This window comes from Melospiza melodia, chromosome 4, assembly GCF_035770615.1.
Source record: "Melospiza melodia melodia isolate bMelMel2 chromosome 4, bMelMel2.pri, whole genome shotgun sequence".
NCBI classification, from domain to species: Eukaryota; Metazoa; Chordata; class Aves; order Passeriformes; family Passerellidae; genus Melospiza; species Melospiza melodia.
Genome location: NC_086197.1, coordinates 21477853 through 21546230, shown reverse-complemented (window position 1 = coordinate 21546230; position 68378 = coordinate 21477853). Strand labels below are relative to the sequence as shown.

At 50.7% G+C, this 68378-nt stretch overlaps 6 protein-coding genes and 2 pseudogenes across 6 annotated transcripts; 7 read left to right on the top strand and 1 right to left on the bottom strand.

Moving 5' to 3' along the window:
• Positions 1-3849: 3849 nt before the first annotated feature.
• Positions 3850-6079, top strand: LOC134417989 (lactosylceramide 4-alpha-galactosyltransferase-like; annotated as a pseudogene).
• A 6310-nt stretch (positions 6080-12389) lies between these two features.
• On the top strand, positions 12390-13708 carry LOC134417988 (lactosylceramide 4-alpha-galactosyltransferase-like). The gene has a single exon (XM_063155843.1). It carries the CDS (start codon positions 12393-12395, stop codon positions 13524-13526), a length of 1134 nt encoding a protein of 377 aa, XP_063011913.1. The 5' UTR covers positions 12390-12392; the 3' UTR covers positions 13527-13708.
• Positions 13709-20094: 6386 nt separating this feature from the next.
• On the top strand, positions 20095-21503 carry LOC134417987 (lactosylceramide 4-alpha-galactosyltransferase-like). The gene has a single exon (XM_063155841.1). The coding sequence runs from the start codon at positions 20098-20100 to the stop codon at positions 21229-21231; it is 1134 nt and encodes a 377-aa protein (XP_063011911.1). The 5' UTR covers positions 20095-20097; the 3' UTR covers positions 21232-21503.
• Positions 21504-27798: 6295 nt separating this feature from the next.
• LOC134417986 (lactosylceramide 4-alpha-galactosyltransferase-like) lies at positions 27799-29412 on the top strand. Its single transcript, XM_063155840.1, has one exon. The coding sequence runs from the start codon at positions 27802-27804 to the stop codon at positions 28933-28935; it is 1134 nt and encodes a 377-aa protein (XP_063011910.1). The 5' UTR covers positions 27799-27801; the 3' UTR covers positions 28936-29412.
• A 6680-nt stretch (positions 29413-36092) lies between these two features.
• LOC134417985 (lactosylceramide 4-alpha-galactosyltransferase-like) lies at positions 36093-37289 on the top strand. Its single transcript, XM_063155839.1, has one exon. It carries the CDS (start codon positions 36156-36158, stop codon positions 37287-37289), a length of 1134 nt encoding a protein of 377 aa, XP_063011909.1. The 5' UTR covers positions 36093-36155.
• A 5521-nt stretch (positions 37290-42810) lies between these two features.
• LOC134417984 (lactosylceramide 4-alpha-galactosyltransferase-like) lies at positions 42811-44898 on the top strand (annotated as a pseudogene).
• Positions 44899-50251: 5353 nt separating this feature from the next.
• On the top strand, positions 50252-57890 carry LOC134417227 (lactosylceramide 4-alpha-galactosyltransferase-like). Its single transcript, XM_063154211.1, has 2 exons — positions 50252-50361; positions 52284-57890. The coding sequence occupies exon 2, from the start codon at positions 52287-52289 to the stop codon at positions 53418-53420; it is 1134 nt and encodes a 377-aa protein (XP_063010281.1). The 5' UTR covers positions 50252-50361; positions 52284-52286; the 3' UTR covers positions 53421-57890.
• On the bottom strand, positions 57260-67312 carry LOC134417228 (poly(U)-specific endoribonuclease-A-like). Its single transcript, XM_063154212.1, has 7 exons — positions 67218-67312; positions 62125-62224; positions 60439-60550; positions 58708-58829; positions 58512-58624; positions 57937-58090; positions 57260-57517 (listed from the first exon to the last, which is right to left on the bottom strand). Exons 1-7 carry the CDS (start codon positions 67226-67228, stop codon positions 57260-57262), a joined length of 870 nt encoding a protein of 289 aa, XP_063010282.1. The 5' UTR covers positions 67229-67312.
• Between the last annotated feature and the right edge of the window lie 1066 nt (positions 67313-68378).

Genomic DNA, 68378 nt, shown 5'->3' with positions numbered 1-68378 from the left:
CTGCAGTGCCAGGCCCAGCACTGGACACAGCCCTTGGGGTGAGGCCTCCCCAGTGCCCACATGTGGCAGGGGCACAGTCACTGCCCTGCTCCTGCTGGCCACACCATTGCTGGCCCGGCCCAGCAGCCATTGGCCTTCTTGCACACCCGGGCACGCACTGTGGGCCGGCAGGCCCAGGCCCTTTCCTGCTGGGCTCTTCCCCAGCCTGGAGCTGCTGGGGCTTGTGACCCAGGGGCAGGACCTGGCACTTCAGATCTTGTTCAGCCTCAAGGACATGAAAGGGGACTGGCTCTGTCAGTGGGCCCTGGGGCACAGCACCAGTGACCCACGGCCAGCTGCATTAATTCCACTGCCACCCTCTGGTCCCAGCCATCCAAGCACTTCATTCCCAGCCAACAGGGAACCTGTTAAATCCATGGGCTGAGAGGACAATGCTCTCCAGGAGAGCGGTGTGGGAGCAGTGGTCAAAGGCTTTAGAAGGCCCCGGTACACAACATCCACAGCCTTTCCCCATCCATTGGCTGCTCATAGAAGGAGGTTGGGTCAGTCAAGCAGGACCTGCCTGAACTTGTGCTGGCTGGGCCTGACGCCCCAGTGGTGCAGCACACAGGGTGCCATTGCACTCCAGGTAATCTGGTCCATACCCTTCCCAGGCAACGAGGTCAGGCTGACAGGCCTCTGGTTCCCCAGGCGTCCTTCCAAGCCTTCTCCAAGAGGGATGTCACGTTGGACAACCTCCAGTCACCCAGGAGCTCTCCAGTTCACCGGGACTGCTGATAAACAATGGAGACTGGAGCATTGTGGGTTGCTTCACCAGCTCCCAGCAGAAGGATGGCATCTGCCTAGACTTGTGCATGTCTGGGCAGCACAGCAGCTCACTGACAACTTCCTCCTGCAGGGTGGGGACGTTGTTCAGCTCCCTGTTTCTGTCTTCTCCCTCATGGGGATGGATGTGTGGAGGCTAACTGGGCTTTTGGTTAAAGGCTGACGTCAAGAATGCATTGAGTGCCTCAGCCTTTTCCTCATCCCTGGAGGTTATGTTATGTTCCCAACCCAGCGTGCAATAAAGGATGGAGAATCTCCTTGGCCTCTTTTTGGTATGAATTAATTAATTAAAAGCATTTCTTTCCTAACTTTTATGCTGGTTGCCAGATTGACTTCTAGCTGAACTTTTACCTTTCTAGTTCTTCTCTCTGATTACCTTCCTGACATCCTTGTAGTCTTCCTGAGTTGCCTGACCCTTCTTCCAGAGCTGTTAAACTCTCTGTTCTTCCCTGAGCCCCAGTGGAAGCTTGATCTTCATCCAAGCCAGTCTGCCCTGAACCAGCTTCCAGCACATTGCAATTGGCTCCTTCTCTACCTCTATGGCCTCCTTCCTAAGGAACCTCCATCTTCCTGGGCTCCCTGGCCCCTCAGGACTGCCTCCCAAGGGATTCTTTCATCCCATGGTCCAAACAGACCAAAGCCTGTCCTCCACTAATCCAAGGCAGTTGTTTTGCTGTCCCCCTTCCTCTGTCTACCCTCCCTTCACCGAGAACTGAAATCAAATCGTGTCACGGTCACTGTACCCAAGATGGCCTCAGGCAACCTCACCTCCCCCCAGTGCTCCTCAGTTTGCAAACAGCAGATCCTCTGGGACACCTTCCCTGGTGGGCTCACCTGCCACCTGTGTCAGCAAGTTCTCTTCCACGTGCTCCAGGAACCTCCTGGAGTGTCTCCTGTCTGCTGGGTGGGATTCCAGCAGACCCCTGGTCAGTTGTAGATGCCAATGAGGTTGTAGGCAGTCGATGATGTGGGGTCATCCATCTCCCCCTAATGCAAATCCTCGCCCACCACTCAGCACTGATGGGACACACCTGGAGGGCTGGTTCAGGAATCCCAGGATGAGGGAGGCCCGTCTGTACTGGAGCAAATCTGGCAAAGGGCCACCAAGGTCAGAAGGGGCCTGGAGCACACATTGCATGAGGAGAGGCTGGGAGAGCTCTGCTGACTTGTCTTGGACTAGAGCAGGCTGGGCTGAGTGTTCAGGGTGTGAAACACCTGGCTGAAGGTGGGCGGGTGGGTGGGTGAAGGACACAAGCGAGACTCTCCTCTGTTCAATGCAGAGATGGCAGGAGACACAATGGGCACACCTTGAGGTGTGGCAAGTTAGAATGAAAGGAAGGCTGGTGAAACACTGGATCAGGGAGCCCAGAGTGGTTGTGGAGTCCCTGTGTTGGGATGAGAGTTGATGTGAGTCCATCCATGGTGCTGCCGTGCATGGAAGGATTTGGGGAGAGGAGAGAGGTCTGGGACACTACAGAGCAGTATTTGTTTCAGGCAGCTGAAGAGGAACTGCAGCAGACCCTGAATTTAGTGGCTCTACTGATAAAGGAGGGATTTTATTAATGTGCCTGCAAGTCTCATGCAGGGGAAGGTGAACCTCCCTTGATCACAGGGTCAAGGGGAGCTGTCACAGAATGAGGGACACCTGAATTTGGCCAAGTCCTTCCCTGAAGTCCCTGGCATATGAGAGTGCACTGCCTAATGACCGAGTAAAGCATTTGATGAAAAAAGTGTGTTTGCAAGGGGGCATGCTGTACTTGGGGCTTGGGGTGGGAGCAGGCAGCTCTGTGGAAGGCTCAGCTCAGTAATTGTGGCAGCCCCAGCAGCAGTGTGAGCACTGGGAAATTTTAGCAAAAGAGGAGAAAACAAATCAAGCCATTTTCCCAGCAGCCTAAAGCTCAAAATGTAGCAGCTGTGAGTTTTCACTTTCCTCCTTTTTCTTTAATTACTTTTTAACAAACTCTTTTGTTCTCAGTGCATCTGTGTGACCTTTGCTTCTGTTCCTGGTCCGATAAATGTTATTGCACCCTCCCTGGTTTTTTTGCCCCTGATGTTTGGACTCCATATGTCATCGTTCCTTTTCAGAAGACGGAGGTGGCAGACCATAGATTAGTAGTCATCTCTCAGATTTTTATTTCATAAATATCATTTCCTGCTCAAGAGGGAATTCTGTCGTATCTTGAAAGCAGGGACAGGTGAGTTTTGTGCCTTCTCTACAGCACGGGCTCTGTTCTTACCTAGTCTGTGCCTCTTTGCTTTCAACAGCCTAAAAAATTATTTACAGAGTTTAGCCAGCTGTCGTGTGGAGCGTGGGGAATGTAGAGGGGTCTGTATAAGGCAGGGTGGGCTGGCCTTGACTGCCTGTAGCACGGGCAGCACATGCTGGCATTTCTGTGTGGGAGGAGAAAACTTTCTGGGGATCCCGCGCTGAGCATTTGTGTATTGGCTGTGTCTCCTCTGTCCCACTGTGCCTGGTGCAGAGTGGTGGCTCCATGCTCTGACATTTGGATGCCTCCCAGTGTGGCTGACAAGTCCCTTCTGGCCACAGGGGAAGCTCCGTATGTGAGCCCGGCACAGTGATCAAGGAGCAATGACAAATGGGACCGTGCCACCTGGGTGCTCTGTCGTGTTGCCTGCCACTTTGGTTACAGCTGTTGGACTAAAGCTTTTCCCGTTTCCTGAACCTTCCTGTCCTGCAGGGTAGGGCTCTGGAGATGGAGCTCAGGGAGGCAGGAGAAATGATGGAATGCTTTAGGATGGAAGAGGTCTTTGACTGCCTGCGTCCAACCTCAAAACCCGCTCTGCCATAACACCACTAAACCCAGTTCCTAAGTGCCACACCTACGTGTCTGTTAAATACCTCCAGGGACAGTGGCTCCACTGCTTTCTTGGGCAGTTTGTTCCACTGCCTGGGAACTCTTCCAGGGAGTAAAATTCTGAGTAATGTCCACTCTAACCTCCCTTGGACCCACTTGAGACCATTTCCATGGTCCTAAAAGCCACAGCCTGCCTCACAGCTTCTTCATGTGCTCTTGCCCGTTGACTTTGGGGCCCTGTGGTGGGCACAGGAGGTGCTGCTTCTGCTGTGCCTCGATTTCAGGAGAGGAAAGGGCAGCAATGATGATGCTAATGCTGAGGATGGAGCTAGACTGTCTTACCTGTTTGTTGCTGCCTTGTTAAAAATCTCTTCCACTCCAACCCTCCCTTTTGCCAGAAGAAGCAAGGAAGGTAAGGGCAGGAGAGCGGAGGGAATGTCTGTCCACCAGCAGGATCCAGAGAGAGAACTGAGCAGAGCAGAGCCAGTGTGACCTGTGCAGGGTTGGGAAGCAGCCTTGGAACTCCCTTTCCAAAGGCACTTCTTGACCTTATTGTCTGCATCTGCCTCCTGAGCTGCCCTGCATCCATTCCTTTCCCACTCTCCATCCATCCTGCCAGGCTATGCTGCCATGGACAATGGGCCAGGCTCTCTGCAGGGGCAGCTGGTTGGTTTGCAAAGGCAGCAAGTGCCAGCTCAGCAACTGGAAGGATGAGACTTCTGTTTGGTTTGGGGGAAGGACACGTTGTGTGTCAGGAGAAAACAACTCCCCTTGTGATAACCAGCTGTCAGTGGGTAGCAATTCCACACAGTGTCTGTTGACAGGGCTCTAGGAATGGTCCCAAGGAACATTGCTATTTTCCCCTGCCACTGTCTCGTGTTGTCAGTGACCTGAAGTTCTAGAGGGTGACAGATGGGTTCTCTAATGGTGTTCCCAGAGTTTGCTGTGCACTGCCATGAAGGTGGGACACACATGCTTGTGAAGGAAGGCTCATACTCTGCTGCCTCATCTGTCAGATTTTTCTCTTTTTTCCTTCCCTTCAGATCATGACGGCTGCCTCGGGAGAGCAGGCTTTGGCGGGAGAGAGAAAGCTCAGGATGCCCAGCTGCATCCTAAACCTGAGCAGGGTGGTGCTGAGCCACAAGCCCTTTGCCCTGTTTATAATCATCGTTGTGTTCGTATCCCTTGCCTACCACAAGCTGTACTGGGGCATCGGGGAGGACCCAAAGAGCAGTGTCCCCACCTCCAGTTTGTCTGCTGAGAGGAGCTGTGCTCACTATGTGCCTTCTGCCCTCGACATGGCTGGTGGGCCCTCTCCTTCCACAGGAAATGTGTTTTTTGTGGAGACCTCGGAGCAAACTGCCCCAAGTTACCTGTTCTCGTGCTCTGTGGAGTCAGCAGCCAGGACACACCCTGCATCAAGAGTCGTGGTGCTCATGAAAGGCTTGGCCAAAGAGAATGGCTCCTTGCCCAAGCACTGGGCTTTCTCCTTGCTCAGCTGCTTCCCCAACGTGGAAATCCTGCCCCTGGACTTGACAGAGCTCTTTTCTGGAACACCTCTGGCACAGTGGTTCCTGCAGCCTCAGCGGCAACAGGAACCTCATTTTTTACATGTCCTCTCTGATGCCTGCAGGATTGTCCTCATGTGGAAATTTGGTGGCATCTACCTGGATACAGACTTCATCGTGCTTAAAAACTTACAGAACCTCACTAATGCCCTTGGCATTCAGTGCTACGATGAACTTAATGGAGCCTTTCTGTCCTTTGAGGCCAAGCACAAGTTCATAGAGATTTGCATGCAGGACTTTGTGCAGAATTACAAAGGCTGGGCCTGGGGGCACCAGGGCCCAGGGCTCGTAACTCGTGTCTTCAAGAAGTGGTGCTCCATCAGGACTATCAAGAGCATGAGCTGCAAAGGTGTGAGTGCTCTTGCCCAAGAAGTTGTTTATCCTATTCCCTGGCAGAACTGGAAGAAGTTGTTTGGGGCAGTGAGTGCCTTGGAGCTTCAGAAACTCCTTAAGAACACCTATGCAGTGCACATATGGAACAAACTGAGCCACGGGACCAAGTTAGAGATCCCCTCCCAGGCTCTGCTGGCTCAGCTCTATTCCCAGTTCTGCCCTGCCACCTACGCAAAGATGAAGCAGGACTCTGAAGAGTTGTCGAGGCGTGCAGTGTGACCTGGGGGCCCTTGGCTACAGGGACATTCCCCAGGCCTGAGGGAAACCGAGTGCCTTTGACCTTCCCCAGAGTGGCTTTCTACGCCCCAGAGCAGCTGTGTGACTGCTCTGTGGTTCTGTACCTGACATTGCTGATATCTGCCTCTGATCCCCTGTGTTTCAAAATTACAGCAGAACCTGACTGCAGCCTCTCTTGCTGTCCTATATGAGACCTGTTGCTGCAGGGAAGGTTGTACTCCTTCAGCAGCATCTCTTAGCTGGTCCATTCTTGGTGTTCTCCAATGGCTCCTCCTGTGAATCCCAGCCTGAGCAGCCCCTTGTGATGTTTCCACAGCTGTAGGGATCATTGGCTTGCAATCTGTAGCACTTTTGACTTTGTGAATCACTGCCAGTCAGTGACAGAGGTCACAGACTGCTGGGGCTCAGACCAGAATTCCCTGGTTTGCAAAGATCCTTAACATGTGGGAAAATAGATGAAGTGCCTATGAAATTTGCTTTAAGAAGGAGATAATTGTTTCGATCTGTCTGTGACTCACTGAGAAGTTTTTCTAAACTTCTGAAGTGAGAAAAGTTCAAATTATGCTTCCTACAGTTTCTAAATCCACAGCAGTAGCATGACTTGTCTGGAACCCCTCAGGAAACAAAAGCGACAAAAGCAGATCTTTGAGGAGCAGAAATTATGAATATCCTTGGTCTGCTGAAGTAGCTCTTGTGGATACCAACATCTAAGCAGCCATTGTCACATCCTGAAGGGGCTCAGCATTTCTTGTTTCTGCAGTGCTGTGAGGAGGATTACATCCCTTTCATTGGAATACTGAGCCCCATGTGGAAGTCCAGAGGATGACATTTCCCCATCAACAGAAGGACCCAGTGCAGAGCTCCGAGCATCATCTCCAGGGACAAAAATATAAACTGTGAAGCACATGACGGTTGGAAAAACCTCCAAGATCAGGGAGTGCAACCTTCAATTCACTATCACCATCCCCCCAAACCTGTACCCCAAAGTTCCATGTGTTCTCATTTTTTGGAGCACTTCCAGGGATGGTGACTCCAACACTTCTCTGGGGAGCCTGTGGCACATGGTGCTTAAGCACTCTAAATTTTTTCCTCGTTGCCAAGGTGAACCTACTGTGGTGCACAGAGTGCTGCAGTAAGCTCTGGGATCCCAGCACAGGAAGGACAGGATGCTGCTGGAGCCAGTGCACAGCAGGGACACCGAGGAGATCAGAGGGATGGAGCAGCTCTGCTGGGAGGAAAGGCTGAGGGAAGTGGGAATGTTCTGCCTGGAGCAGAGAAGGCTTTGGGGTGACCTAATCATGGCCCTCCACTGCCTGAAGGGAGCTTAAAGGAAAGATGCAGACTGACTCTTTGCAAAGGCCTGCAGTGACAGGACAAGGGGGCATGGCTTCACAGTGACAGAGAGCAGGTTTAGGTTGGATATAAGGGAGAAATTTTTCACTGTGCGGATGCTGAAACTCGGGTACAGGGTGCCCAGAGCAGCTGTGGCTTCCCCTGCGTCCCTGGAAGTGTCCAAGACCAGGTTGAATGGGGCTCCGATCAACCTGCGATAGTGGGAGGTGTCCGTGGCCATGGCAGGAGGGGTGGAACAAGATGATCTTTAGCGTCCTGTCCATTCCAGACCATTCTATTCATTTCCCCTCATCCTGTCCCTTGTTCCCTGGGAGCAGAGCCTGGCCCCCAACTGGCTGCACTCTCCTGTCAGGGAGGTGTGGAGAGCAATACAGCTCCCCTGAGCCTCCTTTTCCTCCAGGTTAAACACCCCCAGCTCCCTCAGCCAGTCCTCATAAGACCTGTGCTCCAGCCCCTTGCCCAGCTCCGTTCCCCCCTCTGGACACGCTCCGGCCCCTCAGTGTCCATCCTGCAGTGCCAGGCCCAGCACTGGACACAGCCCTTGGGGTGAGGCCTCCCCAGTGCCCACATGTGGCAGGGGCACAGTCACTGCCCTGCTCCTGCTGGCCACACCATTGCTGGCCCGGCCCAGCAGCCATTGGCCTTCTTGCACACCCGGGCACGCACTGTGGGCCAGCAGGCCCAGGCCCTTTCCTGCTGGGCTCTTCCCCAGCCTGGAGCTGCTGGGGCTTGTGACCCAGGGGCAGGACCTGGCACTTCAGATCTTGTTCAGCCTCAAGGACATGAAAGGGGACTGGCTCTGACAGTGGGCCCTGGGGCACAGCACCAGTGACCCACGGCCAGCTGCATTAATTCCACTGCCACCCTCTGGTCCCAGCCATCCAAGCACTTCATTCCCAGCCAACAGGGAACCTGTTAAATCCATGGGCTGAGAGGACAATGCTCTCCAGGAGAGTGCTGTGGGAGCAGTGGTCAAAGGCTTTAGAAGGCCCCGGTACACAACATCCACAGCCTTTCCCCATCCATTGGCTGCTCATAGAAGGAGGTTGGGTCAGTCAAGCAGGACCTGCCTGAACTTGTGCTGGCTGGGCCTGATGCCCCAGTGGTGCAGCACACAGGGTGCCATTGCACTCCAGGTAATCTGGTCCATACCCTTCCCAGGCAACGAGGTCAGGCTGACAGGCCTCTGGTTCCCCCAGGCGTCCTTCCAAGCCTTCTCCAAGAGGGATGTCACATTGGACAACCTCCAGTCACCCAGGAGCTCTCCAGTTCACCGGGACTGCTGATAAACAATGGAGACTGGAGCATTGTGGGCTGCTTCACCAGCTCCAAGCAGAAGGATGGCATCTGCCTAGACTTGTGCATGTCTGGGCAGCACAGCAGCTCACTGACAACTTCCTCCTGCAGGGTGGGGACGTTGTTCAGCTCCCTGTTTCTGTCTTCTCCCTCATGGGGATGGATGTGTGGAGGCTAACTGGGCTTTTGGTTAAAGGCTGACGTCAAGAATGCATTGAGTGCCTCAGCCTTTTCCTCATCCCTGGAGGTTATGTTATGTTCCCAACCCAGCGTGCAATAAAGGATGGAGAATCTCCTTGGCCTCTTTTTGGTATTAATGCATTTGGAAAAGCATTTCTTTCTTAACTTTTTTGCTGGTAGCCAGAATGACTTCTAGCTGAACTTTTACCTTTCTAGTTCTTCTCTCTGATTACCTTCCTGACATCCTTGTAATCTTCCTGAGTTGCCTGACCCTTCTTCCAGAGCTGTTAAACTCTCTGTTCTTCCCTGAGCCCCAGTGGTAGCTTGCTGTTCAACCAAGCCAGTCTTCCCTGAACCAGCTTCCAGCACATTGCAATTGGCTCCTTCTCTACCTCTATGACCTCCTTCCTGAGGAACCTCCATCTTCCTGGGCTCCCTGGCCCCTCAGGACTGCCTCCCAAGGGATTCTTTCATCCCATGGTCCAAACAGACCAAAGCCTGTCCTCCACTAATCCAAGGCAGTTGTTTTGCTGTCCCCCTTGCTCCTTCTTCGCTCCCTTCACCGAGAACTGAAATCAAATCGTGTCATGGTCACTGTACCCAAGATGGCCTCAGGCACCCTCACCTCCCCCCAGTGCTCTTCAGTTTGCAAACAGCAGATCCTCTGGGACACCTTCCCTGGTGGGCTCACCTGCCACCTGTGTCAGCAAGTTCTCTTCCACGTGCTCCAGGAACCTCCTGGAGTGTCTCCTGTCTGCTGGGTGGGATTCCAGCAGACCCCTGGTCAGTTGTAGATGCCACTGAGGTTGTAGGCAGTCGATGATGTGGGGTCATCCATCTCCCCCTAATGCAAATCCTTGCCCACCACTCAGCACTGGTGGGACACATCTGGAGGGCTGGTTCAGGAATCCCAGGATGAGGGAGGCCCGTCCGTACTGGAGCAAATCTGGCAAAGGCCCACCAAGGCGAGAAGGGGCCTGGAGCACACATTGCATGAGGAGAGGCTGGGAGAGCTCTGCTGACTTGTCTTGGATTAGAGCAGGCTGGGCTGAGTGTTCAGGGTGTGAAACACCTGGCTGAAGGTGGGCAGGTGGGTGGGTGAAGGACACAAGTGAGACTCTCCTCTGTTCAATGCAGAGATGGCAGGAGACACAATGGGCACACCTTGTGGTGTGGCACGTTAGAATGAAAGGAAGGCTGGTGAAACACTGGATCAGGTAGCCCAGAGTGGTTGTGGAGTCCCTGTGTTGGGATGAGAGTTGTTGTGAGTCCATCCATGGTGCTGCCGTGCATGGAAGGATTTGGGGAGAGGAGAGAGGTCTGGGACACTACAGAGCAGTATTTGTTTCAGGCAGCTGAGGAGGAACTGCAGCAGACCCTGAATTTAGTGGCTGTACTGATAAAGAAGGGATTTTATTAATGTGCCAGAAAGTCTCATGCAAGGGAAGGTGAGCCTGCCTTGGTCACAGAGTTAAGGAGGAGCTGTCACAGAATGAGGGACACCTGAATTTGTCCAAATCCTTCCCTGAAGTCCCTGCCATATGAGGGAACACATCTTAATGAACAAGTAAAGCATTTGATGAAAAGAGTGTGTTTGCAAGGGGGCATGCTGTACTTGGGGCTTGGGGTGGGAGCAGGCAGCTCTGTGGAAGGCTCAGCTCAGTAATTGTGGCAGCCCCAGCAGCAGCGTGAGCACTGAGAAATTTTAGCAAAGGATGAGAATACAAATGAAGCCATTTTCTCAGCAATCTAAAGCTCAAAGTGCAGCAATATTGGGTTTTCAATTTCCTCCTTTTTCTTTGATTACTTTTTAACTAACTCTTTTGTTCTCAGTGCATCTGTGTGACCTTTGCTTCTGTTCCTGGTCCCATAAATGTTATTGCACCCTTTCGCTTTTTTTTTTCCCTTAAGTTTGGACTCCATATGTCATCGTACCTTTTCAGAAGAAGGAGGTGGCAGACCATAGATTAGTAGTCATCTCTCAGATTTTTATTTCAAAAATATCATTTCCTGTTGAAGAGGGAATTCTGTGGCATCCATGAAAGCAGGGACAGGTGAGTTTTGTGCCTTCTCTACAGCACAGGCACTGTTCTAACGTGGTCTGTGCCTCTTTGCTTTAAACAGCCTAAAAAATTATTTACAGAGTTAAGCCAGCTGTCGTGTGGAGCGTGGGGAATGTAGAGGGGTCTGTATAAGGCAGGGTGGGCTGGCTTTGACTGCCTGTAGCACAGACAGCACATGCTGTCATTTCTGTGCAGGAGGAGAAAACTTTTTGGGGATCCAGAGCTCATCATTTGTGTCTCCTCTGTCCCACTGTGCCTGGTGCAGAGTGGTGGCTCCATGCTCTGACATTTGGATGCCTCCCAGTGTGGCTGACAAATCCCTTCTGGCCACAGGGGAAGCTCCGTATGTGAGCCCGGCACAGTGATCAAGGAGCAATGACAAATGGGACCGTGCCACCTGGGTGCTCTGTCGTGTTCCCTGCCACTTTGGTTACAGCTGTTGGACTAAAGCTTTTCCCGGTTCCTGAACCTTTCTGTCCTGCAGGGTAGGCCTCTGGAGATGGAGCTCAGGGAGGCAGGAGAAATGATGGAATGCTTTAGGGTGGAAGAGATCTTCGACTGCCTGCGTCCAACCTCAAAACCCGCTCTGCCATAACACCACTAAACCCAGTTCCTAAGTGCCACACCTATGTGTCTGTTAAATACCTCCAGGGACAGTGGCTCCACTGCTTTCTTGGGCAGCTTGTGCCAATGCCTGGGAACTCTTCCAGGGAGTAAAATTCTGAGTAATGTCCACTCTAACCTCCCTTGGACCCACTTGAGACCATTTCCAATGGTCCTAAAAGCCACAGCCTTCCTCACAGCTTCTTCATGTGCTCTTGACTTTGGGGCCCTGTGGTGGGCACAGGAGGTGCTGCTTCTGCTGTGCCTTGATTTCAGGAGAGGCAAGGGCAGCAATGATGATGCTAATGCTGAGGATGGAGCTAGACTGTCTTACCTGTTTGTTGCTGCCTTGTTAAAAATCTCTTCCACTCCAACCCTCCCTTTTGCCAGAAGAAGCAAGGAAGGTAAGGGCAGGAGAGAGGAGGGAATGTCTGTCCACCAGCAGGATCCAGAGAGAGAACTGAGCAGAGCAGAGCCAGTGTGACCTGTGCAGGGTTGGGAAGCAGCCTTGGAACTCCCTTTCCAAAGGCACTTCTTGACCTTATTGTCTACATCTGCCGCCTGAGTTGCCCTGCATCCATTCCTTTCCCACTCTCCATCCATCCTGCCAGGCTATGCTGCCATGGACAATGGGCCAGGCTCTCTGCAGGGGCAGCTGGTTGGTTTGCAAAGGCAGCAAGTGCCAGCTCAGCAACTGGAAGGATGAGACTTCTGTTTGGTTTGGGGGAAGGACACGTTGTGTGTCAGGAGAAAACAACTCCCCTTGTGATAACCAGCTGTCAGTGGGCAGCAATTCCACACAGTGTCTGTTGAGAGGGCTCCAGGAATGGTCACAAGGAACATTGCTATTTCCTCCTGCCAGGGCTTTGCGTACGAGTCTCATGTCTCGTGTTGACAGTGACCTGAAGTTCTAGAGGGTGACAGATGAGTTCTCTAATGGTGTTCCCAGAGTTTGCTGTGCACTGCCATGAAGGTGAGACACACATGCTTGTGAAGGAAGGCTCATACTCTGCTGCCTCATCTGTCAGGTTTTTCTCTTTTTTCCTTCCCTTCAGATCATGACGGCTGCCTCGGGAGAGCAGGCTCTGGCTGGAGAGAGAAAGCTCAGGATGCCCAGCTGCATCCTAAACCTGAGCAGGGTGGTGCTGAGCCACAAGCCCTGTGCCCTTTTTACCCTCATCTTTGTGTTCGTATCCCTTGCCTACCACAAGCTGTACTGGGGCATCGGGGAGGACCCAAAGAGCAGCGTCCCCACCTCCAGTTTGTCTGCTGAGATGAGCTGTGCTCACTATGTGCCTTCTGCCCTCAACATGGCTGGTGGGCCCTCTCCTTCCACAGGAAATGTGTTTTTTGTGGAGACCTCGGAGCAAACTGCCCCAAGTTACCTGTTCTCGTGCTCTGTGGAGTCAGCAGCCAGGACACACCCTGCATCAAGAGTCGTGGTGCTCATGAAAGGCTTGGCCAAAGAGAATGGCTCCTTGCCCAAGCACTGGGCTTTCTCCTTGCTCAGCTGCTTCCCCAACGTGGAAATCCTGCCCCTGGACTTGACAGAGCTCTTTTCTGGAACACCTCTGGCACAGTGGTTCCTGCAGCCTCAGCGGCAACAGGAGCCTCATTTTGTAGCTGTACTCTCTGATGCCTGCAGGATTGTCCTCATGTGGAAATTTGGTGGCATCTACCTGGATACAGACTTCATTGTGCTTAAAAACTTACAGAACCTCACTAATGCCCTTGGCATTCAGTGCTACGATGAACTTAATGGAGCCTTTCTGTCCTTTGAGGCCAAGCACAAGTTCATAGAGATTTGCATGCAGGACTTTGTGCAGAATTACAAAGGCTGGGCCTGGGGGCACCAGGGCCCAGGGCTCGTAACTCGTGTCTTCAAGAAGTGGTGCTCCATCAGGACTATCAAGAGCATGAGCTGCAAAGGTGTGAGTGCTCTTGCCCAAGAAGTTGTTTATCCTATTCCCTGGCAGAACTGGAAGAAGTTGTTTGGGGCAGTGAGTGCCTTGGAGCTTCAGAAACTCCTTAAGAACACCTATGCAGTGCACATATGGAACAAACTGAGCCACGGGACCAAGTTAGAGATCCCCTCCCAGGCTCTGCTGGCTCAGCTCTATTCCCAGTTCTGCCCTGCCACCTACGCAAAGATGAAGCAGGACTCTGAAGAGTTGTCGAGGCGTGCAGTGTGACCTGGGGGCCCTTGGCTACAGGGACATTCCCCAGGCCTGAGGGAAACCGAGTGCCTTTGACCTTCCCCAGAGTGGCTTTCTACGCCCCAGAGCAGCTGTGTGACTGCTCTGTGGTTCTGTACCTGACATTGCTGATATCTGCCTCTGATCCCCTGTGTTTCAAAATTACAGCAGAACCTGACTGCAGCCTCTCTTGCTGTCCTATATGAGACCTGTTGCTGCAGGGAAGGTTGTACTCCTTCAGCAGCATCTCTTAGCTGGTCCATTCTTGGTGTTCTCCAATGGCTCCTCCTGTGAATCCCAGCCTGAGCAGCCCCTTGTGATGTTTCCACAGCTGTAGGGATCATTGGCTTGCAATCTGTAGCACTTTTGACTTTGTGAATCACTGCCAGTCAGTGACAGAGGTCACAGACTGCTGGGGCTCAGACCAGAATTCCCTGGTTTGCAAAGATCCTTAACATGTGGGAAAATAGATGAAGTGCCTATGAAATTTGCTTTAAGAAGGAGATAATTGTTTCGATCTGTCTGTGACTCACTGAGAAGTTTTTCTAAACTTCTGAAGTGAGAAAAGTTCAAATTATGCTTCCTACAGTTTCTAAATCCACAGCAGTAGCATGACTTGTCTGGAACCCCTCAGGAGACAAAAGCGACAAAAGCAGATCTTTGAGGAGCAGAAATTATGAATATCCTTGGTCTGCTGAAGTAGCTCTTGTGGATACCAACATCTAAGCAGCCATTGTCACATCCTGAAGGGGCTCAGCATTTCTTGTTTCTGCAGTGCTGTGAGGAGGATTACATCCCTTTCATTGGAATACTGAGCCCCATGTGGAAGTCCAGAGGATGACATTTCCCCATCAACAGAAGGACCCATTGCAGAGCTCCGAGCATCATCTCCAGGGACAAAAATATAAACTGTGAAGCACATGACGGTTGGAAAAACCTCCAAGATCAGGGAGTGCAACCTTCAATTCACTATCACCATCCCCCCAAACCTGTACCCCAAAGTTCCATGTGTTCTCATTTTTTGGAGCACTTCCAGGGATGGTGACTCCAACACTTCTCTGGGGAGCCTGTGGCACATGGTGCTTAAGCACTCTAAATTTTTTCCTCGTTGCCAAGGTGAACCTACTGTGGTGCACAGAGTGCTGCAGTAAGCTCTGGGATCCCAGCACAGGAAGGACAGGATGCTGCTGGAGCCAGTGCACAGCAGGGACACCGAGGAGATCAGAGGGATGGAGCAGCTCTGCTGGGAGGAAAGGCTGAGGGAAGTGGGAATGTTCTGCCTGGAGCAGAGAAGGCTTTGGGGTGACCTAATCATGGCCCTCCACTGCCTGAAGGGAGCTTAAAGGAAAGATGCAGACTGACTCTTTGCAAAGGCCTGCAGTGACAGGACAAGGGGGCATGGCTTCACAGTGACAGAGAGCAGGTTTAGGTTGGATATAAGGGAGAAATTTTTCACTGTGCGGATGCTGAAACTCGGGTACAGGGTGTCCAGAGCAGCTGTGGCTTCCCCTGCGTCCCTGGAAGTGTCCAAGACCAGGTTGAATGGGGCTCCGATCAACCTGCGATAGTGGGAGGTGTCCGTGGCCATGGCAGGAGGGGTGGAACAAGATGATCTTTAGCGTCCTGTCCATTCCAGACCATTCTATTCATTTCCCCTCATCCTGTCCCTTGTTCCCTGGGAGCAGAGCCTGGCCCCCAACTGGCTGCACTCTCCTGTCAGGGAGGTGTGGAGAGCAATACAGCTCCCCTGAGCCTCCTTTTCCTCCAGGTTAAACACCCCCAGCTCCCTCAGCCAGTCCTCATCAGACCTGTGCTCCAGCCCCTTGCCCAGCTCCGTTCCCCCCTCTGGACACGCTCCGGCCCCTCAGTGTCCATCCTGCAGTGCCAGGCCCAGCACTGGACACAGCCCTTGGGGTGAGGCCTCCCCAGTGCCCACATGTGGCAGGGGCACAGTCACTGCCCTGCTCCTGCTGGCCACACCATTGCTGGCCCGGCCCAGCAGCCATTGGCCTTCTTGCACACCCGGGCACGCACTGTGGGCCAGCAGGCCCAGGCCCTTTCCTGCTGGGCTCTTCCCCAGCCTGGAGCTGCTGGGGCTTGTGACCCAGGGGCAGGACCTGGCACTTCAGATCTTGTTCAGCCTCAAGGACATGAAAGGGGACTGGCTCTGACAGTGGGCCCTGGGGCACAGCACCAGTGACCCACGGCCAGCTGCATTAATTCCACTGCCACCCTCTGGTCCCAGCCATCCAAGCACTTCATTCCCAGCCAACAGGGAACCTGTTAAATCCATGGGCTGAGAGGACAATGCTCTCCAGGAGAGTGCTGTGGGAGCAGTGGTCAAAGGCTTTAGAAGGCCCCGGTACACAACATCCACAGCCTTTCCCCATCCATTGGCTGCTCATAGAAGGAGGTTGGGTCAGTCAAGCAGGACCTGCCTGAACTTGCGCTGGCTGGGCCTGACGCCCCAGTGGTGCAGCACACAGGGTGCCATTGCACTCCAGGTAATCTGGTCCATACCCTTCCCAGGCAACGAGGTCAGGCTGACAGGCCTCTGGTTCCCCCAGGCGTCCTTCCAAGCCTTCTCCAAGAGGGATGTCACATTGGACAACCTCCAGTCACCCAGGAGCTCTCCAGTTCACCGGGACTGCTGATAAACAATGGAGACTGGAGCATTGTGGGCTGCTTCACCAGCTCCAAGCAGAAGGATGGCATCTGCCTAGACTTGTGCATGTCTGGGCAGCACAGCAGCTCACTGACAACTTCCTCCTGCAGGGTGGGGACATTGTTCAGCTCCCTGTTTCTGTCTTCTCCCTCATGGGGATGGATGTGTGGAGGCTAACTGGGCTTTTGGTTAAAGGCTGACGTCAAGAATGCATTGAGTGCCTCAGCCTTTTCCTCATCCCTGGAGGTTATGTTATGTTCCCAACCCAGCGTGCAATAAAGGATGGAGAATCTCCTTGGCCTCTTTTTGGTATTAATGCATTTGGAAAAGCATTTCTTTCTTAACTTTTTTGCTGGTGGCCAGATTGACTTCTAGCTGAACTTTTACCTTTCTAGTTCTTCTCTCTGATTACCTTCCTGACATCCTTGTAATCTTCCTGAGTTGCCTGACCCTTCTTCCAGAGCTGTTAAACTCTCTGTTCTTCCCTGAGCCCCAGTGGTAGCTTGCTGTTCAACCAAGCCAGTCTTCCCTGAACCAGCTTCCAGCACATTGCAATTGGCTCCTTCTCCACCTCTATGACCTCCTTCCTGAGGAACCTCCATCTTCCTGGGCTCCCTGGCCCCTCAGGACTGCCTCCCAAGGGATTCTTTCATCCCATGGTCCAAACAGACCAAAGCCTGTCCTCCACTAATCCAAGGCAGTTGTTTTGCTGTCCCCCTTGCTCCTTCTTCGCTCCCTTCACCGAGAACTGAAATCAAATCGTGTCATGGTCACTGTACCCAAGATGGCCTCAGGCACCCTCACCTCCCCCCAGTGCTCTTCAGTTTGCAAACAGCAGATCCTCTGGGACACCTTCCCTGGTGGGCTCACCTGCCACCTGTGTCAGCAAGTTCTCTTCCACGTGCTCCAGGAACCTCCTGGAGTGTCTCCTGTCTGCTGGGTGGGATTCCAGCAGACCCCTGGTCAGTTGTAGATGCCACTGAGGTTGTAGGCAGTCGATGATGTGGGGTCATCCATCTCCCCCTAATGCAAATCCTCGCCCACCACTCAGCACTGGTGGGACACATCTGGAGGGCTGGTTCAGGAATCCCAGGATGAGGGAGGCCCGTCCGTACTGGAGCAAATCTGGCAAAGGCCCACCAAGGCGAGAAGGGGCCTGGAGCACACATTGCATGAGGAGAGGCTGGGAGAGCTCTGCTGACTTGTCTTGGATTAGAGCAGGCTGGGCTGAGTGTTCAGGGTGTGAAACACCTGGCTGAAGGTGGGCAGGTGGGTGGGTGAAGGACACAAGTGAGACTCTCCTCTGTTCAATGCAGAGATGGCAGGAGACACAATGGGCACACCTTGTGGTGTGGCACGTTAGAATGAAAGGAAGGCTGGTGAAACACTGGATCAGGTAGCCCAGAGTGGTTGTGGAGTCCCTGTGTTGGGATGAGAGTTGTTGTGAGTCCATCCATGGTGCTGCCGTGCATGGAAGGATTTGGGGAGAGGAGAGAGGTCTGGGACACTACAGAGCAGTATTTGTTTCAGGCAGCTGAGGAGGAACTGCAGCAGACCCTGAATTTAGTGGCTGTACTGATAAAGAAGGGATTTTATTAATGTGCCAGAAAGTCTCATGCAAGGGAAGGTGAGCCTGCCTTGGTCACAGAGTTAAGGAGGAGCTGTCACAGAATGAGGGACACCTGAATTTGTCCAAATCCTTCCCTGAAGTCCCTGCCATATGAGGGAACACATCTTAATGAACAAGTAAAGCATTTGATGAAAAGAGTGTGTTTGCAAGGGGGCATGCTGTACTTGGGGCTTGGGGTGGGAGCAGGCAGCTCTGTGGAAGGCTCAGCTCAGTAATTGTGGCAGCCCCAGCAGCAGCGTGAGCACTGAGAAATTTTAGCAAAGGATGAGAATACAAATGAAGCCATTTTCTCAGCAATCTAAAGCTCAAAGTGCAGCAATATTGGGTTTTCAATTTCCTCCTTTTTCTTTGATTACTTTTTAACTAACTCTTTTGTTCTCAGTGCATCTGTGTGACCTTTGCTTCTGTTCCTGGTCCCATAAATGTTATTGCACCCTTTCGCTTTTTTTTTTCCCTTAAGTTTGGACTCCATATGTCATCGTACCTTTTCAGAAGAAGGAGGTGGCAGACCATAGATTAGTAGTCATCTCTCAGATTTTTATTTCAAAAATATCATTTCCTGTTGAAGAGGGAATTCTGTGGCATCCATGAAAGCAGGGACAGGTGAGTTTTGTGCCTTCTCTACAGCACAGGCACTGTTCTAACGTGGTCTGTGCCTCTTTGCTTTAAACAGCCTAAAAAATTATTTACAGAGTTAAGCCAGCTGTCGTGTGGAGCGTGGGGAATGTAGAGGGGTCTGTATAAGGCAGGGTGGGCTGGCTTTGACTGCCTGTAGCACAGACAGCACATGCTGTCATTTCTGTGCAGGAGGAGAAAACTTTTTGGGGATCCAGAGCTCATCATTTGTGTCTCCTCTGTCCCACTGTGCCTGGTGCAGAGTGGTGGCTCCATGCTCTGACATTTGGATGCCTCCCAGTGTGGCTGACAAATCCCTTCTGGCCACAGGGGAAGCTCCGTATGTGAGCCCGGCACAGTGATCAAGGAGCAATGACAAATGGGACCGTGCCACCTGGGTGCTCTGTCGTGTTCCCTGCCACTTTGGTTACAGCTGTTGGACTAAAGCTTTTCCCGGTTCCTGAACCTTTCTGTCCTGCAGGGTAGGCCTCTGGAGATGGAGCTCAGGGAGGCAGGAGAAATGATGGAATGCTTTAGGGTGGAAGAGATCTTCGACTGCCTGCGTCCAACCTCAAAACCCGCTCTGCCATAACACCACTAAACCCAGTTCCTAAGTGCCACACCTATGTGTCTGTTAAATACCTCCAGGGACAGTGGCTCCACTGCTTTCTTGGGCAGCTTGTGCCAATGCCTGGGAACTCTTCCAGGGAGTAAAATTCTGAGTAATGTCCACTCTAACCTCCCTTGGACCCACTTGAGACCATTTCCAATGGTCCTAAAAGCCACAGCCTTCCTCACAGCTTCTTCATGTGCTCTTGACTTTGGGGCCCTGTGGTGGGCACAGGAGGTGCTGCTTCTGCTGTGCCTTGATTTCAGGAGAGGCAAGGGCAGCAATGATGATGCTAATGCTGAGGATGGAGCTAGACTGTCTTACCTGTTTGTTGCTGCCTTGTTAAAAATCTCTTCCACTCCAACCCTCCCTTTTGCCAGAAGAAGCAAGGAAGGTAAGGGCAGGAGAGAGGAGGGAATGTCTGTCCACCAGCAGGATCCAGAGAGAGAACTGAGCAGAGCAGAGCCAGTGTGACCTGTGCAGGGTTGGGAAGCAGCCTTGGAACTCCCTTTCCAAAGGCACTTCTTGACCTTATTGTCTACATCTGCCGCCTGAGTTGCCCTGCATCCATTCCTTTCCCACTCTCCATCCATCCTGCCAGGCTATGCTGCCATGGACAATGGGCCAGGCTCTCTGCAGGGGCAGCTGGTTGGTTTGCAAAGGCAGCAAGTGCCAGCTCAGCAACTGGAAGGATGAGACTTCTGTTTGGTTTGGGGGAAGGACACGTTGTGTGTCAGGAGAAAACAACTCCCCTTGTGATAACCAGCTGTCAGTGGGCAGCAATTCCACACAGTGTCTGTTGAGAGGGCTCCAGGAATGGTCACAAGGAACATTGCTATTTCCTCCTGCCAGGGCTTTGCGTACGAGTCTCATGTCTCGTGTTGACAGTGACCTGAAGTTCTAGAGGGTGACAGATGAGTTCTCTAATGGTGTTCCCAGAGTTTGCTGTGCACTGCCATGAAGGTGAGACACACATGCTTGTGAAGGAAGGCTCATACTCTGCTGCCTCATCTGTCAGGTTTTTCTCTTTTTTCCTTCCCTTCAGATCATGACGGCTGCCTCGGGAGAGCAGGCTCTGGCTGGAGAGAGAAAGCTCAGGATGCCCAGCTGCATCCTAAACCTGAGCAGGGTGGTGCTGAGCCACAAGCCCTGTGCCCTTTTTACCCTCATCTTTGTGTTCGTATCCCTTGCCTACCACAAGCTGTACTGGGGCATCGGGGAGGACCCAAAGAGCAGCGTCCCCACCTCCAGTTTGTCTGCTGAGATGAGCTGTGCTCACTATGTGCCTTCTGCCCTCAACATGGCTGGTGGGCCCTCTCCTTCCACAGGAAATGTGTTTTTTGTGGAGACCTCGGAGCAAACTGCCCCAAGTTACCTGTTCTCGTGCTCTGTGGAGTCAGCAGCCAGGACACACCCTGCATCAAGAGTCGTGGTGCTCATGAAAGGCTTGGCCAAAGAGAATGGCTCCTTGCCCAAGCACTGGGCTTTCTCCTTGCTCAGCTGCTTCCCCAACGTGGAAATCCTGCCCCTGGACTTGACAGAGCTCTTTTCTGGAACACCTCTGGCACAGTGGTTCCTGCAGCCTCAGCGGCAACAGGAGCCTCATTTTGTAGCTGTACTCTCTGATGCCTGCAGGATTGTCCTCATGTGGAAATTTGGTGGCATCTACCTGGATACAGACTTCATTGTGCTTAAAAACTTACAGAACCTCACTAATGCCCTTGGCATTCAGTGCTACGATGAACTTAATGGAGCCTTTCTGTCCTTTGAGGCCAAGCACAAGTTCATAGAGATTTGCATGCAGGACTTTGTGCAGAATTACAAAGGCTGGGCCTGGGGGCACCAGGGCCCAGGGCTCGTAACTCGTGTCTTCAAGAAGTGGTGCTCCATCAGGACTATCAAGAGCATGAGCTGCAAAGGTGTGAGTGCTCTTGCCCAAGAAGTTGTTTATCCTATTCCCTGGCAGAACTGGAAGAAGTTGTTTGGGGCAGTGAGTGCCTTGGAGCTTCAGAAACTCCTTAAGAACACCTATGCAGTGCACATATGGAACAAACTGAGCCACGGGACCAAGTTAGAGATCCCCTCCCAGGCTCTGCTGGCTCAGCTCTATTCCCAGTTCTGCCCTGCCACCTACGCAAAGATGAAGCAGGACTCTGAAGAGTTGTCGAGGCGTGCAGTGTGACCTGGGGGCCCTTGGCTACAGGGACATTCCCCAGGCCTGAGGGAAACCGAGTGCCTTTGACCTTCCCCAGAGTGGCTTTCTACGCCCCAGAGCAGCTGTGTGACTGCTCTGTGGTTCTGTACCTGACATTGCTGATATCTGCCTCTGATCCCCTGTGTTTCAAAATTACAGCAGAACCTGACTGCAGCCTCTCTTGCTGTCCTATATGAGACCTGTTGCTGCAGGGAAGGTTGTACTCCTTCAGCAGCATCTCTTAGCTGGTCCATTCTTGGTGTTCTCCAATGGCTCCTCCTGTGAATCCCAGCCTGAGCAGCCCCTTGTGATGTTTCCACAGCTGTAGGGATCATTGGCTTGCAATCTGTAGCACTTTTGACTTTGTGAATCACTGCCAGTCAGTGACAGAGGTCACAGACTGCTGGGGCTCAGACCAGAATTCCCTGGTTTGCAAAGATCCTTAACATGTGGGAAAATAGATGAAGTGCCTATGAAATTTGCTTTAAGAAGGAGATAATTGTTTCGATCTGTCTGTGACTCACTGAGAAGTTTTTCTAAACTTCTGAAGTGAGAAAAGTTCAAATTATGCTTCCTACAGTTTCTAAATCCACAGCAGTAGCATGACTTGTCTGGAACCCCTCAGGAGACAAAAGCGACAAAAGCAGATCTTTGAGGAGCAGAAATTATGAATATCCTTGGTCTGCTGAAGTAGCTCTTGTGGATACCAACATCTAAGCAGCCATTGTCACATCCTGAAGGGGCTCAGCATTTCTTGTTTCTGCAGTGCTGTGAGGAGGATTACATCCCTTTCATTGGAATACTGAGCCCCATGTGGAAGTCCAGAGGATGACATTTCCCCATCAACAGAAGGACCCATTGCAGAGCTCCGAGCATCATCTCCAGGGACAAAAATATAAACTGTGAAGCACATGACGGTTGGAAAAACCTCCAAGATCAGGGAGTGCAACCTTCAATTCACTATCACCATCCCCCCAAACCTGTACCCCAAAGTTCCATGTGTTCTCATTTTTTGGAGCACTTCCAGGGATGGTGACTCCAACACTTCTCTGGGGAGCCTGTGGCACATGGTGCTTAAGCACTCTAAATTTTTTCCTCGTTGCCAAGGTGAACCTACTGTGGTGCACAGAGTGCTGCAGTAAGCTCTGGGATCCCAGCACAGGAAGGACAGGATGCTGCTGGAGCCAGTGCACAGCAGGGACACCGAGGAGATCAGAGGGATGGAGCAGCTCTGCTGGGAGGAAAGGCTGAGGGAAGTGGGAATGTTCTGCCTGGAGCAGAGAAGGCTTTGGGGTGACCTAATCATGGCCCTCCACTGCCTGAAGGGAGCTTAAAGGAAAGATGCAGACTGACTCTTTGCAAAGGCCTGCAGTGACAGGACAAGGGGGCATGGCTTCACAGTGACAGAGAGCAGGTTTAGGTTGGATATAAGGGAGAAATTTTTCACTGTGCGGATGCTGAAACTCGGGTACAGGGTGTCCAGAGCAGCTGTGGCTTCCCCTGCGTCCCTGGAAGTGTCCAAGACCAGGTTGAATGGGGCTCCGATCAACCTGCGATAGTGGGAGGTGTCCGTGGCCATGGCAGGAGGGGTGGAACAAGATGATCTTTAGCGTCCTGTCCATTCCAGACCATTCTATTCATTTCCCCTCATCCTGTCCCTTGTTCCCTGGGAGCAGAGCCTGGCCCCCAACTGGCTGCACTCTCCTGTCAGGGAGGTGTGGAGAGCAATACAGCTCCCCTGAGCCTCCTTTTCCTCCAGGTTAAACACCCCCAGCTCCCTCAGCCAGTCCTCATCAGACCTGTGCTCCAGCCCCTTGCCCAGCTCCGTTCCCCCCTCTGGACACGCTCCGGCCCCTCAGTGTCCATCCTGCAGTGCCAGGCCCAGCACTGGACACAGCCCTTGGGGTGAGGCCTCCCCAGTGCCCACATGTGGCAGGGGCACAGTCACTGCCCTGCTCCTGCTGGCCACACCATTGCTGGCCCGGCCCAGCAGCCATTGGCCTTCTTGCACACCCGGGCACGCACTGTGGGCCAGCAGGCCCAGGCCCTTTCCTGCTGGGCTCTTCCCCAGCCTGGAGCTGCTGGGGCTTGTGACCCAGGGGCAGGACCTGGCACTTCAGATCTTGTTCAGCCTCAAGGACATGAAAGGGGACTGGCTCTGACAGTGGGCCCTGGGGCACAGCACCAGTGACCCACGGCCAGCTGCATTAATTCCACTGCCACCCTCTGGTCCCAGCCATCCAAGCACTTCATTCCCAGCCAACAGGGAACCTGTTAAATCCATGGGCTGAGAGGACAATGCTCTCCAGGAGAGTGCTGTGGGAGCAGTGGTCAAAGGCTTTAGAAGGCCCCGGTACACAACATCCACAGCCTTTCCCCATCCATTGGCTGCTCATAGAAGGAGGTTGGGTCAGTCAAGCAGGACCTGCCTGAACTTGCGCTGGCTGGGCCTGACGCCCCAGTGGTGCAGCACACAGGGTGCCATTGCACTCCAGGTAATCTGGTCCATACCCTTCCCAGGCAACGAGGTCAGGCTGACAGGCCTCTGGTTCCCCCAGGCGTCCTTCCAAGCCTTCTCCAAGAGGGATGTCACATTGGACAACCTCCAGTCACCCAGGAGCTCTCCAGTTCACCGGGACTGCTGATAAACAATGGAGACTGGAGCATTGTGGGCTGCTTCACCAGCTCCAAGCAGAAGGATGGCATCTGCCTAGACTTGTGCATGTCTGGGCAGCACAGCAGCTCACTGACAACTTCCTCCTGCAGGGTGGGGACATTGTTCAGCTCCCTGTTTCTGTCTTCTCCCTCATGGGGATGGATGTGTGGAGGCTAACTGGGCTTTTGGTTAAAGGCTGACGTCAAGAATGCATTGAGTGCCTCAGCCTTTTCCTCATCCCTGGAGGTTATGTTATGTTCCCAACCCAGCGTGCAATAAAGGATGGAGAATCTCCTTGGCCTCTTTTTGGTATTAATGCATTTGGAAAAGCATTTCTTTCTTAACTTTTTTGCTGGTGGCCAGATTGACTTCTAGCTGAACTTTTACCTTTCTAGTTCTTCTCTCTGATTACCTTCCTGACATCCTTGTAATCTTCCTGAGTTGCCTGACCCTTCTTCCAGAGCTGTTAAACTCTCTGTTCTTCCCTGAGCCCCAGTGGTAGCTTGCTGTTCAACCAAGCCAGTCTTCCCTGAACCAGCTTCCAGCACATTGCAATTGGCTCCTTCTCCACCTCTATGACCTCCTTCCTGAGGAACCTCCATCTTCCTGGGCTCCCTGGCCCCTCAGGACTGCCTCCCAAGGGATTCTTTCATCCCATGGTCCAAACAGACCAAAGCCTGTCCTCCACTAATCCAAGGCAGTTGTTTTGCTGTCCCCCTTGCTCCTTCTTCGCTCCCTTCACCGAGAACTGAAATCAAATCGTGTCATGGTCACTGTACCCAAGATGGCCTCAGGCACCCTCACCTCCCCCCAGTGCTCTTCAGTTTGCAAACAGCAGATCCTCTGGGACACCTTCCCTGGTGGGCTCACCTGCCACCTGTGTCAGCAAGTTCTCTTCCACGTGCTCCAGGAACCTCCTGGAGTGTCTCCTGTCTGCTGGGTGGGATTCCAGCAGACCCCTGGTCAGTTGTAGATGCCACTGAGGTTGTAGGCAGTCGATGATGTGGGGTCATCCATCTCCCCCTAATGCAAATCCTCGCCCACCACTCAGCACTGGTGGGACACATCTGGAGGGCTGGTTCAGGAATCCCAGGATGAGGGAGGCCCGTCCGTACTGGAGCAAATCTGGCAAAGGCCCACCAAGGCGAGAAGGGGCCTGGAGCACACATTGCATGAGGAGAGGCTGGGAGAGCTCTGCTGACTTGTCTTGGATTAGAGCAGGCTGGGCTGAGTGTTCAGGGTGTGAAACACCTGGCTGAAGGTGGGCAGGTGGGTGGGTGAAGGACACAAGTGAGACTCTCCTCTGTTCAATGCAGAGATGGCAGGAGACACAATGGGCACACCTTGTGGTGTGGCACGTTAGAATGAAAGGAAGGCTGGTGAAACACTGGATCAGGTAGCCCAGAGTGGTTGTGGAGTCCCTGTGTTGGGATGAGAGTTGTTGTGAGTCCATCCATGGTGCTGCCGTGCATGGAAGGATTTGGGGAGAGGAGAGAGGTCTGGGACACTACAGAGCAGTATTTGTTTCAGGCAGCTGAGGAGGAACTGCAGCAGACCCTGAATTTAGTGGCTGTACTGATAAAGAAGGGATTTTATTAATGTGCCAGAAAGTCTCATGCAAGGGAAGGTGAGCCTGCCTTGGTCACAGAGTTAAGGAGGAGCTGTCACAGAATGAGGGACACCTGAATTTGTCCAAATCCTTCCCTGAAGTCCCTGCCATATGAGGGAGCACATCTTAATGAACAAGTAAAGCATTTGATGAAAAGAGTGTGTTTGCAAGGGGGCATGCTGTACTTGGGGCTTGGGGTGGGAGCAGGCAGCTCTGTGGAAGGCTCAGCTCAGTAATTGTGGCAGCCCCAGCAGCAGCGTGAGCACTGAGAAATTTTAGCAAAGGATGAGAATACAAATGAAGCCATTTTCTCAGCAATCTAAAGCTCAAAGTGCAGCAATATTGGGTTTTCAATTTCCTCCTTTTTCTTTGATTACTTTTTAACTAACTCTTTTGTTCTCAGTGCATCTGTGTGACCTTTGCTTCTGTTCCTGGTCCCATAAATGTTATTGCACCCTTTCGCTTTTTTTTTTCCCTTAAGTTTGGACTCCATATGTCATCGTACCTTTTCAGAAGAAGGAGGTGGCAGACCATAGATTAGTAGTCATCTCTCAGATTTTTATTTCAAAAATATCATTTCCTGTTGAAGAGGGAATTCTGTGGCATCCATGAAAGCAGGGACAGGTGAGTTTTGTGCCTTCTCTACAGCACAGGCACTGTTCTAACGTGGTCTGTGCCTCTTTGCTTTAAACAGCCTAAAAAATTATTTACAGAGTTAAGCCAGCTGTCGTGTGGAGCGTGGGGAATGTAGAGGGGTCTGTATAAGGCAGGGTGGGCTGGCTTTGACTGCCTGTAGCACAGACAGCACATGCTGTCATTTCTGTGCAGGAGGAGAAAACTTTTTGGGGATCCAGAGCTCATCATTTGTGTCTCCTCTGTCCCACTGTGCCTGGTGCAGAGTGATGGCTCCATGCTCTGACATTTGGATGCCTCCCAGTGTGGCTGACAAATCCCTTCTGGCCACAGGGGAAGCTCCGTATGTGAGCCCGGCACAGTGATCAAGGAGCAATGACAAATGGGACCGTGCCACCTGGGTGCTCTGTCGTGTTCCCTGCCACTTTGGTTACAGCTGTTGGACTAAAGCTTTTCCCGGTTCCTGAACCTTTCTGTCCTGCAGGGTAGGCCTCTGGAGATGGAGCTCAGGGAGGCAGGAGAAATGATGGAATGCTTTAGGGTGGAAGAGATCTTCGACTGCCTGCGTCCAACCTCAAAACCCGCTCTGCCATAACACCACTAAACCCAGTTCCTAAGTGCCACACCTACGTGTCTGTTAAATACCTCCAGGGACAGTGGCTCCACTGCTTTCTTGGGCAGCTTGTGCCAATGCCTGGGAACTCTTCCAGGGAGTAAAATTCTGAGTAATGTCCACTCTAACCTCCCTTGGACCCACTTGAGACCATTTCCATGGTCCTAAAAGCCACAGCCTTCCTCACAGCTTCTTCATGTGCTCTTGACTTTGGGGCCCTGTGGTGGGCACAGGAGGTGCTGCTTCTGCTGCACCTCGATTTCAGGAGAGGAAAGGGCAGCAATGATGATGCTAATGCTGAGGATGGAGCTAGACTGTCTTACCTGTTTGTTGCTGCCTTGTTAAAAATCTCTTCCACTCCAACCCTCCCTTTTGCCAGAAGAAGCAAGGAAGGTAAGGGCAGGAGAGAGGAGGGAATGTCTGTCCACCAGCAGGATCCAGAGAGAGAACTGAGCAGAGCAGAGCCAGTGTGACCTGTGCAGGGTTGGGAAGCAGCCTTGGAACTCCCTTTCCAAAGGCACTTCTTGACCTTATTGTCTACATCTGCCGCCTGAGTTGCCCTGCATCCATTCCTTTCCCACTCTCCATCCATCCTGCCAGGCTATGCTGCCATGGACAATGGGCCAGGCTCTCTGCAGGGGCAGCTGGTTGGTTTGCAAAGGCAGCAAGTGCCAGCTCAGCAACTGGAAGGATGAGACTTCTGTTTGGTTTGGGGGAAGGACACGTTGTGTGTCAGGAGAAAACAACTCCCCTTGTGATAACCAGCTGTCAGTGGGCAGCAATTCCACACAGTGTCTGTTGAGAGGGCTCCAGGAATGGTCACAAGGAACATTGCTATTTCCTCCTGCCAGGGCTTTGCGTACGAGTCTCATGTCTCGTGTTGACAGTGACTTGAAGTTCTAGAGGGTGACAGATGAGTTCTCTAATGGTGTTCCCAGAGTTTGCTGTGCACTGCCATGAAGGTGAGACACACATGCTTGTGAAGGAAGGCTCATACTCTGCTGCCTCATCTGTCAGGTTTTTCTCTTTTTTCCTTCCCTTCAGATCATGACGGCTGCCTCGGGAGAGCAGGCTCTGGCTGGAGAGAGAAAGCTCAGGATGCCCAGCTGCATCCTAAACCTGAGCAGGGTGGTGCTGAGCCACAAGCCCTTTGCCCTGTTTATAATCATCGTTGTGTTCGTATCCCTTGCCTACCACAAGCTGTACTGGGGCATCGGGGAGGACCCAAAGAGCAGCGTCCCCACCTCCAGTTTGTCTGCTGAGATGAGCTGTGCTCACTATGTGCCTTCTGCCCTCAACATGGCTGGTGGGCCCTCTCCTTCCACAGGAAATGTGTTTTTTGTGGAGACCTCGGAGCAAACTGCCCCAAGTTACCTGTTCTCGTGCTCTGTGGAGTCAGCAGCCAGGACACACCCTGCATCAAGAGTCGTGGTGCTCATGAAAGGCTTGGCCAAAGAGAATGGCTCCTTGCCCAAGCACTGGGCTTTCTCCTTGCTCAGCTGCTTCCCCAACGTGGAAATCCTGCCCCTGGACTTGACAGAGCTCTTTTCTGGAACACCTCTGGCACAGTGGTTCCTGCAGCCTCAGCGGCAACAGGAGCCTCATTTTGTAGCTGTACTCTCTGATGCCTGCAGGATTGTCCTCATGTGGAAATTTGGTGGCATCTACCTGGATACAGACTTCATCGTGCTTAAGAACTTACAGAACCTCACTAATGCCCTTGGCATTCAGGGTGACAGTGTACTGAATGGAGCCTTTCTGTCCTTTGAGGCCAAGCACAAGTTCATAGAGATTTGCATGCAGGACTTTGTGCAGAATTACAATGGCTGGGCCTGGGGGCACCAGGGCCCAGGGCTCCTAACTCGTGTCTTCAAGAAGTGGTGCTCCATCAGGACTATCAAGAGCATGAGCTGCAAAGGTGTGAGTGCTCTTGCCCAAGAAGTTGTTTATCCTATTCCCTGGCAGGACTGGAAGAAGTTGTTTGAGGCAGTCAGTGCCTTGGAGCTTCAGAAACTCCTTAAGAACACCTATGCAGTGCACATATGGAACAAACTGAGCCACGGGACCAAGTTAGAGATCCCCTCCCAGGCTCTGCTGGCTCAGCTCTATTCCCAGTTCTGCCCTGCCACCTACGCAAAGATGAAGCAGGACTCTGAAGAGTTGTCAAGGCGTGCAGTGTGACCTGGGGGCCCTTGGCTGCAGGGACATTCCCCAGGCCTGAGGGAAACCGAGTGCCTTTGACCTTCCCCAGAGTGGCTTTCTACGCCCCAGAGCAGCTGTGTGACTGCTCTGTGGTTCTGTACCTGACATTGCTGATATCTGCCTCTGATCCCCTGTGTTTCAAATTTACAGCAGAACCTGAATGCAGCCTCTCTTGCTGTCCTATACAAGACCTGTTGCTGCAGAGAAGGTTGTACTCCTTCAGCAGCATCTCTCAGCTGGTCCATTCTTGGTGTTCCCCAGTGGCTCCTCCTGTGAATCCCAGCCTGAGCAGCCCCTTGTGATGTTTCCACAGCTGTAGGGATCATTGGCTTGCTATCTGTAGCATTTCTGACTTTGTGAATCACTGCCAGTCAGTGACAGAGTTCACAGACTGCTGGGGCTCAGATCAGAATTCCCTGGTTGGCAAAGATCCTTAACATGTGGGAAAATAGATGAAGTGCCTATGAAATTTGCTTTAAGAAGCAGAAAACTGTTTCGATCTGTCTGTGACTCACTGTGAAGTTGTTCTAAACTTCTGAAGTGAGAAAATTTCAAATTATGCTTCTTAAAATTTCTAAATCCACAGCAGTGGCATGAGTTGTCTGGAACCCCTCAGGAAACAAAAGCGACAAAAGCAGATCTTTAAGGAGCAGAAATTATGAATATCCTTGGTCTGCTGAAGTAGTTCTTGTGGATACCAACATCTAAGCAGCCATTGTCACACTCTGAAGGGGCTCAGCACTTCTTGTTTCTGCAGTGCTGTGAGGAGGATTACATCCCTTTCATTGGAATACTGAGCCCCATGTGGAAGTCCAGAGGATGACATTTCCCCATCAACAGAAGGACCCAGTGCAGGGCTCTGAGCATCGTCTCCAGGGACAACAATGAAAACTGTGAAGCACATGAAGGTTGGAAAAGACCTCCAAGATCAGGGAGTGCAACCTTCAACTCACTATCACCATACCCACAAACCTGTACCCCAAAGTGCCATGTGTTCTCATTTTTTGGAGCACTTCCAGGGATGCTAACTCCTCCACTTCCCTGGGGAGCCTGTGGCACCCGGTGCTTAAGCTTTCTGGATTTTTTCCTCATGGCCAAGCTGAACCTACTGTGGTGCACAGAGTGCTGCAGCCAGCTCTGGGATCCCGGCACAGGAAGGACAGGGTGCTGCTGGAGCCTGTGCACAGCAGGGACACCGAGGAAATCAGAGGGATGGAGCAGCTCTGCTGGGAGGAAAGGCTGAAGAAGAGGGAATGTTCTGCCTGGAGCAGTGAGACAGAGTAGAGATCCATTCTGAATTAGGTGAAGTGTCTAAGAGAGGTGAAAAGTCTGTGAGGCCAAAGCTGAAGGAAAAGTCAGATGCCAGAGACAGCAAGACGACAGAGAAAGAAAAACAGAAATGACCACAAGGTCAATTTGCCCACGACCTAAGAATTCCTTTGATAAAGGAGAACTGGCGATAAATGTCCCACGGAATGAATATGTATGAACCTATTGTGAAGCTGTATGCATATGCATTTGGAAGGGGGGATAAAAGGAGACCTGAGATCTTCAGGGGCACGCATGCCTTTTGAGGAGAATTTTCTCCGTATGCGTCCGTCGCCGTAAATAAACATACTGGGCTTTACAACTTTTATAAAGTTGTGCGGTTTCTTCTTTTCTCCGCAAAACAGCAGAGAAGGCTTTGGGGTGACCTAATCATGGCCCTCCACTGCCTGAAGGGAGCTTAAAGGAAAGATGCAGACTGACTCTTTGCAAAGGCCTGCATTGACAGGACAGGGGAGAATGGCTTCACAGTGACAGAGAGCAGGTTTAGGTTGGATATAAGGGAGAAATTCTTCCCTCTGAGGGTGCTGAGGCCGTGGCACAGGGTGGCCACAGCAGCTGTGGCTGCCCCTGCGTCCCTGGAAGTGTCCAAGACCAGGTTGAATGGGGCTCCGAGCAACCTGGGATAGTGGGAACTGTCCCTCTCCTTGGCAGAAGGAGTAAAACAAGATGATCGTTAGTGTCCTGTCCATTCCAGACCATTCTATTCATTTCCCCTCATCCTGTCCCTTGTTCCCTGGGAGCAGAGCCTGGCCCCCAGCTGGCTGCACTCTCCTGTCAGGGAGGTGTGGAGAGCAATACAGCTCCCCTGAGCCTCCTTTTCCTCCAGGTTAAACACCCCCAGCTCCCTCAGCCACTCCTCATCAGACCTGTGCTCCAGCCCCTTGCCCAGCTCCGTTCCTCCCTCTGGACACGCTCCGGCCCCTCAGTGTCCATTCTACAGTGCCAGGCCCAGCACTGGACACAGCCCTTGGGGTGAGGCCTCCCCAGTGCCCACATGTGGCAGGGGCACAGTCACTGCCCTGCTCCTGCTGGCCACACCATTGCTGGCCCGGCCCAGCAGCCATTGGCCTTCTTGCACACACGGGCACGCACTGTGGGCCGGCAGGCCCAGGCCCTTTCCTGCTGGGCTCTTCCCCAGCCTGGAGCTGCTGGGGCTTGTGACCCAGGGGCAGGACCTGGCACTTCAGATCTTGTTCAGTCTCAAGGACATGAAAGGGGACTGGCTCTGACAGTGGGCCCTGGGGCACAGCACCAGTGACCTACTGCCAGCTGCATTAATTCCACTGCCACCCTCTGGTCCCAGCCATCCAAGCACTTCATTCCCAGCCAACAGGGAACCTGTTAAATCCATGGGCTGAGAGGACAATGCTCTCCAGGAGAGCGGTGTGGGAGCAGTGGTCAAAGGCTTTAGAAGGCCCCGGTACACAACATCCACAGCCTTTCCCCATCCATTGGCTGCTCATAGAAGGAGGTTGGGTCAGTCAAGCAGGACCTGCCTGAACTTGTGCTGGCTGGGCCTGATGCCCCAGTGGTGCCATTGCACTCCAGGTAATCTGGTCCATACCCTTCCCAGGCAACGAGGTCAGGCTGACAGGCCTCTGGTTCCCCAGGCGTCCTTCCAAGCCTTCTCCAAGAGGGATGTCACGTTGGACAACCTCCAGTCACCCAGGAGCTCTCCAGTTCACCGGGACTGCTGATAAACAATGGAGACTGGAGCATTGTGGGTTGCTTCACCAGCTCCCAGCAGAAGGATGGCATCTGCCTAGACTTGTGCATGTCTGGGCAGCACAGCAGCTCACTGACAACTTCCTTCTGCAGAGTGGGGACATTGTTCAGCTCCCTGTTTCTGTCTTCTCCCTCATGGGGATTTGATATGCGGAGGCTAACTGGGCTTTTGGTTAAAGGCTGACGTCAAGAATGCATTGAGTGCCTCAGCCTTTTCCTCACCCCTGGAGGTTATGTTATGTTCCCACCCCAGTGTGCAATAAAGGATGGAGAATCTCCTTGGCCTCTTTTTGGTATTAATGCATTTGGAAAAGCATTTCTTTCTTAACTTTTTTGCTGGTGGCCAGATTGACTTCTAGCTGAACTTTTACCTTTCTAGTTCTTCTCTCTGATTAACTTCCTGACATCCTTGTAGTCTTCCTGAGTTGCCTGACCCTTCTTCCTGAGCTGCTAAACTCTCTGTCCTTCCCTGAGCCCCAGTGGAAGCTTGCTGTTCATCCAAGCCAGTCTTCCCTGAACCAGCTTCCAGCACATTGCAATTGGTTCCTTCTCCACCTCTATGACATCCTTCCTGAGGAACCTCCACCTTCCTGGGCTCCCTGGCCCCTCAGGACTGCCTCCCAAGGGATTCTTTCATCCCCTGGTCCAAACAGACCAAAGCCTGTCCTCCACAAATCCAAGGCAGTTGTTTTGCTGTCCCCCTTGCTCCTTCTTCGCTCCCTTCACCAAGAACTGAAATCAAATCGTGTCACGGTCACTGTACCCAAGATGGCCTCAGGCAACCTCACCTCCCCGCAGTGCTCCTCTGTTTGCAAACAGCAGATCCTCTGGGACACCTTCCCTGGTGGGCTCACCTGCCACCTGTGTCAGCAAGTTCTCTTCCACGTGCTCCAGGAACCTCCTGGAGTGTCTCCTGTCTGCTGGGTGGGATTCCAGCAGACCCCTGGTAAGTGAAGATGCCTCTGACGTTGTAGGCAGTCGATGATGTGGGGTCATCCATCTCCCCCTAATGCAAATCCTCGCCCACCACTCAGCACTGGTGGGACACATCTGGAGGACTGGTTCAGGAATCCCAGGATGAGGGAGGCCCGTCCGTACTGGAGCAAATCTGGCAAAGGCCCACCAAGGCGAGAAGGGGCCTGGAGCACACATTGCATGAGGAGAGGCTGGGAGAGCTCTGCTGACTTGTCTTGGATTAGAGCAGGCTGGGCTGAGTGTTCAGGGTGTGAAACACCTGGCTGAAGGTGGGCAGGTGGGTGAAGGACACAAGTGAGACTCTCCTCTGTTCAATGCAGAGATGGCAGGAGACACAATGGGCACGCCTTGTGGTGTGGCACGTTAGAATGAAAGGAAGGCTGGTGAATCACTGGATCAGGTAGCCCAGAGTGGTTGTGGAGTCCCTGTGCTGGGACGAGAGTTGTTGTGAGTCCATCCATGGTGCTGCCGTGCATGGAAGGATTTGGGGAGAGGAGAGGAGGTCTGGGACACTACAGAGCAGTATTTGTTTCAGGCAGCTGAAGAGGAACTGCAGCAGACCCTGAATTTAGTGGCTGTACTGATAAAGGAGGGATTTTATTAATGTGCCAGCAAGTCTCATGCAAGGGAAGGTGAGCCTCCCTTGATCACAGGGTCAAGGGGGAGCTGTCACAGAATGAGGGACACCTGAATTTGGCCAAGTCCTTCCCTGACATCCCTGCCATATGAGTATGCACTCGCTCATGAACGAGTAAAGCATTTGATGAAAAGAGTGTGTTTGCAAGGGGGCATCCTGTACTTGGGGCTTGGGGTGGGAGCAGGCAGCTCTGTGGAAGACTCAGCTCAGTAATTGTGGCAGCCCCAGCATCAGTGTAAGCACTGGGAAATTTTAGCAAAGGAGAAGAGAACAAACAAAACCCAAAATTTTTCCTGCCACAGACTAAAGTTCAAAGTGTAGTGACAATGAGGTCTGAATTTCCTCTGTTTTTCAATGATTCCTTTATAACTAGATGGCTTTTTTGCTGCTCTACGTACATCCTTTTTTTGAGCTACTCACTGGATTGATGTCACATCCTTCATGTATATTGTTTTTCCATGTATTCAGACTTTTTCCTCTTGCCACTTCTTTTCAGAAGGCGGAAGTGCCGGAACACAGAATTGTGGGTGCCCTCACAGACACCAACCTCTTAAAACTCCTTTCCAGCTAAGCAGTGAATTCTGTGGTGTCTTGAAAGCAGGGACAGGTGAGTAGAGTTTGCAATTTCTTTCCAATGGCACATGTGTATTCAGAGGAAGAGACAGAGCCAGGCTTCCTGTATTTGTTTTGTACATGAATTGAACTGGCTATTGCAGCATTGAAATTGTTGCCCTGTCTGCTCCAAAAGCAGAAATGTATTTTTAACTTTATAGAGATGTGACGGGAGTAAAGTTTGGCCCTTTCCTCAAAATGCGCCGACAAGCTCAAACCTTGCTTGCAGTTAGATGAACGGGGCGCATTCCTGCCCATCTACTGCACAGGAACTTCTCCCCAGGCCTGTGCCGCTCTCTCTTCCTATGCTTGCAAAGGAAAAATGTATTTACAAGGTTAACCCAGCAGTAGTGTGTGGAGGGTGGGAATGTTGAGGGGTCTGTATAAGGCAGGGTGGGCTGGCTTTGGCTGCCTGTAGCACTGGCAGCACATGCTGGCATTTCTGTGTGGGAGGTGAAAACTTTCTGGGGATCCAGAGCTCATCATTTGTGCCTCCTCCGTCCCACTGTGCCTGGTGCAGAGTGGTGGCTCCATGCTCTGACCTTTGGATGCCTCCCAGTGTGGCTGACAAATCCCTTCTGGCCAAAGGGCAAGCTCCGTATGTGAGCCCGGCACAGTGATCAAGGAGCAATGACAAATGGGACCGTGCCACCTGGGTGCTCTGTCGTGTTCCCTGCCACTTTGGTTACAGCTGTTGGGCTAAAGCTTTTCCCGGTTCCTGAACCTTTCTGTCCTGCAGGGTAGGGCTTTGGAGATGGAGCTCAGGGAGGCAGGAGAAATGATGGAATGCTTTAGGATGGAAGAGATCTTCGACTGCCTGCGTCCAACCTCAAAACCTGCTCTGCCAAAACCACCACTAAACCCAGTTCCTAAGTGCCACACCTATGTGTCTGTTAAATACCTCCAGGGACAGTGGCTCCACTGCTTTCTTGGGCAGCTTGTGCCAATGCCTGGGAACTCTTCCAGGGAGTAAAATTCTGAGTAATGTCCACTCTAACCTACTTTGGCACCACTTGAGACCATTTCCAATGGTCCTAAAAGCCACAGCCTTCCTCACAGCTTCTTCATGTGCTCTTGCCCGTTGACCTTTGGGGCCCTGTGGTGGGCACAGGAGGTGCTGCTTCAGCTGTGCCTCGATTTCAGGAGAGGCAAGGGCAGCAATGATGATGCTAATGCTGAGGATGGAGCTAGACTGTCTTACCTGTTTGTTGCTGCCTTGTTAAAAATCTCTTCCACTCCAACCCTCCCTTTTGCCAGAAGAAGCAAGGAAGGTAAGGGCAGGAGAGAGGAGGGAATGTCTGTCCACCAGCAGGATCCAGTGGGAGAACTGAGCAGGGCAGAGCCAGTGTGACCTGTGCAGGGTTGGGAAGCAGCCTTGGAACTCCCTTTCCAAAGGCACTTCTTGACCTTATTGTCTACATCTGCCTCCTGAGCTGCCCTGCATCCATTCCTTTCCCACTCTCCATCCATCCTGCCAGGCTATGCTGCCATGGACAATAGGCCAGGCTCTCTGCAGGGGCAGCTGGTTGTTTTGCAAAGGCAGCAAGTGCCAGCTCAACAACTGGAAGGCTGAGACTTCTGTTTGGTTTGGGGGAAGGACACATTGTGTGTCAGGAGAAAACAACTCTTCTCAGGATAACCAGCTGTCAGTGGGCAGCAGTTCCACAGTGTCTGTTGACAGGGCTCTAGGAATGGTCACAAGGAACATTGCTATTTCCTCCTGCCAGGGCTTTGCGTATGTGTCTCATGTCTCGTGTTGACAGTGACCTGAAGTTCTAGAGGGTGACAGATGAGTTCTCTAATGGTGTTCCCAGAGTTTGTTGTTGCACTGCCATGAAGGTGGGACACACCTGAGAAGGAAGGGTCATACTCTGCTGCCTTGTCTGTCAGGTTTTTTCTCTTTTTTCCTTCCCTTCAGATCATGACGGCTGCCTCGGGAGAGCAGGCTCTGGCTGGAGAGAGAAAGCTCAGGATGCCCAGCTGCCTCCTAAAGCTGACCAGGGTGGTGCTGAGCCACAAGCCCTGTGCCCTTTTTACCCTCATCTTTGTGTTCGTATCCCTTGCCTACCACAATCTGTACTGGGGCATCGGGGAGGACCCAAAGAGCAGCGTCCCCACCTCCGGCTTGTCTGCTGAGATGAGCTGTGCTCACTATGTGCCTTCTGCCCTCGACATGGCTGGTGGGCCCTCTCCTTCCACAGGAAATGTGTTTTTTGTGGAGACCTCGGAGCAAACTGCCCCAAGTTACCTGTTCTCGTGCTCTGTGGAGTCAGCAGCCAGGACACACCCTGCATCAAGAGTCGTGATGCTCATGAAAGGCTTGGCCAAAGAGAATGGCTCCTTGCCCAAGCACTGGGCTTTCTCCTTGCTCAGCTGCTTCCCCAACGTGGAAATCCTGCCTCTGGACCTCAAAGAACTCTTTTCTGGAACACCTCTGGCACAGTGGTTTCTGCAGCCTCAGCGGCAACAGGAACCTCATTTTTTAGCTGTACTCTCTGATGCCTGCAGAATTGTCCTCATGTGGAAATTTGGTGGCATCTACCTGGATACAGACTTCATCGTGCTTAAGAACTTACAGAACCTCACCAATGCCCTTGGCATTCAGGATGACCGTGAACTGAATGGAGCCTTTCTGTCCTTTGAGGCCAAGCACAAATTCATGGAGCTTTGCATGCAGGACTTTGTGCAGAATTACAATGGCTGGGCCTGGGGGCACCAAGGCCCAGAGCTCCTAACTCGTGTCTTCAAGAAGTGGTGCTCCATCAGGACTATCAAGAGCATGAGCTGCAAAGGTGTGAGTGCTCTTGCCCAAGAAGTTGTTTATCCTATTCCCTGGCAGGACTGGAAGAAGTTGTTTGAGGCAGTCAGTGCCTTGGAGCTTCAGAAACTCCTTAAGAACACCTATGCAGTGCACATATGGAACAAACTGAGCCACGGGACCAAGTTAGAGATCCCCTCCCAGGCTCTGCTGGCTCAGCTCTATTCCCAGTTCTGCCCTGCCACCTACACAAAGATGAAGCAGGACTCTGAAGAGTTGTCAAGGCGTGCAGTGTGACCTGGGGGCCCTTGGCTGCAGGGACATTCCCCAGCCTGAGGGAAACCGAGTGCCTTTGACCTTCCCCAGAGTGGCTTTCTACGCCCCAGAGCAGCTGTGTGACTGCTCTGTGGTTCTGTACCCGACATTGCTGATATCTGCCTCTGATCCCCTGTGTTTCAAATTTACAGCAGAACCTGACTGCAGCCTCTCTTGCTGTCCTATACAAGACCTGTTGCTGCAGGGAAGGTTGTACTCCTTCAGCAGCATCTCTTAGCTGGTCCATTCTTGGTGTTCTCCAATGGCTCCTCCTGTGAATCCCAGCCTGAGCAGCCCCTTGTGATGTTTCCACAGCTGTAGGGACCCTTGGCTTGCTCTCTGTAGCATTTCTGACTTTGTGAATCACTGCCAGTCAGTGACAGAGTTCACAGACTGCTGGGGCTCAGATCAGAATTCCCTGGTTGGCAAAGATCCTTAACATGTGGGAAAATAGATGAAGTGCCTATGAAATTTGCTTTTAGAAGCAGAAAACTGTTTCGATCCGTGTGTGGCTCACTGTGAAGTTGTTCTAAACTTCTGTAGTGAGAGAAGTTCAAATTATGCTTCCTACAGTTTCTAAATCCACAGCAGTGGCATGACTTGTCTGGGACTCCTCAGGAAACAAAAGAGACAAAAGCAGGTCTTTGAGGAGCAGAAATTATGAATATCCTTGCTCTGCTGAAGTAGTTCTTGTGGATACCAACATCTAAGCAGCCATTATCACACTCTAAAGGTGCTCAGCATTTCCTGTTCAGCAGTGCTGTGAGGAGGATTACATCCCTTTCATTGGAATATTGAGTCCCATGTGGAAGTCCAGAGGATGACATGTCCCCATGAACAGAAGGACCAAGTGAAGGGCTCCGAGCAGTGTCCTCAGGGACAAAAATAAAAACTTTGAAGCACATGAAGGTTCGAAAAGACCTCCAAGATCAGGGAGTGCAACCTTCAATTCACTATCACCATCCCCACAAACCTGTACCCCAAAGTGCCATGTGTTCTCATTTTTTGGAGCACTTCCAGAGATGCTGACTCCTCCACTTCCCTGGGGAGCCTGTGGCACATGGTGCTTAAGCACTCTGAAATTTTTCCTCCTAGCCAAGCTGAACCTACTGTGGTGCACAGAGTGCTGCAGCCAGCTCTGGGATCCCAGCACAGGAAGGACAGGGTGCTGCTGGAGCCAGTGCACAGCAGGGACACCGAGGAGATCAGAGGGATGGAGCAGCTCTGCTGGGAGGAAAGGCTGAGGGAAGTGGGAATGTTCTGCCTGGAGCAGAGAAGGCTTTGGGGTGACCTAATCAAGGCCCTCCACTGCCTGAAGGGAGCTTAAAGGAAAGATGCAGACTGACTCTTTGCAAGGGCCTACAGTGACAGGACAAGGGGGAATGGCTTCACAGTGGCAGAGAGCAGGTTTAGGTTGGATATAAGGGAGAAATTCTTCCCTCTGAGGGTGCTGAAACTCGGGCACAGGGTGCCCAGAGCAGCTGTGGCTGCCGCTGGGCCCCTGGAAGTGTCCAAGACCAGGTTGAATGGGGCTCCAAGCAACATGGGATAGTGGGAGGTGTCCCTGTCCATGGCAGGAGGGGTGGAACAAGATGATCTTAGGCGTCCTGTCCATTCCAGACCATTCTATTCATTTCCCCTCATCCTGTCCCTTGTTCCCTGGGAGCAGAGCCTGGCCCCCAGCTGGCTGCACTCTCCTGTCAGGGAGGTGTGAAGAGCAATACAGCTCCCCTGAGCCTCCTCTTCCTCCAGGTTAAACACCCCCAGCTCCCTCAGCCGCTCCTCATCAGACTTGTGCTCCAGCCCCTTGCCCAGCTCCGTTCCCCCCTCTGGACACTCTCCGGCCCCTCAGTGTCCATCCTGCAGTGCCAGGCCCAGCACTGGACACAGCCCTTGGGGTGAGGCCTCCCCAGTGCCCACATGTGGCAGGGGCACAGTCACTGCCCTGCTCCTGCTGGCCACACCATTGCTGGCCCGGCCCAGCAGCCATTGGCCTTCTCGCACACCCGGGCACGCACTGTGGGCCGGCAGGGCCAGGCCCTTTCCTGCTGGGCTTTTCCCCAGCCTGGAGCTGCTGGGGCTTGTGACCCAGGGGCAGGACCTGGCACTTCAGATCTTGTTCATCCTCAAGGATATGAAAGGGGACTGGCTCTGTCAGTGGGCCCTGGGGCACAGCACCAGTGACCCACGGCCAGCTGCATTAATTCCACTGCCACCCTCTGCCACCCCGATTCCACGCACTTCATTCCCAGCCAACAGGGAATCTGTTAAATCCATGGCAGCACACAGGGTGCCATTGCACTCCAGGTAATCTGGTCCATACCCTTCCCAGGCAACGAGGTCAGGCTGACAGGCCTCTGGTTCCCCCAGGTGTCCTTCCAAGCCTTCTCCAAGAGGGATGTCACATTGGAGAACCTCCAGTCACCCAGGAGCTCTCCAGTTCACCGGGACTGCTGATAAATGATGGAGACTGGAGCATTGTGGGCTGCTTCACCAGCTCCCAGCAGAAGGATGGCATCTGCCTAGACTTGTGCATGTCTGGGCAGCACAGCAGCTCACTGACAACTTCCTCCTGCAGAGTGGGGACGTTGTTCTGCTCCATGTTTCTGTCTTCTCCCTCATGGGGATTTGATATGCGGAGGCTAACTGGGCTTTTGGTTAAAGGCTGACGTCAAGAATGCATTGAGTGTCTCAGCCTTTCCCTCATCCCTGGAGGTTATGTTATGTTCCCACCCCAGTGTGCAATAAAGGATGGAGAATCTCCTTGGCCTCTTTTTGGTATTAATGCATTTGGAAAAGCATTTCTATCTTAACTTTTATGCTGGTGGCCAGATTGACTTCTAGCTGAACTTTTACCTTTCTAGTTCTTCTCTCTGATTAACTTCCTGACATCCTTGTAGTCTTCCTGAGTTGCCTGACCCTTCTTCCTGAGCTGCTAAACTCTCTGTTCTTCCCTGAGCCCCAGTGGAAGCTTGCTGTTCATCCAAGCCAGTCTTCCCTGAACCAGCTTCCAGCACATTGCAATTGGCTCCTTCTCTACCTCTATGGCCTCCTTCCTAAGGAACCTCCACCTTCCTGGGCTCCCTGGCCCCTCAGGACTGCCTCCCACTGAATTCTCTCAACCCATGGTCCAAACAGACCAAAGCATGTCCTTCACAGATCCAAGGCAGTCGTTTTGCTGACCCCCTTCCTCCGTCTACCCTCCCTTCACCGAGAACTGAAATCAAATCGTGTCACGGTCACTGTACCCAAGATGGCCTCAGGCAACCTCACCTCCCCCCAGGGCTCCTCTGTTTGCAAGCAGCAGATGCTCTGGGACACCTCCCTTGGTGGGCTCACCTGCCACCTGTGTCAGCAAGTTCTCTTCCACGTGCTCCAGGAACCTCCTGGAGTGTCTCCTGTCTGCTGGGTGGGATTCCAGCAGACCCCTGGTCAGTTGTAGATGCCACTGAGGTTGTAGGCAGTCGATGATGTGGGGTCATCCATCTCCCCCTAATGCAAATCCTTGCCCACCACTCAGCACTGGTGGGACACACCTGGAGGGCGGGTTCAGGAATCCCAGGATGAGGGAGGCCCGTCCGTACTGGAGCAAATCTGGCAAAGGGCCACCAAGGTGAGAAGGGGCCTGGAGCACACATTGCATGAGGAGAGGCTGGGAGAGCTCTGCTGACTTGTCTTGGACTAGAGCAGGCTGGGCTGAGTGTTCAGGGTGTGAAACACCTGGCTGAAGGTGGGCAGGTGGGTGAAGGACACAAGTGAGACTCTCCTCTGTTCAATGCAGAGATGGCAGGAGACACAATGGGCACACCTTGTGGTGTGGCATGTTAGAATGAAAGGATGGCTGGTGAATCACTGGATCAGGGAGCCCAGAGTGGTTGTGGAGTCCCTGGGCTGGGACGAGAGTTGTTGTGCGTCTATCCATGGTGCTGCCGTGCATGGAAGGATTTGGGGAGAGGAGAGGAGGTCTGGGACAATACAGATCAATATTTGTTTCAGGCAGCTGAGGAGGAACTGCAGCAGACCCTGAATTTAGTGGCTGTACTGATAAAGGAGGGATTTTATGAATGTGCCAGCAAGTCTCATGCAAGGGAAGGTGAGCCTCCCTTGATCACAGGGTCAAGGGGGAGCTGTCACAGAATGAGGGACACCTGAATTTGGCCAAGTCCTTCCCTGACATCCCTGCCATATGAGTATGCACTCGCTCATGAACGAGTAAAGCATTTGATGAAAAGAGTGTGTTTGCAAGGGGGCATCCTGTACTTGGGGCTTGGGGTGGGAGCAGGCAGCTCTGTGGAAGGCTCAGCTCGGTAATTGTGGCAGCCCCAGCATCAGTGTGAGCACTGGGAAATTTTAGCAAAGGATGAGAAAACAAATCAAGCCATTTTCTCAGCAGCCTAAAGCTCAAATTGAGCAACAGTGTGCTTTCAATTTCCTCCTTTTTCTTTTATTACTTTTTAACTAACTTGTTTGTTCACAGTGCATCTGTGTGACATTTGCTTCTGTCCCTGGTCCCATAAATGTTATTGCACCCTCCCCGTTTTTTTTCCCGTGATGTTTGCACTCCATATGTCATCGTTCCTTTTTAGAAGAAGGAGGTGGCAGACCACAGAGTAGTAGTCATCTCTCAGATTTTAATTTCGTAAATAACTTTTCCTGCTGAAGAGAGAATTCTGTCGTATCTTGAAATCAGGGACAGGTGAGTTTTGTGCCCTCTCTACAGCACGGGCTCTGTTCGAACCTAGTCTGTGCCTATTTGCTTTCAACAGCCTAAAAAATTATTTACAAGGTTAACCCGGCTGTGGTGTGTCGAGGGTGGGGAATGTTGAGGGGTCTGTATAAGGCAGGGTGGGCTGGCTTTGGCTGCCTGTAGCACTGGCAGCATATGGTGGCATTTCTGTGTGGGAGGAGAAAACTTTCTGGGGATCCAGAGCTGAGCATTTGTGTATTGGCTGTGTATCCTTTGTCCCCCTGTGCCTGGTGCAGAGTGGTGGCTCCATGCTCTGACATTTGGATGCCTCCCAGTGTGGCTGACAAGTCCCTTCTGGCCAAAGGGGAAGCTCCGTACGTGAGCCCGGCACAGTGATCAAGGAGCAATGACAAATGGGACCGTGCCACCTGGGTGCTCTGTCGTGTTCCCTGCCACTTTGGTTACAGCTGTTGGACTAAAGCTTTTCCCGTTTCCTGAACCTTCCTGTCCTGCAGGGTAGGCCTCTGGAGATGGAGCTCAGGGAGGCAGGAGAAATGATGGAATGCTTTAGGATGGAAGAGATCTTTGACTGCCTGCGTCCAACCTCAAAACCTGCTCTGCCAAAACCACCACTAAACCCAGTTCCTAAGTGCCACACCTACGTGTCTGTTAAATACCTCCAGGGACAGTGGCTCCACTGCTTTCTTGGGCAGCTTGTGCCAATGCCTGGGAACTCTTCCAGGGAGTAAAATTCTGAGTAATGTCCACTCTAACCTCCCTTGGACCCACTTGAGACCATTTCCAATGGTCCTAAAAGCCACAGCCTGCCTCACAGCTTCTTCATGTGCTCTTGCCCGTTGACCTTTGGGGCCCTGTGGTGGGCACAGGAGGTGCTGCTTCTGCTGCGCCTCGATTTCAGGAGAGGAAAGGGCAGCAATGATGATGCTAATGCTGAGGATGGAGCTAGACTGTCTTACCTGTTTGTTGCTGCCTTGTTAAAAATCTCTTCCACTCCAACCCTCCCTTTTGCCAGAAGAAGCAAGGAAGCTAAGGGCAGGAGAGAGGAGGGAATGTCTGTCCACCAGCAGGATCCAGTGGGAGAACTGAGCAGGGCAGAGCCAGTGTGACCTGTGCAGGGTTGGGAAGCAGCCTTGGAACTCCCTTTCCAAAGGCACTTCTTGACCTTATTGTCTGCATCTGCCTCCTGAGCTGCCCTGCATCCATTCCTTTCCCACTCTCCATCCATCCTGCAAGGCTATGCTGCCATGGACAATGCGCCAGGCTCTCTGCAGGGGCAGCTGGTTGGTTTGCAAAGACAGCAAGTGCCAGCTCAGCAACTGGAAGGATGAGACTTCTGTTTGGTTTGGGGGAAGGACACGTTGTGTGTCAGGAGAAAACAACTCCCTTGTGATGGCCAGCTGTCAGTGGGCAGCAGTTCCACAGTGTCTGTTGACAGGGCTCTAGGAATGGTCACAAGGAACATTGCTATTTCCTCCTGCCAGGGCTTTGCGTACGAGTCTCATGTCTCGTGTTGACAGTGACCTGAAGTTCTAGAGGGTGACAGATGAGTTCTCTAATGGTGTTCCCAGAGTTTGTTGTTGCACTGCCATGAAGGTGGGACACACATGCTTGTGAAGGAAGGCTCATACTCTGCTGCCTCATCTGTCAGGTTTTTCTCTTTTTTCCTTCCCTTCAGATCATGACGGCTGCCTCGGGAGAGCAGGCTCTGGCTGGAGAGAGAAAGCTCAGAATGCCCAGCTGCCTCCTAAAGCTGACCAGGGTGGTGCTCAGCAACAAGCCCTTTGCCCTGTTTATAATCCTCGTTGTGTTTGTATCCTTTGCCTACCACAAGCTCTACTGGGGCATCGGGGAGGACCTAAAGAGCAGCAGCCCCACCTCCAGTTTGTCTGCTGAGATGAGCTGTGCTCACTATGTGCCTTCTGCCCTCGACATGGCTGGTGGGCCCTCTCCTTCCACAGGAAACGTGCTTTTTGTGGAGACCTCGGAGCAAACTGCCCCAAGTTACCTGTTCTCGTGCTCTGTGGAGTCAGCAGCCAGGACACACCCTGCATCAAGAGTCGTGGTGCTCATGAAAGGCTTGGCCAAAGAGAATGGCTCCTTGCCCAAGCACTGGGCTTTCTCCTTGCTCAGCTGCTTCCCCAACGTGGAAATCCTGCCTCTGGACCTCAAAGAACTCTTTTCTGGAACACCTCTGGCGCAGTGGTTCCTGCAGCCTCAGCGGCAAAAGGAGCCTCATTTTTTAGCTGTACTCTCTGATGCCTGCAGAATTGTCCTCATGTGGAAATTTGGTGGCATCTACCTGGATACAGACTTCATCGTGCTTAAGAACTTACAGAACCTCACCAATGCCCTTGGCATTCAGGATGACCATGAACTGAATGGAGCCTTTCTGTCCTTTGAGGCCAAGCACAAATTCATGGAGCTTTGCATGCAGGACTTTGTGCAGAATTACAATGGCTGGGTCTGGGGGCACCAAGGCCCAGAGCTCCTAACTCGTGTCTTCAAGAAGTGGTGCTCCATCAGGACTATCAAGAGCATGAGCTGCAAAGGTGTGAGTGCTCTTGCCCAAGAAGTTGTTTATCCTATTCCCTGGCAGAACTGGAAGAAGTTGTTTGGGGCAGTCAGTGCCATGGAGCTTCAGAAACTCCTTAAGAACACCTATGCAGTGCACATATGGAACAAACTGAGCCACGGGACCAAGTTAGAGATCCCCTCCCAGGCTCTGCTGGCTCAGCTCTATTCCCAGTTCTGCCCTGCCACCTACGCAAAGATGAAGCAGGACTCTGAAGAGTTGTCGAGGCGTGCAGTGTGACCTGGGGGCCCTTGGCTGCAGGGACATTTCCCCAGCCTGAGGGAAACCGAGTGCCTTTGACCTTCCCCAGAGTGGCTTTGACTGCCCAGAGTGGCTTTCTACGCCCCAGAGCAGCTGTGTGACTGCTCTGTGGTTCTGTACCTGACATTGCTGATATCTGCCTCTGATCCCCTGTGTTTCAAATTTACAGCAGAACCTGACTGCAGCCTCTCTTGCTGTCCTATATGAGACCTGTTGCTGCAGGGTAGGTTGTATTCCTTCAGCAGCATCGCTCAGCTGGTCCATTCTTGGTGTTCTCCAATGGCTCCTCCTCTGAATCCCAGCCTGAGCAGCCCCTTGTTATGTTTCCACAGCTGTAGGGACCCTTGGCTTGCTCTCTGTAGCATTTCTGACTTTGTGAATCACTGCCAGTCAGTGACAGAGGTCACAGACTGCTGGGGCTCAGATCAGAATTCCCTGATTGGCAAAGATCCTTAACATGTGGGAAAATAGATGAAGCGGCTATGAAATTTGCTTTAAGAAGCAGAAAACTGTTTCGATCCGTGTGTGGCTCACTGTGAAGTTGTTCTAAACTTCAGAAGTGAGAAAAGTTCAAATTATGCTTCTTAAAATTTCTAAATCCACAGCAGTGGCATGACTTGTCTGGAACCCCTCAGGAAACAAAAGCGACAAAAGCAGGTCTTTGAGGAGCAGAAATTATGAATATCCTTGCTCTGCTGAAGTAGTTCTTGTGGATACCAACATCTAAGCAGCCATTGTCACATTCTGAAGGGGCTCAGCATTTCTTGTTTCTGCAGTGCTGTGAGAAGGATTACATCCTTTTCATTGGAATATTGATCCCCATGTGGAAGTCCAGAGGATGACATTTCCCTATCAACAGAAGGACCCAGTGCAGGGCTCCGAGCATCGTCTCCTGTTGCAGTGTGTTATAATAGCTGCTTTTAAACTTCCGGGTCCCTTGCCAGGTGTGCCTATACCTCTCTCCCTTCCCGTTTGCCCCCATGTTGAGTGTGTCCTGTCAATCAGGCTTAACATTCCAGCAAGGCGTTGTGTGGTTTGTCAAGTTCAAATGATGCCCCTCAGGCCTGGGGGTCATTGGCCTGTCTAGGTTTCCCTTGTCCCTTTAGACCCTGCCCCTTCCACCTGGTTGGGCTCACCTGTCCCCTCCCCTTCCCCTGTCCCTGAGCTTAAAAGGTAAATCGAGCCATGCGGTCGAGATTCTGTTGGAGCAGTTGCCTGCATTCAGACCTCTGTAACCATGGAATAAACCTCTGGATATAAAACCTCCAGCAGAATCCATCTCCTTTTCCTCTTCACCATCGCCTGACGCTTTTCTCCTGAGGTAAACGGAGTTCCTAACAAGACTGGACTTGTTCAGTGCCCAGCTGCAATGTCCAGCAAGCTAAAGGTATCTCTTGGGTGAGATAGCACCACAGTTGCCACCTTTGGCCCAGCAGCAAGGGTCAGACTGGCCCAGGCACAATCTAACGGGTAATATTTGGATTCATATTCCAATAGTCTCCAGGGACAAAAAATAAAAATTCTGAAGCACATGAAGGTTGGAAAAGACCTCCAAGATCAGGGAGTGCAACCTTCAATTCACTATCACCATACCCACAAACCTGTACCCCAAAGTGCCATGTGTTCTCATTTTTTGGAGCACTTCCAGGGATGCTGACTCCACCATTCCCCTGGGGAGCCTGTGGCACATGGTGCTTAGGCATTTTAAAATTTTTCCTCCTAGCCAAGCTGAACCTACTGTGGTGCACAGAGTGCTGCAGCCAGCTCTGGGATCCCAGCACAGGAAGGACAGGGTGCTGCTGGAGCCAGTGCACAGCAGGGACACCAAGGAGACCAGAGGGATGGAGCAGCTCTGCTGGGAGGAAAGGCTGAGGGAAGTGGGAATGTTCAGCCTGGAGCAGAGAAGGATTTGGGGTGACCTAATCAAGGCCCTCCACTGCCTGAAGGGAGCTTAAAGGAAAGATGCAGACTGACTCTTTACAAAGGCCTGCAGTGACAGGAAAAGGGGGAATGGCTTCACAGTAACAGAGAGCAGGTTATAGGTTGAATATACAGAAGAAATTTTTCCCTGTGAGGATGCTGAAACTCGGGCACAGGGTGCCCAGAGCAGCTGTGGCTGCCGCTGGGCCCCTGGAAGTGTCCAAGACCAGGCTGAATGGGGCTTTGAGCAACCTGAGATAGGGGGAGGTGTCCCTGTCCATGGAAGGAGGGGTAGAACAAGATGATCTTTAGCGTCCTGTCCATTCCAGACCATTCTATTCATTTCCCCTCATCCTGTCCCTTGTTCCCTGGGAGCAGAGCCTGGCCCCTAGCTGGCCGCACCCTCCTGTCAGGGAGGTGTGAAGAGCAATACAGCTCCCCTGAGCCTCCTCTTCCTCCAGGTTAAACACCCCCAGCTCCCTCAGCCGCTCCTCATCAGACTTGTGCTCCAGCCCCTTGCCCAGCTCCGTTCCCCCCTCTGGACACTCTCCGGCCCCTCAGTGTCCATCCTGCAGTGCCAGGCCCAGCACTGGACACAGCCCTTGGGGTGAGGCCTCCCCAGTGCCCACATGTGGCAGGGGCACAGTCACTGCCCTGCTCCTGCTGGCCACACCATTGCTGGCCCGGCCCAGCAGCCATTGGCCTTCTTGCACACCCGGGCACGCACTGTGGGCCAGCAGGCCCAGGCCCTTTCCTGCTGGGCTCTTCCCCAGCCTGGAGCTGCTGGGGCTTGTGACCCAGGGGCAGGACCTGGCACTTCAGATCTTGTTCATCCTCAAGGATATGAAAGGGGACTGGCTCTGACAGTGGGCCCTGGGGCACAGCACCAGTGACCCACGGCCAGCTGCATTAATTCCACTGCCACCCTCTGGTCCCAGCCATCCAAGCACTTCATTCCCAGCCAACAGGGAACCTGTTAAATCCATGGGCTGAGAGGACAATGCTCTCCAGGAGAGCGCTGTGGGAGCAGTGGTCAAAGGCTTTAGAAGGCCCCGGTACACAACATCCACAGCCTTTCCCCATCCATTGGCTGCTCATAGAAGGAGGTTGGGTCAGTCAAGCAGGACCTGCCTGAACTTGTGCTGGCTGGGCCTGATGCCCCAGTGGTGCCATTGCACTCCAGGTAATCTGGTCCATACCCTTCCCAGGCAACGAGGTTAGGCTGACAGGCCTCTGGTTCCCCCAGGTGTCCTTCCAAGCCTTCTCCAAGAGGGATGTCACATTGAACAACCTCCAGTCACCCAGGAGCTCTCCAGATCACCGAGACTGCTGATAAACAATGGAGACTGGAGCATTGTGGGCTGCTTCACCAGCTCCCAGCAGAAGGATGGCATCTGCCTAGACTTGTGCATGTCTGGGCAGCACAGCAGCTCACTGACAACTTCCTTCTGCAGAGTGGGGACATTGTTCAGCTCCCTGTTTCTGTCTTCTCCCTCATGGGGATTTGATATGCGGAGGCTAACTGGGCTTTTGGTTAAAGGCTGACGTCAAGAATGCATTGAGTGCCTCAGCCTTTTCCTCACCCCTGGAGGTTATGTTATGTTATGTTATGTTCCCACCCCAGCATGCAATAAAGGATGGAGAATCTCCTTGGCCTCTTTTTGGTATTAATGCATTTGGAAAAGCATTTCTTTCTTAACTTTTTTGCTGGTGGCCAGATTGACTTCTAGCTGAACTTTTACCTTTCTAGTTCTTCTCTCTGATTAACTTCCTGACATCCTTGTAGTCTTCCTGAGTTGCCTGACCCTTCTTCCTGAGCTGCTAAACTCTCTGTTCTTCCCTGAGCCCCAGTGGAAGCTTGCTGTTCATCCAAGCCAGTCTTCCCTGAACCAGCTTCCAGCACATTGCAATTGGCTCCTTCTCCACCTCTATGACCTACTTCCTAAGGAACCTCCACCTTCCTGGGCTCCCTGGCCCCTCAGGACTGCCTCCCAAGGGATTCTTTCATCCCATGGTCCAAACAGACCAAAGCCTGTCCTCCACTAATCCAAGGCAGTCGTTTTGCTGACCCCCTTCCTCCATCTTCCCTCCCTTCACCGAGAACTGAAATCAAATCGTGTCACGGTCACTGTACCCAAGATGGCCTCAGGCAACCTCACCTCCCCCCAGTGCTCCTCAGTTTGCAAACAGCAGATCCTCTGGGACACCTTCCCTGGTGGGCTCACCTGCCACCTGTGTCAGCAAGTTCTCTTCCACGTGCTCCAGGAACCTCCTGGAGTGTCTCCTGTCTGCTGGGTGGGATTCCAGCAGACCCCTGGTAAGTGAAGATGCCTCTGACGTTGTAGGCAGTCGATGATGTGGGGTCATCCATCTCCCCCTAATGCAAATCCTTGCCCACCACTCAGCACTGGTGGGACACACCTGGAGGGCGGGTTCAGGAATCCCAGGATGAGGGAGGCCCGTCCGTACTGGAGCAAATCTGGCAAAGGCCCACCAAGGCGAGAAGGGGCCTGGAGCACACATTGCATGAGGAGAGGCTGGGAGAGCTCTGCTGACTTGTCTTGGACTAGAGCAGGCTGGGCTGAGTGTTCAGGGTGTGAAACACCTGGCTGAAGGTGGGCAGGTGGGTGGGTGAAGGACACAAGTGAGACTCTCCTCTGTTCAATGCAGAGATGGCAGGAGACACAATGGGCACACCTTGTGGTGTGGCATGTTAGAATGAAAGGAAGGCTGGTGAATCACTGGATCAGGGAGCCCAGAGTGGTTGAGGAGTCCCTGGGCTGGGACGAGAGTTGTTGTGAGTCCATCCATGGTGCTGCCGTGCATGGAAGGATTTGGGGAGAGGAGAGGTGGTCTGGGACACTACAGAGCAGTATTTGTTTCAGGCAGCTGAGGAGGAACTGCAGCAGACCCTGAATTTAGTGGCTGTACTGATAAAGGAGGGATTTTATGAATGTGCCAGCAAGTCTCATGCAAGGGAAGGTGAGCCTCCCTTGATCACAGGGTCAAGGGGGAGCTGTCACAGAATGAGGGACACCTGAATTTGGCCAAGTCCTTCCCTGACATCCCTGCCATATGAGTATGCACTCCCTCATGAACGAGTAAAGCATTTGATGAAAAGAGTGTGTTTGCAAGGGGGCATGCTGTACTTGGGGCTTGGGGTGGGAGCAGGCAGCTCTGTGGAAGACTCAGCTCAGTAATTGTGGCAGCCCCAGCATCAGTGTGAGCACTGGGAAATTTTAGCAAAGGAGAAGAGAACAAACAAAACCCAAAATTTTTCCTGCCACAGACTAAAGTTCAAAGTGTAGTGACAATGAGGTCTGAATTTCCTCCTTTTTTAATGATTCCTTTATAACTAGATGGCTTTTTTGCTGCTCTACGTACATCCTTTTTTTGAGCTACTCACTGGACTGATGTCACATCCTTCATGTATATTGTTTTTCCACATATTCAGACTTTTTCCTCTTGCCACTTCCTTTCAGAAGGAGGAAGTGCCAGAACACAGAGTTGTATGGGCCCTCACAGACACCAACCTACTAAAAATCTTCTCCAGCTAAGCAGTGAATTCTGTGGCATCTTGAAAGCAGGGACAGGTGAGTAGAGTTTGCAATTTCTTTCCAATGGCACATGTGTATTCAGAGGAAGAGACAGAGCCAGGCTTCCTGTATTTGTTTTGTACATGAATTGAACTGGCTATTGCAGCATTGAAATTGTTGCCCTGTCTGCTCCAAAAGCAGAAATGTATTTTTAACTTTATAGAGATGTGACGGGAGTAAAGTTTGGCCCTTTCCTCAAAATGCGCCGACAAGCTCAAACCTTGCTTGCAGTTAGATGAACGGGGCGCATTCCTGCCCATCTACTGCACAGGAACTTCTCCCCAGGCCTGTGCCGCTCTCTCTTCCTATGCTTGCAAAGGAAAAATGTATTTACAAGGTTAACCCAGCAGTAGTGTGTGGAGGGTGGGAATGTTGAGGGGTCTGTATAAGGCAGGGTGGGCTGGCTTTGGCTGCCTGTAGCACTGGCAGCATATGGTGGCATTTCTGTGTGGGAGGAGAAAACTTTCTGGGGATCCAGAGCTCATCATTTGTGTCTCCTCTGTCCCCCTGTGCCTGGTGCAGAGTGATGGCTCCATGCTCTGACCTTTGGATGCCTCCCAGTGTGGCTGACAAATCCCTTCTGGCCAAAGGGCAAGCTCCGTACGTGAGCCCGGCACAGTGATCAAGGAGCAATGACAAATGGGACCGTGCCACCTGGGTGCTCTGTCGTGTTCCCTGCCACTTTGGTTACAGCTGTTGGACTAAAGCTTTTCCCGGTTCCTGAACCTTTCTGTCCTGCAGGGTAGGGCTCTGGAGATGGAGCTAAGGGAGGCAGGAGAAATGATGGAATGCTTTAGGGTGGAAGAGATCTTTGACTGCCTGCGTCCAACCTCAAAACCCGCTCTGCCATAACACCACTAAACCCAGTTCCTAAGTGCCACACCTATGTGTCTGTTAAATACCTCCAGGGACAGTGGCTCCACTGCTTTCTTGGGCAGCTTGTGCCAATGCCTGGGAACTCTTCCAGGGAGTAAAATTCTGAGTAATGTCCACTCTAACCTCCCTTGGACCCACTTGAGACCATTTCCATGGTCCTAAAAGCCACAGCCTTCCTCACAGCTTCTTCATGTGCTCTTGCCTGTTGACCTTTGGGGCCCTGTGGTGGGCACAGGAGGTGCTGCTTCTGCTGCACCTCGATTTCAGGAGAGGAAAGGGCAGCAATGATGATGCTGACGCTGAGGATGGAGCTAGACTGTCTTACCTGTTTGTTGCTGCCTTGTTAAAAATCTCTTCCACTCCAACCCTCCCTTTTGCCAGAAGAAGCAAGGAAGCTAAGGGCAGGAGAGAGGAGGGAATGTCTGTCCAAAAGCAGGATCCAGAGAGAGAACTGAGCAGGGCAGAGCCAGTGTGACCTGTGCAGGGTTGGGAAGCAGCCTTGGAACTCCCTTTCCAAAGGCACTTCTTGACCTTATTGTCTGCATCTGCCTCCTGAGCTGCCCTGCATCCATTCCTTTCCCACTCTCCATCCATCCTGCAAGGCTATGCTGCCATGGACAATGTGCCAGGCTCTCTGCAGGGGCAGCTGGTTGTTTTGCAAAGGCAGCAAGTGCCAGCTCAACAACTGGAAGGCTGAGACTTCTGTTTGGTTTGGGGGAAGGACACGTTGTGTGTCAGGAGAAAACAACTCTCCTCATGATAACCAGCTGTCAGTGGGCAGCAGTTCCACACAGTGTCTGCTGACAGGGCTCTAGGAATGGTCACAAGGAACATTGCTATTTCCTCCTGCCAGGGCTTTGCCTACGTGTCTCATGTCTTGTGTTGACAGAGACCTGAAGTTCTAGAGGGTGACAGATGGGTTCTCTAATGGTGTTCCCAGAGTTTGCTGTGCACTGCCATGAAGGTGGGACACACCTGAGAAGGAAGGCTCATACTCTGCTGCCTTGTCTGTCAGGTTTTTTCTCTTTTTTCCTTCCCTTCAGATCATGAAGGCTGTCTCGGGAGAGCAGGCTCTGGCTGGAGAGAGAAAGCTCAGGATGCCCAGCTGCATCCTAAAGCTGACCAGGGTGGTGCTGAGCCACAAGCCCTGTGCCCTTTTTACCCTCATCTTTGTGTTCGTAGCCCTTGCCTACCACAAGCTGTACTGGGGCATCGGGGAGGACCCAAAGAGCAGCAGCCCCACCTCCAGTTTGTCTGCTGAGATGAGCTGTGCTCACTATGTGCCTTCTGCCCTCGACATGGCTGGTGGGCCCTCTCCTTCCACAGGAAACGTGTTTTTTGTGGAGACCTCGGAGCAAACTGCCCCAAGTTACCTGTTCTCGTGCTCTGTGGAGTCAGCAGCCAGGACACACCCTGCATCAAGAGTCGTGGTGCTCATGAAAGGCTTGGCCAAAGAGAATGGCTCCTTGCCCAAGCACTGGGCTTTCTCCTTGCTCAGCTGCTTCCCCAACGTGGAAATCCTGCCCCTGGACTTGACAGAGCTCTTTTCTGGAACACCTCTGGCACAGTGGTTTCTGCAGCCTCAGCGGCAACAGGAGCCTCATTTTTTACATGTCCTCTCTGATGCCTGCAGGATTGTCCTCATGTGGAAATTTGGTGGCATCTACCTGGATACAGACTTCATTGTGCTTAAAAACTTACAGAACCTCACTAATGCCCTCGGCATTCAGGGTGACAGTGTACTGAATGGAGCCTTTCTGTCCTTTGAGGCCAAGCACAAATTCATGGAGCTTTGTATGCAGGACTTTGTGCAGAATTACAATGGCTGGGTCTGGGGGTACCAAGGCCCAGAGCTCCTAACTCGTGTCTTCAAGAAGTGGTGCTCCCTCGGGACTATCAAGAGCATGAGCTGCAAAGGTGTGAGTGCTCTTGCCCAAGAAATTGTTTATCCTATTCCCTGGCAGGACTGGGAGCAGTTGTTTGAGGCAGTGAGTGCCTTGGAGCTTCAGAAACTCCTTAAGAACACCTATGCAGTGCACATATGGAACAAACTGAGCCACGGGACCAAGTTAGAGATCCCCTCCCAGGCTCTGCTGGCTCAGCTCTATTCCCAGTTCTGCCCTGCCACCTACGCAAAGATGAAGCAGGACTCTGAAGAGTTGTCGAGGCGTGCAGTGTGACCTGGGGGCCCTTGGCTGCAGGGATATTCCCCAGCCTGAGGGAAACCGAGTGCCTTTGACCTTCCCCAGAGTGGCTTTCTACGCCCCAGAGCAGCTGTGTGACTGCTCTGTTGTTCTGTACCTGACATTGCTGATATCTGCCTCTGATCCCCTGTGTTTCAAATTTACAGCAGAACCTGACTGCAGCCTCTCTTGCTGTCCTATATGAGACCTGTTGCTGCAGGGAAGGTTGTACTCCTTCAGCAGCATCTCTCAGCTGGTCCATTCTTGGTGTTCTCCAATGGCTCCTCCTCTGAATCCCAGCCTGAGCAGCCCCTTGTGATGTTTCAACAGCTATAGAAACCCCTTGCTCTCTGTTCATTTGAAATTTTCACAGAATATTCTGTGTTGGAATGAACCCACAGCCATCTTGGGTCTAACGCCTGGCCAGTCCAACAATCAGGCCCTGCGCCTGAGAGCGTCATCCTTGGTGCCATGACCATTCCTGGGGAGCCTGTTCAGTGCCCCAGCACCCTCTGGGGAAGAACCTTTCCCTGATATCCACCCTGACCCTCCCTGACAGAGCTCCAGCCATTTCCTGGGTCCTGTCCCTGGTCACACAGAGCAGAGAGCAGGGCCTGCCCCTCCTCTTCCCCTCATGAGGAAGCTGCAGAACTGCTGTGAGCTCTGACCTCAGTCTGCTCTTCTCCAGCTGAACAGACCAGTGCCCTCAGCTGCTCCTTGTATGGCTTTCTCATCAGGCCTTTCACCATCTTCAAAACCCTACTTTATACACTCTCAAGCAGCTTCAGAGCTTTGTTATATTGTGGCACCCAAAACTACACACAATATTCAAGGTGAGGCTGCCCCAGCCCAGAGCAGAGTGGGACAATCCCCTCCCTGGCCTGGCCTGGCCCTGCCAGCAATGCTGGGCCCGGTGACCCAGGACAGGGCTGTCCCTCCTAGCTGCCAGGGCACTGCTGGCTCATGTCCAACCGGCCATCAACCCCTGTTGTATTGCACTAAATAGTTTATTTAATTGTTGTTTTGCACTGGGTCGGTGTTTTGCACTGAAGAGTATGTTGTTATCCTCATGGGATTCCTCTCTTATATCACACAATCTTCCCCTCCATCCCACCCTGGTGGAGGCCTCTCCCCAGGTTACCACCTCCCCTGGTCCCTCCCATCACTTGTATCCCATTGGCTGTGTTCCCTCTTCTCCACCCCCTTCCCCAGGGTTTAAAATCCCTGTTATCAGACAATTGATCGCTTTTTCCTCTGGTCCTCTTGCCCTCCGTTGGACCCTCTGGAGTAATTCCACAATAAAGCTGTGGGATTTTTGGTCCCGAGGAGAAGAGCACCTCAAGTCTTTCACTTTTGTCCTTGTAAGGCTGCGAGGGGCCAGGGTCCAAACCTAGTGAGATGGGACCCAAAAGGCCCCGAGAGATGAGCTTTACAAACCCCTAGGTCCCTTTCCACAACACTGCTCTCCAGCCTCTCATTCCCAGTCTGTCTGTACATTCAGGTTTGTCCCAGCCCAGATGCAGAACCCAGCCCTTGCCTTTGTTTACTTCACACAACTGGTGACCAGGGCTCTCTGCAGAGCCTCTTCGCCCTTGAGGGAGTCAGCAGCTTCTCCCAGTTTTGTATTATCTGCAAGCTTACTTAGTGTCCCTTTCTGTCCTGCATTCCCACTTTTTATGAGGATTTTTAAGAGAACGGGGCCTATGACAATGCCCTGTGGAACCCCACAAGTGATAGGCTGCCAGTCAGCTGTCACCCAGGTAATGTCATTCTTTGTGCTTGACCCATGAGCAAGTTGCTCAGCCATCACATGATGTGTTTATCCAGCTGTGGGCTGCACACTGAGATAGATTATATCCAAAAAAATTACATCTACTGATGTTTTTGGATCAACTGGGTGGGTTACCTTAGCATAAAAGGAAATTAATTTTGAAAAGCAGGACTTTCCTCATGTATTAGCTGTGACCAATGACTGTGTTGTCCTTCAGGTGTTTTTCAATACCTCCCAGAATAATGATCACCATCTCCATAATTTTACCAGGCAGTGGAGTGAGACTGACAGGCCTGTAGCTTCCAGGGTCATCCTTCTTGCCCTCTTTGAAAACTGGGACCTCTCCAGTTCTCAAGACTGTTCAAAAATTATCAAGAGATGCCTCGTGATGATATCAGCCAGGTCTTTATGTATTCTCACATTAATCCTGTCATACCCCATAGACCTACAGGGATCCAGCTGGAGCAGCTGATCCCTCACACCTTCACAGTTAACTCAGAGTTTACCATTCTCATAGTCACAGTCCTCCAGCTCCGGGTGCTGGGACCTCCTTAGTCCATCATCAGTGTTGAAGACAGAGGCAAAGAAAGCCTTAAACATCTCTACCTTGTCCATGGCCCTGTTTGTGAGGTGACCATCCTCATCCTGTAACGGGCTGATGTCCTTTCACTACTGCCTTTTGCCATTAATGTATTTTAAACCCTCTTTTTATTGTCCCCCACATTTCTGGTGGCTTCAACTGCAGTGGAGCTTTGGCCACACAAGTTCTCCCCCTACAGCGGTAAGCAGCATCTCCGTACTCCTCCCACGTCACCTGACCTTGCTTCCACTGGACATACCCCTTCCTTTTTTATGTTATCTCTAAAAGAAGATTCCTGTTCAGCCAAGGTGGCCTTCTGCCTCATCTGCTTGATTTCCAATTTTTAGGAATTGCCTGTTCCTGTGTCCTCAGGAGCTGGTGCTTAAAAAGTGACCGCAGCACTGATGGACCCCAGGACCTTCAAAAGCATTTTCCCAGGTGTGTTGGTTCTCAAATCACTTCTCAAATCTCAAAATCTCAAATTCTGAGGAAAAAAAACAAACCCTCAATTTTTTTTCTCAAAATCTGAAATTCAAGATTTCAAAAATCTCAAATTGATGAACCAAAACCACTACACCAGGGGACTTTACTTACTGGTTCCCTAAGCAGCCTGAAGTCACTTCTTCCCATGTCCAGGGTTGAAGTTTTGTTGGCACTTTTCCTCCTGTTGCCAGATATTTTAAACTCGATGGCTTCATGGCCACTGTGGCCAAGACAGCCACCAATCTCCACTCAAGAGGATCACAAGATCCTCTCTGTTGACAAGCAGCAAAGCAAGGAGGGAGGGCATCTTTCTGAGTCAGCCCTCTTAGGACCTGTAGCATGAAGTTGTCATCCACGTGATTCAGGAACACATAGGGAGTATACGAAAATTGTGTTAAAGAAACAGATGGTCATCAGATCCATTTTAAGGCCTGCTATGGATCTCATGACCATCTCCTCACCTAAATGTGTTCCCTGTGTGTCCAGGTCATTGTATTGTAATAATGTATTTGAAATTAACCTCTTATGGAATGAGAAGAGAAGATTAAAACATCCTGGAGTTCTGCCTGTGCCCAAATCAAAGCTTCTGTCTGGAAGGTAAAGTGTAAGCAATGTGTGGTTATTGCATTTTTAGATATGCAGGGACTAAAAACTAAGAGAAATATGTATATCAATTTTAATAGAACCTTTTCCTAAATGCCATTATTTGCTGAAAAGTACAGTACTATCATGCAGAAGGGAAGACTGATGTAATTTAGATGTAAATTTAATGTGAGCAGGAGTATGTTTCATGGTTTCTCAGACAGTGTCACAACACACTACTGATTAAACATTCCATTGCAGACCAAAAGAGACGGAGTCATCAATTTTTACTTGAAATGAGTTGTATAAAACAACATATTAACTTTGCTCTCTGGTCCTGTCCATCCCCCATCCATTCCTCCTGTCTCAACCACTCCTCCTTTCCCTCAATTTGAAAAAAGAAGTTTCCTGCTCACTCCACTAATCTTCACTAGTGGTGCTGAGCAGCACTGGATATGCTGTTCCAATGTGGTGCCCATGGCGCCAGACAACCATCTGTAGCTCGTACTCATCTATCTTCACTGTTTCACGTGTGACTCTTTCTTCAGACAGCAGGAAAATGACTGTATAAAGGGCAAATTCAAACTCCGGGCTGACACCAATAAAGGTGCTTCCGACTGGCTTGACTGAGCCCTTCCAGCTGAACTGGATGCTCAAAACTTGGTCATCTTTATCAGGCTGAAAGCATAAATGAAACAACAGAATTATCTCCAACACAGCTGTGACTGGACAGATAGAATTTCTGATTCTAGATTTCTGAGAGCTTTGTAAGACTTAGTCATCCTTGGTGTGCCTGGGTGCTCTAGATGGGCACAATCTTTTCTCTGACCTCTGGAGCATACATTTATCCCAACTAAGCCTCAGCAGTGTTGCGATTCTGTAAACACTAGCACTACTTTTTAAAATAGTTTTCACAAAAAAAGAAGCTGGAAGACATATAATTGTTCATTCTTCTTATACACAGTTACATACTGGATATACTTATTGTTGTTCAAAACACTGAGCCTATGTCTGCATTATTACACTTGTTTCATTACAACTTTTATCTCTGGATCCATTTGTTTTACTTGCAAAGGCCCCCAAAGGCTTGTTCTTACCCTGGTTTTGTTCTTCCGAGCTACATATCCCTTGTAATCAATCTGGTTGCGCTTTTCCTGAAGGTAAAATTGCACCCAGTTGTGCAAACCCAAGATCTCTTTACCATGCCTTGTTTCTCCAACAAAAACATGTTCAAAACCACAAGAATCAGGTCTGTAATGAAGAAGAAAAAAATAGTATACTTTTTAGTATATAGGTATTTTATATGCTTCATAGAGCCATAGAATGGTTTGATTTGGAAGGGATGTTAAAGGCCATCTTATTCCAACCCCCTGCCATGGGCAGGGACACCTGCCACTATCCCAGGTTGCTCAAAGCCCCATCCAGCCTGGCCTTGGACATGTCCAGTGATCCAGAGGCAGCCACAGCTTCTCTGGGCAACCTGTGCCAGAGCCTCACCATCCTCACAGGGAAGAATTTCTTCCTCATATCCAATCTAAACGCACTCTCTGTCATGCTGAAGCTATTCTGAAGCTGGCTTGCAGTTCTATATGTAGCAGATGGCACTCAAGCTTACATTTACCTAAATCAGAATAGCAGAGAGATTATCAGTGCCCACAACCATCCAACATACCTGTCTCCTTCTTTCCTGGCATTGAGCTGGAACCAGATGTCATAAAGCTGATGTTTGAAATCTGCAAGGTTTGGCCTTGCTAGGTTTTTTTTCAGCAGATAGTCATGAGCTAGCTGAAGGGTAGAAAAGCAAGATATATATACAGTTTACTTTTTAATCAGTGTTTTCAGTGACAAAAAAGATCTGTGTTACTCACTCTCATGACTTGTGTTGCTAAGATAGCATCAAGGAAATGGTTGTTTTCAACTATTTCTTCTGGAGTCACTACTTCTGCTACACCGGTTGATGTCTCATAGTTGTCCAATAAGGAAATAAAGGCTGCAGAAAAAGGGTAACTTTCAGTCTGCTCATATGCCTGATCCAGACATTAGAGTGCCATCATAAAAAGCCACCAGAGAATATGCCTTTTCAGCCCTTAGAGAAGACCATTCCTTTATATGTCAGATTCTACTCCCAGGTATACTGTTAAGTTTAGGCATCAAGGTGACTCAAGGCCAGATCACTGCTGTACTTTTTATAGATCTTTTTAAAGATAAACAGCTACTGAGCTTCCTTATGGAGCCAAGGGCTGAAATAATAATGACCTACCAAAACAAATCACATCTGCCCACCACAATTATAGACACAAGCTTAGGACCATGAGCTATGCTGGCACAAGATTTTGTGTGCATTATTTCAGTAGAGGAATAATAGAGCATAAACCAATAATAGATGTCTTGAGCTTGATAAAAATTAGGGAAGGAAACATACATCCATAGACATGGCTGAAGTGTAGCCCCCAACAGAAATGCAAGACCTAGCTGTGGGTCTGGTACTACCTGAAAGGGCTTGGAAGTTGTGAGTAAGGGAGCAAAGATGAATTTGGTGTCTTTTTCAGTGCATAGAATCATAGAATGGTTTGGGTTGGAAGAGACCTTAAAGATCATCCAGTTCAAACTCCCTGCCATGGTCAGGAACACCTTCCACTATCCCAGGTTGCTCAGAGCCCTGTCCAGCCTGGCCTTGGACACTGCCAGGGCTGGGGCAGCCGCAGCTGCTCTGGACAAACTGTTCACCATTATGTCCCAACTGCCCTCATAGGAAAGAATTTCTTTCTAAATTCTAATCTAAACTTCCTCTCTGTCAGTGTGAAGCCATTCCCCCTTGTCCTGTCACTCCAGGCCCTTGTCCAGAGTCTCTCTCCATCTTTCCTGTGGGCTCCCTTCAGGCACTGCAAGGCCACAGTGAGGTCACCCCAAAGCCTTCTCCTCTCCAGGCTGCACAATCCCAATTCCCTCAGCCTTTCCTCCCAGCAGAGCTGCTCCATCCCTCTGCTCCCCTTGGTGTCCCTGCTCTGGCCTGGCTCCAGCAGCTCCCTGTCCTTGCTGTGCTGGGCCCAGGGCTGGATGCAGCCCTGCAGGGGGCTCAGCAGAGAGGGGCACAGGGGCAGAATCCCCCCTGCCCTGCTGCCCTGGGGCTCTGGGTGCAGCCCAGCACAGGGGGGCTCTGGGTTGGGGCAGGGCCAGCTCTCACCCACAGCAGCCCCAGGTCCTTCAGCCAGGGCTGCTCCCTCTGCTCATCCCCAGCCTGGATTGATCCCAGGGGCTCTTCTGACCCAGGTGCAGCACCAACACTTGGTCTTGTTGAACCCTGTGAGATTCCCTTGGGCCACTTCTGGAGCTGGTAAGTGTCTCATCCCTTTTACTTTGTAGTGGAAAGAGAGAGAGAATTCAGATTTTGCCTGGGGCACAAAAGGATCCTCCTCCCGAGGCTCAGGTACAGGTAATCTCCAAGCAACTGTTACAAAAACTCCCTTCAAATGACCTGCAGTCTGATGATCCTCACCGCCGTCCAGATTATATACAATGTTATATTTTAGGCAAACACGTCAAATACAGCACAGATTTTTTTATATCACATCCACCATTAACAAAAGAACACGTCTCACTTGCAAAAGTTTTTATGCTCCTCAGGCGTTCTTCATTTACATTGTGAAACAGATGTCTGGCTGCGTTGTCCTGGACAGCCCTGTCCCCTTGCTGTGCTGGACCTGCTTTTCCCTAGCAAAAATGGAGGAAAATAAGGAGTAAGATGTCCTTAGAGGAAACAGTGCCTGCCTTTGTGATAATCAAACCAAACCCCATAATGCCATCAGCATTCTTTGCTAGGAATTGTCTTCCTGTGAAATGAGAGACAATATTACAGAACTGCCAGCATAAAGAAAAAAGATAACCTCTGACATCTGTAAGAGCCTGAAATTTCAGTTTCCTCAGAGATGATCGTAATGGCCCATGTGATAGTTCAGTTCTGCTCAGTAACCAGCTGTGCTATTATACTATATAAATCACAAATGGTAAACAGAAATAATGTAGAGCAAGTAATGTGGTCCCTCCCACCACAAATAAATAACAAGGAGATTTGGTTGCCTTCTGTCTCTGCAATTTTAAGGAGGCTTTCCCGATAATTTTCAAATTTCTATTTCATAAAGGGCTTTCTGAAGGAAAGAAGATAGTAGATGAGTAGCAGCTTGTTAACACAGGCAAGAGGTACTAGAGCCTTGTTCTGACAAATGGAGAAACCATGTGGCAGAAGTTTTGCCCACACACAATTTGGCTTGAGGTAGGTACCACTATTTCAAGTTTATCAGCAACAGGAAATTATCTGTTACAATATGAAGCAACATTGGAATAAAGTGTTTGAGTAACATTGGAATAAAGCATTTGAGTAATATCAGAATAAAGTGAGTTCTTGTGTGAGTAGAAAATTGGATTGTGAATATTCTGGCCTATTGCAATTTGTGGCCAAAACACATGGTCATGTTTGCACTGCACTCAGCTAGCAAGGAGTGAAATGGCTGCTTATGAAATCTCTCACTCCTCTCTCACATTTCCCTGGGACTGGAAGCAACAGTCCTGAAATCTTCACCCACTCCTCTCTGCTACTCCCTGCTCTCCCAGAGAAACCCAGGAATTTCTCAAATTCCTCCCTTATTCCCCTAAGAATGACTTGGGACCTATCTCCCTTTCTCCCTCACTGCAAGTCACCCACACCCCACACACAAGCTGTCATTCACACACTGAAACGCACAGGGTGGAGCAGAACATCTCTAGTGCTGTTCAAATTGTGGTTAACACTGAATTCAGACTATTTCTCAGGGAGTCATCTTTTTGGGTCTTGAAAGCCTCCAAAAATGGAGATTTCACAGCTTCTCTGAGCATCCTGTTCCTTTGTTTTTGTTGAATTTCATGATGTTCCTTTCACTAGCATATTCCGCCAGCCTGCCTATGTCCAGTGGAAGAGAAGCCCTGCATCTGAGCATACCAATTTCATCACCACAGTTTGCTGTCATCTGCAAAACTGGAAGGGCTACACGCTAGTTGTTCCTCCTCCAGCTCACAGATAGAGAGATGAAATAATACAGGACCCAAGACAGACACCTGAAAGACTCCACTTGTAACCAAGGTCCAGGTAAGTGTGAACCATTTGTGTTCTCTGTATTGTTCCCTCTCCTAAGGCATGCTTTCCCCACTGGACATGACAAAGCACAGGCAACTCTTTAAGCAAAAGGCACTTTTGCAGGCACCTTTTCCTGCAGCACCACACTGACCTTAATCCTGACTTGGCAATTGGTTACCTGCACGTCAATTGTGTAGTCTCTCCCAGGCCTAAGGCGGTGAACATCTGCATCCCACATCTCATTGAAAAGCTTAGAAAGTTCATGATTTAAGGCCTTCCTGCCAAGAAATACAGAGGAATGCATGTAAGGCAGGAAAAAAGGCACGTGCTGTTATTTCTGCAAGTCACTTGTAGAGTCTTCTAATGCCTCTCCATGTTCTGGATATCATCCTGGCATCAAGTTTCTCTTTCTCCCCACATGTTCCTGTCAGTGCCACTGTGAAACCCACAATACTTATGGTCCACGTTCCTTTTTAAAGAATGCAGGTAACCTGTAAGGAAACCTGAGTCTTCCCTTAGACTCAGACAACAAAGTTCTTGTTGATAAGTTCCTGTGGTTTCCCATGCAATGAAACAAAAAGGAAGATGGTAGTGTTTCATTCCCGAGGATTCTGTGCACAAACCAGAGGCAAGCAGGAGATTGTTCCCAGGATGCAGCAACACTGCCAACAGAACAGGAAGCAAAAAATTCCTCCTATGATGCTTTTCTCACAGCAATCTTATAAACTCTTCCCTTCTTCCTTCAAGCAAGATTCCACACAAAATGTTTTCTTTTGCCATGGGATTATCCCAGCATAAAGGTAGCGGTGACAAAGGGTAAGTAAGGCTCTAAACGCCATGTCTGCATACAATAAAAATCCCTCATGTACTTATCACTGATGCACATACCTACCCCAGCTTCTCCTTCCCTAATTTTTAATGGAGTCTTGTCCAGCATAATAGCGTACAGTTTTCAGAAGTCTGTCTATTCATCTATCAACAAAATTTAGGTAGGGTTGTGTGTTGGTTTGTCATGGCCTGGTTTTTGGCAGCTGGGGAGGGCACAGAGGTGGCTGCTGTGAGAAGCTGCTGGGAGCTTCCACTGTGTCCAGCAGTCAATGCCTGGTGGCTCTGAAGGTGGACATGCTGCTGGCCAAGGCTGGGCCAGTTAGAGGTGATGGTAAGGCCTCTGTCATAACAGATTCAGGAAGAAAATCAGCACAAATTAGGCACAGCTCTATTCCTAGCCAGAGAAGAGGAGGAAGTGAGCATATGTGAGGGAAACAGGATGGTGACCCAAGGTCAGTGCAGAAGCAGGGGAGGAGGTTCTCCAGGCACCAGAGCTGAGGTTCTTCTGCAGGCTGTGGTGAGACCATGGTGAAGCAGCTGTGCCCATGGGGATCCATGGGGAATGCAGAGATCCACCCACAGCCTGTGGGGAAGGTGCCCATGCTGGAGCAGGTGGATACCTGGAGGAGGCCATGATCCAGTGGAAGACCACTGGAGAGAGGGGGCCCTTGATCCTAAGCTGTCCTTGGAGGACTGCACCCCGTGGAGAGAGAGACCCACATTGCAGCAGTTTTGGGAGGACTGCTGCTCGTGAGATTTGGACCCACACTGAGACAGACAGTTCACTGAGAACTGTCTCCTGTGGGAAGGAACCCCACAGTCTCACAGGGGAAGGGCTCCTTTTCCTGAGCAGCAGCAGAAGATCTTGGGTGATAAACTAACAAAAAACCCCCATGGCCTGTCTCCCTGCACTGTTGGTGGGAAGGAGGGAGGGGCTTGGGGTAAAAATGTGTTTTAATGGCTTATTTTGCTTCTCATTCTCTTCTTCTGACTCTGTTAGTAATAAATTCACTTTGTATTTCTAAGCTGAGCCTGTTTTGGCCTTGGGAGTGTTTTCTCACAGTTCCTATCTCAACTCATGAACCCTTTGTTCATTTTTTTCTCTCCTCTGCCTAGCTGTGGTAGGAGAGGGTGAGGGAATGATTCTTGTGGGTGCCTGGTATTTGGCCAATGTCAAACCATGACAGGTTGTTACTGTGATGAAGTGCCCAGAGGTAGCTTCAGTTTCAAGTACATTATGTTCACACTAAGAGGGGATCAGGACAACAGAGTGGAGAAAAAGAGAGGTGGCTTAATCTTTAATTAACTGACAGGGGAATCAATCAGTTACAAACCAACACATGCATCAAACCCAGAGAAGAACCGCTTGATCATTTTGAATTCTCCTCCAAAAGAGATGTCTTCTAGAAAAGAAGAAAAGTACAGAAATCTGTCAACAATTGGTATTTCTTTCAAAAAGCTCTTGGAGCAACCTGCCATGATTTTAACAACTGGCTTTCCCAGACTGAACCAAGGCACTTTCAAGCCCAGCTCTGAACCGCTGATTAGTGTTAAGCCTTCTCCTTCTGTTCTGCTAAGGATAGAGATAACTTGCTGCATCCTCCTGCCAGTGGCAAATTCCATGCTCTCCAGCAGGAAGAGCAAACAAAGATTGTGGCAAAGGCATAAGGGCAGGGCAGATAACCATAATTACAGCAGCTGCCACACCTCAGCCTGCCTGCAGCTGTGGATCTGAGCCACTGTGCTCCTGAGCGGTGCTGGAGGCACAGTCCATTTTCCCTTGGGTTCTCTGGTACTTTGGGATAGCTGTGGATGGGAAATCTAAAAGATCACTTGAATTTTTAACTGGGCTTGAACACGTGTCAATACCTGGAGAAAGGAAAAAGATGAAAAAATCTAGTGTTTGGTAGCCAAAGGACATGTTCATTGCCTGGATAAACAGGAATGTGAAGGAAGAGTTGTGCTGGGAACAGGTACTTGCATGGATCTCACAGTGGAGAAGAAGGAGGCTGTCACAGAGGAGCTTCATTCAGCCTTTGCCCAAAACCCAGGCTCTGCTTGTGCAGTCAGTGGGGCACTGTCAGCAAACAAGGCCCTTGCTCAGTGTCCCAGGGAGCTGCCTCAGCAGCCACCAACAGCAGCAGTTTTATTTATTTCCTGCCATGGTTCCATATTCTTTCTGGAGCCTTACAAAGAGCAAGCCCTTTTTGAAAGAGCCTACAAACCAACACCAAACAGAAAACTGCTCACTTCAGCAGCTCAGCTGAAAGCCCAGGGACAGGACTGGTGAGCTCACAGAACAGTACTGGAGATGTTTTTCAAACTTCAAGCCTTTACCTTGGACTGCCCTAATTTTATTGGATCACTTTTGTGCTGTATTCTGGACCCTCCTGCTGCCTGCTCCTCTGTACCAACTTATCCTGTTTGAGAACCATCATATTATGTTTAATAGAGCTTCTACTTTGGAAGGGATTACTGCTGGTGAAGAGGAGTCTGCTGCCTGCTGAACATCCAAGGTATGTGGAGCATTAGAGAGGGTGTCACTTGGGTTTTATTATAATATTTTGTTTCTCAGATACATATTTTATATACATATCTTTTACTATGTGTATATTTTAGTAACAGTCACCTATCTAGGAGAGATCTATCATCTCTTTAATGCCCACTTGCTCTCAGTCTGCTCTTAGCAGATTTGTCCTGTGTTTATAAAGCAGTTTGATCTTCCTCCTTTAGAAATATTATGAAATATCACATGAGCTCAAGGTGTCTATTCAGGAGAGGGTTACAATAAGAGTGTACCTACAGATTTCAATCCTTATTTTTGTTCTATAAATATACTTCTCCTACTAGCATTTCTCCATTCAGGAAACTTGTCCCAAAATTGAAATCACTAAATTTTACAATATAAAAGTCTCTACTGTCCTTTATCTCTGCTAGATACTACCACAATATCATCATGGATTTTTCCTCTCCTTTTTGTTGTCCCTTTAGTTTCCAAACAGAGAGAGCACCTGTTTATGCTGTAACTGAAGACTGAAAAAATATACCCTTGCCAAAGCAAAAAACTTGTCTAGCAACTTATACAGTCACCTTGTAAAACTCTTTCTGGATGGTATCTCTTTTAAAAGGGCCATAAACTTAGCTTACACATGCAAGGTGAGACAGCTTAAATGAGAAGATGCCCAACACCTTCATGCAAATCCGTGACACACCAGCATGTAAGTACGGTTGTTCTGGAAAATGGTATTGCATATTTTCTCCCTGGTTTTCAACACAATGGCATGGGTGACTCAAACCAGAGATTTTTATCATCAGTTCTCAATCTTTTCCCTGTGTGAAAGCTCTGAGTTGTTAGATTTATGCTTGCACATAGAGTTAATTATTTCTGTGCAAGAAGTCTGGCCAGTTGGATTTTGTCCAGTTGGAGCCTTGCTTGGATGTGCTCACATGAGCAAAGCACCACCCCAGTAACAACACTCAGTCTGCACTTTTAAGAGCTGAGAAAACCTGGGAGAGGCTCTTTGCAATAGCAATTGATGCACCAGCAGTGTGTTTAGAGCCAAAGAATCTAGCATCTCCATTTTCTTCTTATTCTACCCAAAACAATGCTCCAAGAACAAGACGTTATTACTATAAATCAGAAATTATTCAAGACATGAAAAGAATTAAAGGTCAGTAGCAAATAATGTGAGAAAGTCAACACTGTTAGAGCAAGAAGAACAGGTATTGCAAATGGGTGACATGAAGCCCTGCAAATAAGGTTTGATTGTGCACCTTCTCCAAAGTAAATTTACTTTCAGAGATCCTTTCAACAATATGCAATTTTATACAGCCCTTAACCTTTATATAGAGAAGAAAGGGATTTGGAACACCTGATGAGCAGCTATTTACAAGAAGTTTCCAACAATTTAAAAAACTTAGTTCAAATGTTTGAAATACATGCAACAGAAGACAGAAACAATTTATGACAAACAGAAGATAGAAACAAATCTCTAGATTTTCATCTTATGCCAGTGTCTATGTCTTCTATTTGAGTCCAGTGATTTTTATTTATTTTTTTTTAAGTAAAGCCGATATTTCAAATACCTGAAAACATAAGGCAGGTTTTGTATGTGGAAAGGGAAAGGCAATGTCAAGGGGCAAACATGAGAGTGGAACAGTCTGCCAAGGTCCTGGGCAGGCAACTGATGTCTGAAGAACTGATTCTGAGTTATCAGCTATATTTAAGCACAATCTGATTTTACCATCACCTTTATTTTAAGCTAGTGGTTCAGTAACCTCACCGATGTTGTACACTGCAGTGAGTCAGTAAAATAGAATAGAAAGAGGAAGAGGGTTCTTGCTGTGCTGCATGTCATGTAATATTCACCCTTGCACAGAAAAAATATATCCCATCCCCCCTAGCCTGCCTGTTAGAGGAGAATCAGTATGATTGTCTCTTACCCACTTGCCATGCTGGGAAGAAGTTTTTCTCTTGGGAAATACTCTGAGCAGGGAGAAGGCAGCCAGAAGCTCAGCAATCCTCCCGCAGTCCAAGGCACGAGCTGTGCTCCCCTCCCACTCCTCTGCCCTCTGAGGACTGTCACTCAGCCTGGCAGGAAGGCACAGGAGAGGCAGGAGGTGCCAGTTCCCACAAGAGTCTGAGGATGGCACCAGAACTCACACTGCTCTCGGGGCAGGAACACTCGCACCAGGAAGTCAGAGGCACCTGTAGCAGGCTCCTGCCTCACCTTCTCTTGCATCATGGATTATTTGCCAAATGGATTTTATGTCTCTGGAGGAAGTTTTAGCCCAGAAAGGAGCAGTGCAAGTGTGAAAGCCTTGAAATGGATGGGACATTCTAGTCCTGTTATTCTGTATCCAGTTATTATTTGACAGTAGAAGGGAAGATGATAATTAATCTGAGATAAAAAAAAAAATCAAAGGTGGTGAAGGAGCAGATCAAAACTCCAACAAATGCATCTCTATTTACAGCTGAAACTGCTATGTGTGATCTTATTAATATTAGGAGATGATATAAGAAGGAAATGTTTTAGAAACAGAACTTTGCATGTGCCACTGGAAGCTAGTAGTGGCAGGTACTGATTCCTGTCCTGGGAAGCTTGCATTTATGATGTGCCTAAATCAACCCTGAGATGGTTTGAAGCTTATTGTTGTTTGGTTGGTACTTGTGACATCTTCTTCTTCATCATAATAAATTTCTGAAAAGCATAGCTTTAGGTCTAAACTAGATATATGTATATAGAGAAGCCAGAATGGCTTGATGCTAGCTACCAGTCATACAAGTGGTTCTGCACCTCTGGTCCATGAACCCCTTCAAAGAATCAATTTAGGGCCAAATAAAGCCCCTGGTGATGAAGACACACAAAATTGCATAGGGAACAAGACATGCAGCCCACTTAAAACACTTAAAAGTGAAGCTTCCTTCTGACACTGGTAGGGGAAATTAAAGTATCTCAAAACTGAATATCCTTAATTTTAACAGAAATTTTTTTACCATCTTTGGTTAGTATTTATTGCAGTTCAGGATAAACAAGGTAAATGACAAAAATCCAGTGTCCTGGATTTGTCAACTGCACCAGTTTATCAACTGAATGCAGGAAA

Bases quoted from the DNA above. Each gene is read 5' to 3' on its own strand.
- LOC134417228 (XM_063154212.1), bottom strand. The intron at 58,625-58,707 runs GTGAGTAACACA...TCTACCCTTCAG, and splicing joins TAGCAACACAAGTCATGAGA to CTAGCTCATGACTATCTGCT. The intron at 57,518-57,936 runs GTAAGAACAAGC...TTATGCTTTCAG, and splicing joins CTCGGAAGAACAAAACCAGG to CCTGATAAAGATGACCAAGT.
- LOC134417987 (XM_063155841.1), top strand. From the start codon at position 20,098: ATGACGGCTGCCTCGGGAGAGCAGGCTCTGGCTGGAGAGAGAAAGCTC.
- LOC134417227 (XM_063154211.1), top strand. From the start codon at position 52,287: ATGAAGGCTGTCTCGGGAGAGCAGGCTCTGGCTGGAGAGAGAAAGCTC.
- LOC134417988 (XM_063155843.1), top strand. From the start codon at position 12,393: ATGACGGCTGCCTCGGGAGAGCAGGCTCTGGCTGGAGAGAGAAAGCTC.
- LOC134417985 (XM_063155839.1), top strand. From the start codon at position 36,156: ATGACGGCTGCCTCGGGAGAGCAGGCTCTGGCTGGAGAGAGAAAGCTC.
- LOC134417986 (XM_063155840.1), top strand. From the start codon at position 27,802: ATGACGGCTGCCTCGGGAGAGCAGGCTCTGGCTGGAGAGAGAAAGCTC.